The sequence below is a fragment of the Lactuca serriola genome, chromosome 3 (assembly GCF_051521515.1).
Source record: "Lactuca serriola cultivar US96UC23 chromosome 3, Lser_US96UC23_V15, whole genome shotgun sequence".
NCBI classification, from domain to species: domain Eukaryota; kingdom Viridiplantae; phylum Streptophyta; class Magnoliopsida; order Asterales; family Asteraceae; genus Lactuca; species Lactuca serriola.
Window position 1 is genome coordinate 143,905,416 of NC_136410.1, and position 72,089 is coordinate 143,977,504.

Consider the following 72,089-nt stretch of genomic DNA (forward strand, 5'->3'; position numbering starts at 1 on the left):
ATTTTAGTGCCATGTAAGTGAAAAGAAAATTGGTTAAGTTTAAAATTTTATAAATTAAAAGCAACATAATATTAAAAAGAAAAAATTGTACCTACGCGTCAATTAAAATCATGTCCAATCTGCTAAACATGTTTGAGTTGTTTTTTAAGTTTGCTTCCAAAGCAATAGTACTTGAACACGAATGTTTTAGGTTTCCTTGGATGCATCGATGTAAGCAACCTTATCAAAGACGATCTCATCGCGATTGTTTTGTGCCATGAGTGTAAAATGAAAGAGAACAATTAGAATTAGAAAGAACTTTTATATGAAAGAAAAGTGATGTATACAATGTATTTATCTATAAAGAGGTATGATTTATAAAGATGTATGAATGTTATTATAGCTATCAACAAAATTGTTTCCATATTTAATTTCAAAGACTGCATCAATAAATTATATATTATTTCCTATTAAATCAACCTAAAAGTGTAATAGGATCATACCAAAATATTTTAAAATCATACCAAAACTAACTAGATTTTTATGACATAATAATTAAAAAAAATCATAATCATCTCTAATATATAAAAATAACATTTCCCTAATTAGTGTAAATTCCAAAGATAGTTAATTTCTATTTTGTTAAAGATGTGTAATATCATTTCCTGCTTATTTGAAAAGTTTCAGAAAAGTAGTTAACCGATTTCATGTAATTTGTGACAAAGAAAATCGAAATATATGAATACATATATTTGATATAAGAACAAAAAAATAATTGAAAAAAAATATAAAAAATGGAAGAAGGTAATGACTTTGTACTGTACAACAGCGAATGTTTGAAGAAGAGAATGATGATGGAAGTTATAAACAATAAGAATGATGTTGTAGGAGAATGTTTGAAGAAAAACAACAATTGAAAATAAGTGTGAGCCACGGATTCAATGGTGAATCGTATATGTATGTGATAATTTGAATATGATTTTTTGGTATTAATGGTTTCCTAATAAAAATGGATTTTATATTAATGGTTTACTAATATAAATCTTAATGGTTGATATTAATGTCTTAATTGAAATGGTTTGTTACTAATATGTTTTTAAAGCTGGCCATATTAAAACATTTATAACCGGAAAGTCAATATTTAAAATATAGGAAGATTTTATTGGAATTATATACATTTGATTTCAACGGATGTAAGTTAATTTTGTTTGACAATTGAAAAGATTTTATTGAAATTAAGTACATTCCACTTGGGGAAGATGATGTCATCAATTTGATCTAAGGGTAGAAAACATAAGATTGAAATACAATCAATGGCCAAGATTGTTTAAGATGATGTCATAAAGTTTCTCTTTTAATAATATTTAGAGATAGTATATGGTGAATTTTAAACTTGTAAAATTCTAGGGTTTGGAATTTAATTATTTCAAAATTAAATTTTTAATCCAAAATTTTAAATTCCAAAACTTGAGGGAAAGTTTTGAAACATTTTTAAACTATCTAGATCAAAATTCAAATAACTAATAAAACAATTAATTTTGGTGATTATCTAATTTTGACCTAATCCAATTTCATGCAAGATAATAGACCAAATAATTCAAATAATTAATATTTATCATATAAGGAAATAATCATTCAATTAATTTGAAATTATCTTTTATTTTGGCAAGGATAAAAAAAATATCAATAAAATTCGTATACTATTATATAAAAACATTTTGGAAATTATCCCACAGAAAAATAGGCATGAAATCCCGAAATTCCCTCTGTCTGACAGCCCGACTCGCCGAGTCCCCTTATGGACTTGTCGAGTTCATCTGACTCGAAGAGCCCACTTTGGGACTCGACGAGTCGGTCAAGCAGAAGACCAAAAAACCGATTTTTCAAGCATGAATGACATACAAAACATCAAATACAACATAAACCAATCAAGTCTCTGATGCCACTGATGAATTTTATACAAAAGAACAATCTTATGTGCTCATGCAAAACCCTAAAGCTTAGATCTAGGTTTCTCTATTGTACATGCAATTCATCCAAGACTTGAAACCCTAATCTAGCATACTATTAAAATGAGATCTACAATAAAACTAGTTTAGATAATACCTTTCAATAGTTGCAAGACTCTTTGGTCTTCAAGAAGCTTAGTGTCACAAGTGTAGCACCTCTAATGGCTCACAAACCCCAAAAGCAAGTGGATAATCTAGAATAGAGAAGAAGAGAGGGTGAATTTTGGCTATAGTAACCTTAGGGTTTTTGGTGTAGCCGAAACTGAAGCCCCGGGGTGTAACGTCCCAAAAATATGAGCAAAAAAAAATTCATTTTTAGAACATATACTTAACAAACATTATAATTAAAACGTTCACCAAATAATATCATTTCATAAAAGTTATCGCGTGTCTTGAAAAGCATTTTTATAAAACATGATAATGTCAGGGTACAAATTCCCAGGAGGGTCTCATAATGCGGAATACGAGGCATGTGTGTGATGGGTCGCTACCGTGCCAACTCCTTCCCCTTTGAAGAATAGGTACCTAAAACCAAAACTGAAAACTGTAAGCACGAAGCTTAGTGAGTTCCCCCATAATACCCCATACCATACAATCATATAATTTAACAGCCAGGAGATACGTGCCTCGCCCACACTCCGCTATCTAGGAGATACGGGCCTCGCCCACACTCCGCTATCTAAGAGATACGGGCCTCGCCCACACTCCACTATCTAGGAGATACGGGCCTCGCCCACACTCCACGATCTAAGAGATATGGGCCTCGCCCACACTCCGCTATCTAAACCATAACATACAAGTATCACACAAACAACGAGTATAAACAATTCTACCAAACCAACATATAGCATCATCAGACTCAACTAAGAGATATGGGCTCTGCCAACACTCCGATACTATCATATCGTCTATATGGTCTGTCCTTGGTGTCTTAGACCCGTTCCTACTGGAAGGAAACTCACCTCGAAAGGTAGCTAATGGTCTGCGTGGGAACCGACTGTCTTCTGTTGCTGCTGCCCCGGAAATCCTCTGGCTATAATTCCCACAAAACACTTAGTCAAATACTGCTAACCGACCTCAGGGTAAAATGATCATTTACCCCTAACCGAACCAAGAGTCAAGGTCAAAGTCAACTGTCAATTGACCCGACTCGCCGAGTTGGCTTGCCAACTCGCCGAGTCCCTATCCCTTTGTCTGACCATAAACCTGTCTCTACTCGTCGAGTTAGGCATTGACTCGACGAGTTTTCCTTCTAAACCAAAGTCCAATAGTCCTTCATCCTACTCGTTGAGTTGTATGAACAACTCGTCGAGTTCATCTTCATCCGAAGAACATTCTATGTTGAGACTCGCCGAGTTGTATGAACAACTCCCTGAGTCTGTTCTTGAGGCAAGAGGATTGCCTTGAACTCTCCGAGTCATGGCATTGACTCGCCGAGTTACCTCATGAGTGAGTCCGGCTTCCAGCCCACTGAGTCACACCCTATGACTCACTACCCCAACCCGCAAACACGAAAAGGGGGAAACCAAGAGTCAAGGTCAAAGTCAACTGTCAATTGACCCGACTCGCCGAGTTGGCTTGCCAACTCGCCGAGTCCCTATCCCTTTGTCTGACCATAAACCCGTCTCTACTCGTCGAGTTAGGCATTGACTCGACGAGTTTTCCTTCTAAACCAAAGTCCAATAGTCCTTCATCCTACTCGTTGAGTTGTATGAACAACTCGTCGAGTTCATCTTCATCCGAAGAACATTCTATGTTGAGACTCGCCGAGTTGTATGAACAACTCCCTGAGTCTGTTCTTGAGGCAAGAGGATTGCCTTGAACTCTCCGAGTCATGGCATTGACTCGCCGAGTTACCTCATGAGTGAGTCCGGCTTCCAGCCCACTGAGTCACACCCTATGACTCACTACCCCAACCCGCAAACACGAAAAGGGGGAAACCAAGAGTCAAGGTCAAAGTCAACTGTCAATTGACCCGACTCGCCGAGTTGGCTTGCCAACTCGCCGAGTTGGCTTGCCAACTCGCCGAGTCCCTATCCCTTTGTCTGACCATAAACCCGTCTCTACTCGTCGAGTTAGGCATTGACTCGACGAGTTTTCCTTCTAAACCAAAGTCCAATAGTCCTTCATCCTACTCGTTGAGTTGTATGAACAACTCGTCGAGTTCATCTTCATCCGAAGAACATTCTATGTTGAGACTCGCCGAGTTGTATGAACAACTCCCTGAGTCTGTTCTTGAGGCAAGAGGATTGCCTTGAACTCTCCGAGTCATGGCATTGACTCGCCGAGTTACCTCATGAGTGAGTCCGGCTTCCAGCCCACTGAGTCACACCCTATGACTCACTACCCCAACCCGCAAACACGAAAAGGGGGAAAACTCGGGGACTCGCGACTCGACTCGCCGAGTCCGAAGAACGACTCGCCGAGTCTGCCACATGCAAATACTATATACTCGATTCTGCTTGAATCCAGCTCATGTCATTCATAGATCTGGGTTTCTAGGGCTCGATTAACACGTAAAGTTTCCAACTTTACGTGTGAATAAACGCCAATGAAGGTTTTAGGGCTCAAAATGCACTAAAAGAGTAGATCTATGGCTTTTATGCAATATGGCTCCATAAAGGCAGTAGATCCAAGCTCCTGGAACTCAATCATGCCTAGATCTAGAGGCTAAACAACTTGTTACAAACCCTACTACACAAACAAGCTTGGGGAAAGGCTCAAGAAAAACTTTCATGGAGCTATAAGGGACTATAAGCATGAAAACAGGGGGAAACTGAGTTATACCTCAAGGAAATCACTGAGATAACACAAGGATGCCTGGGCTCCTTCTTCTCTTCTTGATCTACTCTCCTTCCCTCACAAAATCTTCAAGAAAACACACCAAAATGCTTCAATCTCACAAGAAACAAGGCTTGGACGAAGTAGAGAGCTCTGAGGGTGAAGGTGGCGATCTTGGGGGCGGATAAGAGGGTTTAAATAGGGTGCAAACCCTTGAAATTTAAGGTTTCATCAGAAAGCGGGGACTCGCCGAGTCCAGAATGTGGACTCGCCGAGTCGCCAACTTAAACGTGCTCCCAAACCCGTCTCTACTCGGCGAGTCGGGCCTACAACTCGCCGAGTCCAAGGCCAAAAATGTAAAATACTTAGATAAATTTTACGTACCAGGAACCAGGTGCTACACGGGGTCTCTTATATAACTGAGCTGCTAGGGTTTCAGTCAAAACCCTAATTGGATGATTTAAGCCCTAAGCAGCTTGAGAACCTTCTGGAATAAGGCCTGCTTAGACAAAATTAGTGTGGGATTCCACGCCTAATTAGAGTGGGCTTCCACTCCTAATTTCGTCCCCCTTATGTCCAAGAGAGTTCACAGCCCAAAACCAACTATCACACAATTGACAGTTACAATCCCCTTTATTTAATTAATCTCTTTTAGCCACAAAATTAATTCTTAATTAATTCTTGACTAATATTAATTAAAGTATATGATTTCTCCTTTAATATGTTATTCATCTAATATATTAATAAACCATAATCTTTCTCTCTCTCTCTCTCTCTCTCTCTCTCTCTATATATATATATATATATATATATATATATATATATATATATATATATATATATATATATATATATATATATATATATATATCATCCTGTCATGTTGCTTTGGTGAACGCAACCCAAAAGGACCATACACAACCGGTTCAAGTATATACCAAATACAGTTACGGGCTTAGACACTAATCCAATAGTTATGACCTTTCGAAGTTTCGCAACGTAACCGACACGACGCTGTGTGACGTAAAAAGTGAAATTACGATAAAATATATTTTAGCCTTAACAATCTAAATAAAAGTTGTAGCATACGTAAAACCGAGAGGGTACATAAAAAAACATCCAAATCTGACTTTGTATGAGGAATTTATGATTTTTCTAAGATTCATCATAACAGTATACAACCAGAAATTCGAATTAAAGATCGAGCGATTTTTAGCCGACACAACCTAAACGAGACTCGAATATCTCGTCATTTGTAGTTCAACGGTAAAAAGATAGACGAAAACGGACATCGGATGAAGAAGTTATGAATTTTTAACGGACTTTTCCTATCCCGGCCTGTTAAAAATATAATATTAAAAATAAAGACAAAATTAGCCGACGGAATCTAAACAAAAGTTGTAGAGCATGATCTCACCTATGCATGTATATAACGAACATCAAAAACGGAGCTTGTATGCGAAAGTTACGAATTTTTGAAATTTGACAATTAAAATCTTGAAGGAGTATGCCCAACGTACCAAAGTACATCCCGCGTACTTGGACTAGCCCCAATGCGTGTTAGTAGGCTTGATGCGTCCGAAGCTGGGAATCCGATCAGGCACCACCTTCCTCTCTATGCGCAGCGTATGAGGGTACGCCCTACGTACCGAGGTACACCCAGCGTAGTGCGAGGCTTCAGCCACCTATAAAAGGGATGCGAGACCTCCGGGTTTAATTTATAATTTTCATACTTTCCTTACCTTTTAAAGCCCTTATAAATTCCCAATGCCTCGGGAACCCCCCTAACACCCGAAGAAATCCCGGAGCTCCGAAAGTCCTCAAGAAAATAATCTTTTCCAGGCGAAACTCTGCCCGCGTAAAGCCCGGTTTTCATCAGAAACTCACGGTTTCTTCAAGAAAAATCATTTTTAGAAACGAAACGCTGCCCAAATCACCACTTATCAAGTGAGTTCATACCCCGATACTTTTTATAACTTTTTACATGTTTTAAAAGAGGGGGGGGGGGATACAAGTAAAACACAAGGAACCTTGTGTTAAAATACAAACCATTATTTATGTATTCTTACAGTTTATATAATTATTATATGAAAACATGTGCATACAGAATATCTTATGATACAACAATCATCAGTTCAAATGAAGCATATACATGTAAACTATAATAGATATAGTTTGGAATACATTCTCATTATTTTACCCCTTTCAAGGCAAAGAAACGAATATATAAAAATATGTTTATTTTTATATCATAAACCTGATGAATTGGGTAACAGTTTTATGCATGAATATTTTCAAATAACAAAACATGTATATCGTTGGAAATTTGTGAGACATCGTCTTCGTTATACCTATATAGGTATACATGGAAGTCTTGTTTTATAACTCGAGTCTCTTTCCGGAGAGCATGATACTTGTGTATAGATCTATACGAGATTGATGACCCCGCACCCTGGTTGTTAGCTACAGCATGACCGACAGGTTATGGGTGACAATTATCAAACATAACGACGCTTGAAGAATTTCACGGCAGGCAATCATTTATTAGCACGGTTTTGAAAACTCACATGACAAACGGAAATACGTTATTTTTACGTAAAATTAATATTATATTTATTTTACGTAATTACTCAGCGCATCAAATGGTTTTATCTTCGAATAAAGCTACATGTTACAAAATTAATTATGACATTTATACTTATAGTATTCAGTCTTGGAATATATATATATATATATATATATATATATATATATATATATATATATATATATATATATATAAAAGACTACAATTCAGTTTTATGGAAAATATAGGATTTTCCGGGATAGATACGATTAACTATAAACAAACAACTTACAACTCAGTTTTATAGAAAATAGCAGATTTTCTGGAAACAAAAGTGATTTCATCTCATTGAATGGCATGTATTTTCATATAAATGCTTATGAACTCACCAACTTAAATGTTGACACTTTTTCTCAAATAACTTGTATTCTCAGGCAACTGGTAAAACAGGTACAACCATGAGCTTTTGAGAAGACGGAGTATTATAGACTCATGTCTTTTAAACTTTTGTTTATACACTTTGGTGTTAATATACAAAGATTTGAACACATATGTAATAACTTGTACTTTAGAAATGCATGGTTGTTGTACTTTGATTACTATTATGCAATTGTTGTGATACTATACATGACGTTCTCCGCCCCGAATGTTACCGCCGTTCAGGTTTGGTGGTGTGATATTCTTCGCATGGACTATATAAGAGTGATTCTTGCATGAGTTTTGAGTTAGTGCTTTTAAGTCTTGCATAATTTCTCTCAAAAGAAGCATATGGCCGAAACTTTCTTAACCCTCTTCCTATCTCTCTCTTTTTGAAGTTATTTTGGTGGTTTAAAAGCTTCATTGAGTTGTCTCCTTTAGTGCTTATTTGATTTAAGCACTTAAAGGCTTAAGACACTCAAAAATACAAGAAGGAACTAGTATTCCAAGTGCCTTACTCTTGATGGTTGATACACATAGAGAAAATCATACTCGTTGATTTTTTGCTATCTTCATCAACATCCCGAAACCAAGTGGGTCCAAAAGCTTCAAAGGTTGTCATTCTAAAAAACTCTTTATTTTTTTTTTTTAATTTTATTCTAACCTCTTTAGATGGATCCATGATGGTTTGGTTTTGTTATGAACTAAAAATAAACTTGTCATTTTTAAAATCTTCCGTTGCTAGTTTTTGTGAAAAACAAACTTATATTTTGTATCAAAACCTATCATAACTTCGTGACCTTCATTATGATTTTCCTAACTTTTGGAAAAGTATATGGTCTTGTAAAGTACTCCAAAGACTTTTGGGAGATTTTGGTAGACAGTTAAAGATGATGTGTTCAATTTTGTCAAAGACTTTGAAGTGAAAACATTAGTCCAAGATGCAATGCATCTTTTATTTCGCACATTCCAAAAGGTGAAGGATCCTTTATTTCTAAAAGATTATAGGTCAGTCAACTTGATTGGGTGTATGTATAAGATCGTGTCTAGACTTCTCTCTTTAAGTTTAAAAAAGGTGATGAATAAACTTGTGGGAATTGAGCAATCAACATATATTGAAGCTAGAAGTATTCTTGACGGGCCTTTAATTATTAATGAATTGGTTACTTGGTCGAAGAAAAATAAGAAAAAAGTTTTTATTTTTAAAATTGATTTTGACAAGGCCTTTGACTCTCTTAATTGGGGTTTCCTAGATTCAGTCTTGGAGCAAATGAGGTTTAGCATGAAGCGGAGAAGATGGGTCAAAGGTTGTCTTAAGACTGGTATAGCTTCGGTCCTCGTGAATGGTTCTGCTACTAAGGAATTTGTTATTAGGCGTGGAGTTAGGCAAGGAGACCCTTTAGCTCCTTTTATTTTCATCCTCTCCATGGAAACTCTTAGTATTAAAATGAGGGAGGCTTGTGATCATCATCTCTTCAAAGTTATTACTCTTCCTAAGAGTGGTAATATCTTATCTCACCTTATCTACCTTGATGATGTGATGTTTATTGGTGAATGCTTTGAGATGTCTTATTAACCTTAATAAACTTTTAGGGTGCTTCTTCATGGCGTCAGGGTTGAAAATTAATTAAAATAAAAGTAAGGTGTTTGGAGTAGGGGTTGATGATCTTGAAGTTGAGAATTTAGGTAGTATTTTGACTTGTGAGGCGGGTAAGTTTCCCTTCACCTACCTTAGGCTTCCTATTTGGTGCAAATCTGAAGCTTGCCAAGCATTGGAGTTCTATCGTGGATAAATTTAAATCGAAGCTATCTTCTTGGAAGGCTAATAACTTGTCGTTTGGTGGACGAATCACGCTTGTTAAGTCGGTGTTGAGTACTCTTTCTCTTTATTTTTTCCCTCTTTTCAAGGCTCCTAAGAAAGTCATTGATTGTTTGGAAAAAATTAGGAGAAAGTTTTTACGGAGTGGTAAAGTCAACAACAGAAAAATCAATTGGATTTCATGGAAGACCATTGTTTTTCCTAAAGAAAAAGGGGGATTGGGTGTGAGGTGTCTTAGAGTGATGAATGTGGCTCTTCTAGCTAAGTGGGTGTAGAAACTCAAAACATAAAGAAAGAGTCTTTGGTCGATGTGCATTACAGCATGACATAAGATAGATGGTATCGATGGTAAGCTTATTGTTAAGGCTACTCTCCATGGTGTTTGGTACTCTATTGCTAAGGTCAAAATCAATTTACATGAGTGGAATGTAAAGCTTGGATTCTATCATGTTAAGAAGGTTAGGGTTGGGAAATTATACCTTTTTCTAGAAGGATAGATGGTTGGAGGATTTAATTCTCAAAGATATGTATATGGAGTTGTATCATACTGAATCCAACAAGAACTATAGAGTTATTGATAGACTGTCCAACATTGAGTCTAGTGGGAGTATAGAGATGACTTGGGGCTGGAATTGGCACCTAGAAGGGGAAAGAGTTGGATTCGTTAAATGAGTTGAAGGGTAAATTTGGAAATATTTCTTTATTCCCTATTTCTCACTCTTGGTGATGGTTGTGCACTACTTCTGGAGACTTCCCAACTTCTTCTTTGAGGATGCGAATGATTGAGGCTGATTCTAGGTGCGTTTTCGGGTACTTTTGATTGAATTAGCTGGGTCTCGCTAAAAGTAAATTGTTTTGTATGGAGGCTTTTGCAAAATAGGATTCCTTTGGCGATTAATCTCTCTCATAGGGGTAAACATGGGTTCATTTTTATGTCTGAATTGCTCCACGGAGGTTGAAGAAGTTGTGCATGTGTTCTTTAAGTGTGAGTTCATTGTTATGGTTTGGAAGTGGTTTTGTTCCTTGTTTGGTCTTATCAGCGCTGCCTCGAAGTGCTTCTCCTCCTTGATCTCGGTGGCTAGTTCTCTGAAGGAGGACAAAAGAAAACACAAGTTGTTCATGGCCTTGTCTTACTCGGTGTTATGGTGTTTATGGAAATCTAGAAACAATCTTATTGTAATGGTTTCTAACGCATTGCTAGCTCTTTTATGTTATTTTATCTCGTCCGTAACAAAAAAAAAAAAAAAAAAAAAAAAAAAAAAAAAAAAAAGAAGAAAAAACTATATGCATAGTTATTCTATTTAGGGACTTTGGGATAGTAATAATATACAAACATAAACAAATATTATATTATTGTTTATTTATCATATGAATAATGAATAAGAGATCAATAATAACGGTGTGAAAAAAACAAAAATGATATAAAAAATAAATTTTCCTTACAAAAATCCTAAATGTAAATAAAAATCTTATGACTATTTTGATATAGGGATAATGAATCGAAAGAGTAAAGAACTTTCAATTTTGTTAAGATTTGGTCATTAATTTTTTTATTCTTTGTTAGCTCCTAAATTATTTAAAATTGTTCATATTTTACCTTTATCATCGGTCGTAACCGATCATAAGGGTAAAATTCAAAAAATTTCAAATAGTTTAGGCAAATAAAAAATGAAAAAAAGTTTAATAACTAAATGTGGACAAAATTGGAAGTTCGTTTTCCTCTAAAAAAAGTTATATGACTAAATGTGAACAAACTTCCTCTTGTATTGTGTATTAGCAAATTATGCATTTTTGTTAAATTTTCGCAATATTTTTGTGATGAAGAAATCTATGAAATAAAAAAACAAACCCAAAACCAAAACGAAACAAATATTAGATGAATAGATTTTGTGTTATAAAATTATGCAATATTATATGTATAAAAATTATACCAATATTTTATGTATAAATTTTATGTTATAAAACAATGCAATATATAAATTCACATACATTAATTCATATATGTTGTTTATAAAAGAATATATACATACATTGATACATTAAAATTTAGATATTATTGGAGTTTATAGTTATTTAACAAGACATAGAGAATTGATTAATCGCTAACATGTTTCATGAAGTGTTGAACCCAAATCACCCGATTTCCCATTACCTTTATACAAATATTTTATGTTTTTTTTTTAGAAAAAAACAGCTACATTTTTAACAATTTATGTGAAATGCTGCTATTTATTTATTTATTCTCTCAAAAAAAATCATTTGTAATTTTAAAAGGTTTTAGAGAAAACAATTAATATTTAATAACTATTTTAGAAAACCATCGTTTTTAATTTATTTATTTTTTTTTAAGAATGCAACGTAATTTCTGACCATGAAACACAATTTCTTAACAACTATGGGTGATAATGATTCGTTTTTTTGTTAAACCAAAACGAGATCGAAAATTTTATTTTTTATTTTAGAAATACAAAGTCATTGGTTTTTTGGTTTCAGTTTTTCGTATTTTTTATTTACATTTTTGTGGTTTTGTTTTTTTTTTTTATATTATAGGTTTCTTTATCGACAAATATTACTAAAATTTAATAAAAATACATAATTTACTAAAACGTAATATAAGAAAAAGTATGCTCACATTTAATCATTGGACTTTAGTGAGAGGGTAATGAATTTTCATTTTAATTCATGTTTAATCATTGAACTTTTTTTTTTTAATTTTATTTACTTCTAAACTATTTGAAAATGTTATATTTTACCCTTATGATCGATTATACCAGTCATAAGAGGAAAACATGAACAATTTCAAATAGTTTAAGGGTAATAAAAAATAAAAAAATTATTGATTAAATTTAAACAAAAATTGAAAGTTCTTTTTCTGTCATTATGCCTTTGAAATATTATTTAAGTGTTTAAATAGTTAAATTAAGTATAAAACAAATCAATTTTTTCCTATTTAAAATATAACTTTCAAACCCCTTACGTTGTTGGGTTTAGTTCTCACATCGTATCGACATAATATAATCCACCTCATCACAATCATTACACCATATCAACTCTACTCGAGAGAGGCGTGGTGTTCACTCATACGAAGAAATGAAGAATAACCAATTTTAGAAATGAGAGAGAAGTCACTCATGAAGGAGAGTTACGGGTGGGGTTTGATGTTGACTTTGAGTGATGGGTTACCACATAAGCATCATATGTGTGGCATGATATTCATATCGTTTAGCCTTAGGGATTTTCCAATTGTTAACATTTGAAATACTTTTACTTTTGTCATGTTATATTTTTAGTAACCTTTAATAGTTAATATTTTAAAAAGCTTTTTTAGGAAACTAACTAATGTGTCTTATAGTTCTCAAATGTTATATAAATTACCCTAATATAATTTTCCAATTTTTAAATCCACACTTTAAGTTATAAAACATAAAGTCAGTGGATATCAACATATTAATAAATAAGAAACTATTAAATAATATATTATGATGTTTTTATTATCTTTAGTATTTTTCTAACAATTACCTTTTTCATGATATAATTTTTTATGAGATATATTCAAACTATTTGTATATTTACATAAAAAGATTAAGTACTCAAAAATAAAATTTGAAAATATATTTAAATGATATTAAAATATATTTTTATGAATATAGGGATTAAAATCGATAAAAACTAAAAAAATAAAAATAAATGACTAGAAAATACTAAATGCTTGGGATCATCTATTAAAATAGATATTTTAATTAATAAAAAAACTTTAAAGAAAAAACCATTTTTAAATAGAGTAAATTACTGAAATCGTCCCTGTGGTTTGGTCAAAATTGCACGTTTGATCCCTAACTTTTTTTTTGCACTCGGATCGTCCATGTGGTTTGATTTTGTTGCGTTTTTCGTCCTTATGGTTTGGTAAAAATTGCATGTTTGGTCCCTAACTTTATGTATGTAATGGACAAAAAATGCAACAAAATCAAACCACAAGGACGAAAAACACAACAAAATCAAACCACAGGGACGATCCGAGTGCAAAAAAAAGTTAGGGACCAAACGTATAATTTTGACCAAACCACAGGGACGATTTCTGTAATTTACTCAATATCGTTTAGGTTATAGGTGTGTAAGCCATGACTTTATGGGGTTTAAAGTATAAAAACTCATTAGTGAAGTGCTATATTGGAAACTAAGACATAGTTTAGGGGTATATATGTAATTAATCCATGCCACATAACCCCATAGAAAATAGAAAATAATAATATAATATTACCGCCACAAAGATATTTCTGTTAATAGAAAAAGAAATGGAGTAACAAGACATTGCCACATGGCTTTCAAGAATCTCTATAATTGGTTCTCCATGTTCCAAGTCTCCCTTTTGGATTGACTCACACTCCCACTTATCTCTCCACCACAACCGAACATGATCAATCCCCATTTAATTCAACACATCCATTCATAATTTCCCCAAAACTAGATATAACTCTGAAAAAATTACTTCTTGAAACCTGCTAAAAATGGCAAATTGCAATGTATTTTGCAGTTCAATCAACCCAACAGCAACACTCCACTCAAAAACCCACCTCCCAATTGAATTCCTCCACTCAATCCACTCCAAACACCACCAATTTAGAAGTGGGTCGTCGTCGTCGTCGTCGCTGTTCAAGAAACTCGGTGTTTCTTCAAACGTTAAAGCTGTACTGGCAGAATCGCCACCACAAGCGGCGGAGCGAGGTGGTGAGAAGAAAAAGAACGTAAGAGTATTGGTGGCGGGAGGTGGAATTGGCGGGTTGGTGTTTGCGTTAGCTGCAAAGAGAAAAGGGTTCGAAGTTGTGGTTTTTGAGAGAGATCTGAGTGCGATTAGAGGTGAAGGACAGTATCGAGGTCCGATTCAGATTCAGAGTAACGCTTTAGCTGCTTTAGAAGCAATTGATTTTGGTGTTGCTGATGAAGTTATGAAAGCTGGTTGCATCACTGGTCAACGAATTAACGGATTAGTTGACGGCGTTTCTGGTAATTGGTAAGCCTTTAACGATCTTCATTTCATTCGTATTTACATATCATATTACAACTGATTTCTGGATTCATTGATCGAATTATTGTAATTCGGAACTTGAAGTTTATAAAATTGATTACAATTTGTGAATTAGATAACTTATCGATCGCATTAATTGATATATAAAGCCGATTATCAGGTATTGCAAGTTTGATACTTTCACTCCTGCAGTAGAAAGGGGTCTTCCAGTTACTAGAGTTATAAGTCGAATGACATTACAAAAGATTCTAGCAGATGCTGTTGGGGAAGAAATTATATTAAATGGTAGCAATGTAGTCGACTTTGAGGACGATGGTGAAAAAGTAGAATCTTTAACCTTTTTTTTCTTTCAATTCTAACTATTTTCGGTATTTAGTTAATGGGTATTTTCGTAAATTCACGTGATATGCTCTAATTCAGGTTTCTGTGACACTTGAAAGTGGAGAACGTTTCGAAGGTGATCTTTTAGTTGGTGCTGATGGAATATGGTCAAAGGTACACAATAGTTAAATACCCGTTTTTTACTGATACTGATACTGATACTGATACTGATACTGATACTGATACTGATACCGATACCGATACCGATACCGATACCGATACCGATACCGATACCGATACCGATACCGATACCGATACCGATACCGATACCGATACCGATACTGTTATTGATATAAATAGGTACGGAAGAATTTGTTTGGGCCAAAGGATGTGACATACTCGGGCTACACTTGTTACACTGGGATAGCTGATTTTATTCCCCCGGATATCGACACCGTTGGGTACAATTGTCTCCTTTTATTGTCTTTATGTTTTCATATTTATTTATTTATTGATTAATTTGTGTATTTTTGTTAGGTATCGGGTGTTCTTGGGGCACAAACAATACTTTGTTTCTTCTGATGTTGGGGGTGGAAAAATGCAATGGTATGCATTTCACAACGAACCAGCCGGCGGTTCCGATAAACCTAATGGTAATTTTTTTTTCTCCGAAAATGGTTATATATAATATCTATTCAAAATAAATTTGGATTACATAAAATCGGTTAATTCAAGATTCAAACTTTTTCGCATGTATTAAACTCAAAAGTTGGATACTTGCATTAACGGTTAAAGGTTCGACGCTCAGCAGCCGCAATGTAAGAGTTTCAGTTCCAATGTGGACTGGACTCTTTGTCAGCAACCTAATGGGCCACTGTGTGTCAGATTTACATCTCTCATGGTCCTCTTGGTTCTGTGTGGGTCGGCTTAGGGGTTGCTGGTTGCCGGAAAAATAACCCTTTTGCAGAAATGATTAATTAACAACTTTATTGATAACCGTTTTAGGTAAAAAGGAGCGATTACTTGAAATCTTTGGAGGTTGGTGTGATAATGTGGTAGATTTGTTGCTTGCGACGGATGAAGAAGCGATTTTAAGGAGAGATATATTTGACCGTACCCCAAAGTTTACATGGGGAAGGGGTCGTGTCACCCTGCTTGGAGACTCGGTCCATGCAATGCAACCTAACTTGGGTCAAGGAGGTTGCATGGCAATTGAGGTAACATTATTTAACTTTAATGAATTAAAATTTAATTTAGGTATATTTCTTAGTTTAGTTTTTATTTCTTTTTTATTTAATGGACTTGATAGGATAGGTCTTAATCCAATAAGCTATATAAGCTTGTGTTTCTTTTTGACCTAATGCAACAGAAAGAACGACTTAACCGAGAAAGTTAGGGAAAACACATTTTCAATTTTCCCAAAGCTTGCCATCATTTTTTTTTTCAATATTATTTTTAAAACATTTATCCATATAACACTTGTTTTATTTTTTATTTAAAAAAAAATAGGATAGTTATCAACTAGCCCTTGAGCTTGATAAAGCTTGGAGTCGAAGCATCGAGTCAGGAGCTCGTGTAGATATCGCCACTTCTCTAAGGAGGTAACAAATCTTTTAATCATTTTTTTTTCTAATTTAAACTTGCTATCTATAAATATACTCAATCAAGAAAACTTGGTTCATATATTAACAATCTAAAAGAAATTCTCCCTTTTTTCGCCTTCTTTCATCTCTTTAGATATGAAGATGCAAGAAGACTACGTGTTGCAGTTATACATGGATTAGCAAGAATGGCTGCAATAATGGCATCAACTTACAAAGCTTACTTAGGCGTTGGACTTGGTCCACTATCAGTAAGATTTCAAAACACCAATCAAATTACACAAATACCCAAATCTAGAAACCAATTTTTTTTTTGTGTATAATATTTGTTTTTTTTTAGTTTTTAACAAATTTCAGAATCCCACATCCGGGACGTGTTGGTGGACGATTTTTCATTACTATTGGAATGCCATTGATGCTTAGTTGGGTTCTTGGTGGAAATGGGTGAGTGACATTTATAGAAATTAACTAGATTTCTTTATAAAAAAGGTCAAAAAACAAAATTTTTATATATATTTTCTTTTGTAGGGCAAATCTTGAAGGGAGACCCCAGCAGTGTAGACTCACTGATAAAGTAAGTTAACCCCTCCTTTGACTTTAAAAAAGTCAAACATGTGTTGGCTAAACTTATAACTGTTTGCTACTCTTTTACTTTTTTAATCTTAATTCCTTTTCAAATCCGTACTACTTATTATCAATTTTGATATTGTTATTAAGTTTTTGTCTAAAAGTTGGTTACTTCTGAATCAATTTCAAAAGCAAAAATACCTTGTTTGACTTTCAAAAGCCAAAGTATTACTACTAACACGAAAAGATGTTATGAAGGCAAATGATGAGCTTCAAAACTGGTTTAGAGATGATGATGCTATAGAACGCATTCTTGGTGGCGAGTGAGTAATCGTTCACATGAAATATGCTTTTTAAATCCAATATATTTTCTTTTAATTTTAATTTTTAAAATTTTTTGTGTTTGGTAGATGGTTTTTGCTTCCTGTTGGAAGTCAAAATGTGGGTTCTGACCCAATTTCATTAAGCCGTGATGAGAAAAAACCGTGTATAGTTGGGTAAGTTGATGAAAAATTACAAAATTTTTAAAATGAAATAGAATATGAATTTGTTCTAAATGGTTATGTTTCTTGATATTGTAGGAGTGTACCTCACACGAGTATACCTGGAAATTCAATAGTCATCTCTTCACCAGAGGTTTGTTTTGAATTTTTTGTGTTATTTATGGTTAATATGATTTTACTTCTTCATTGCTAATTAGTGGTTTTGTTCTTTGATTTTAGATTTCAAAATTGCATGCTCGAATAAGTTGCAAAGATGGTGCCTTTTTTGTGACTGACTTAAGGAGTGAACATGGTACCTATATCACCGAGTAAGTATAAATATACGTATATATATGTGTATGTATACATGGGAATCTTCTATTCATAATGGGGTGTCTCAAAAAATCTAATCTTTTTTCATGTGTATGTATATGCATACATGTGAATATTCTTTTCATAAGTGGCATTTAAAAAAATGTGATCTTTTCGTATACGTATATGTATATGCATATGCGTATCTATACATGTAAACGTTCTTTTCTTAATGGGTATCACAAAAATGTGATCTTTCTATATATGTATAGATCGAAATCTTCTTTTCATGCAGAGACATATAAAAAAATTTAATTTTTATATATATGTATACATGTAAGTATCTTTTTTAAGAGGGCTATCTAAAAAATGTGATCCTTTTGCATATGTATATGTGTATGTATACTTGCAAATCTTCTTTTCATGATGGACTATGTAAAAATATTGATCTTTTTTCACGTCAATGGATATTTGTACATGTAATTCTTTTCTTTTCATGAAGGGGTATCTCAAAAATCTGATCTTCATGTATATGTATATGCATTTGCAAACATGTAAATATTCTTTTCATAACTCAAAAATCTAAGTTCGTTACATATATATCAAACATCTATAAAAATCTTGCATCTTTTCATGATGGAATTTCTTTTAGCCTACATATCACACATTTATGCAAATCTAGCATACCTTTTCATGAAGTAATATCTCAAAAATCCAACTGTTTTGTTTTACTTACAGCAATGAAGATAGGCGATATCGTGTGCCTCCAAACTTCCCTGCTCGCTTTCATCCATCTGATGTTCTTGAGTTTGGTCCAAATAAAAAGGTAAACAACACACACTAATAACAAGTACTTCATAGTTTATAAAAAAGAGATGCATTTTGACTAGATGTTTGAATCTGATAAGATACTATTTTGACATGTATTTTGTAGGTGGCATTTCGGGTAAAGGTGATGAGAGAGCCACCAAAGATGTCCAAGGAGGGAGAGAATCGAATTCTCCAGACAGTATGAGAATTTGTAGACACGAAAAATACGTTTTTTTTTTCCAGTTATTATACAATGTGAAAATTGTACAGAATTTAGCAGTAAACAGAAGAACACAGAAAAGGGCTGGAGATTTTTGCCACCTTTTTTGAATTTGTAGCAAGTTATGGAGTATGGTTATGTATAGATACATATGAAGGTGCTACAAGAAATGAAAGCCATTTTTGCTATGGATCATGTGATCCATATATATATTTTTTTATGTTTACATAAAACGTGGTATATATGTATAATGATCAAAAAACTGAAAATTTGTATGTATAAAAAATGTTTGCAAAATCACATAAAGGAGCATTTTGAAGCCTTTGTTTATTATATAACACCATATAGAGGCATTTAATTTGGGCGGTTATTTATATATGTAAACCTTGAATAAGATCATGAGTGATAAGGGTGAAGTTTTTTGAAATGTAATTGCTCCTCCGAGTCGTGGGTAACCTTCCCACTCGCCCTTCCCGCTACATACCTTCGAGCCTTAGGTTTTAGAAAATATCCAGAGAAAGAAACAAAGTTGTAATTTTTGAAAGGATGCCAGCCAAACACAAGTGGGGCCACCTATAAAAGCATATCAAAAAATATTTTTTATCTAAAATATATAAGGTGGAACCTACAATCAAGTGAAGTCTATGCACCCCACTTATAGCATTCTACATCTGCCACTGCCATCAAGCTGGAGCGTGAAGATCTCGAACACCAAGCTTGTCACGTAAAAGCCAGAACTGATCCATCCCAAGAGGTTTAGTGAAAATATCAGCAACTTGATCTTTACTATTGATGTAAAGAGGCTTGATCTATCTAGATTCTACTCGTTTACATGCAAAATAGTTGTCCATCTCCCGTGTTTTGTTCGTTCGTGAAAGACATGATTGTTAGCAATATGACGAGCCGCTTCGTTATCATGGTGAAGAGAAGTACGCCCAGATTGAGATGCTTCCACATGAGAAACTAACCACATGATCCACAAGATTTCACTAACTATAGCAATCATTGCTCCATATTTAGATGACCTTGACACTACAAAGTGTTTCTTTGTTTTTTAAGAAATTGGAGCTCCACCCAAAGTAATGAAGTAACCAATTTTAGAATGTCGAGTAAACAAAAACCCAAGCCAATTTGTGTAACATCTATTCCTTTAGGTTTGATTTTGGACCCTTGAGTTTTGATTTGTTGCAAGAAGGGTCCCCGATGTCAAAATCTATGACTTTTAGATGTTGCTCGAGTATGTGGGGCGTACACCTTGGTAAGCTGAGTGTACTATGTCTCATGCCAGTACGTTGCTCGTACTCCGGTATGCTGGGCGTACATGGTTCAGACCAAACCCTAATAATTAGGGTTTGTGCACTATCTAAATATCATTATCCCCCCCCAAGACATTTCCCTTTATCAGCCTCCATCTCAAGATTGACCCTCTTTGAAAACCCTAGTTCATTCTGAGCATTTTGAGCTTTTTGGAGTGATTGTGTGCTTCCTTTGTTGTGAAGGACCTTCAAGGAGTAAGCTTTGCTATCAAGACTTTGAATCCAACATCTCCTCTTCATTGTGCACCATATAGAGGTATAAAGCTCCAAACTTGGCTTATGTTCTTTTAGATCTTAGTTAAAGCCTTGTTCTCTTCCTTTTTGTCCCCAAAGTTTAGAGCTTGATGAGTATGAGGTACTCCTAAGCCTTCAAGGTGTCCCTTCCGACGTTTTAAAGGGCCCATATATCCTAGTTAGCCGAGTGTGGGCGGGGCCCATATCTCGTAGTCAACGAAGTGTGGGCGGGGTCCGTATCTCCTTGAGTGTGGGCGGGGCCCGTATCTCCTAGTAGCATGATTATTTCTATGGTATGTGGTAGTTTGGGGAGACTCACTAAGCTTCGTGCTTATAGTTTTCAGTTTTGGTTTCAGGTACTTCTGGTAGCAAAGGGAAGAGCTCGGGATGATTGCAGTGCACACACCATTTGTTCAACCTAAGATGTTTATACTCCGATATATTTGACAGATGTTATGCTATTTTTGAGATACACGACTTATGATTTTTATATGTTGAATGATAATTATGGTTTTATTAATGAATTAAAATGAATTGTTTAGACTGTATTTTTAGGATGTTTCAGATAGGTATGTTAGAAATATCATCTTCAATAGTAACATAACCAACCTGATTGAATAAATCAATGACAATAATAAGAAAAATAAAAAAGTAACAAAATATAGAACAACATTAAAAATAAAGAAAAACTATCTTCCACACCTACTACATCAACCTGTAGACAAAATATACTTTTTATATTTTCCTATTAACATTAAAAGGATAGCAAATAAACACGAAATTTAAATTTGAAAATATTATTATTGATTAAAAAGTTGAGAATTGTAATAAAATAATATATAATTAATCAAAAAAATCAATAAAATAAAGATGTTGGCTAACATCTCCTAAACTCGGCCGCCAATACTATCTTATGGGCGTGTTCGACACGGAGCTTTTGGGAGCGTTTAAGAGCTTCTAGCATTTGACAAAACGTTCCGTTTTGAACAAAAAGCCTCGTTTGCCACTGCAAACTTATAGCGTTTAGTTTAAACAAAACACTCCAAATTCAAATGCTACTTCATGTAGCGTTTAACAAAACGCTACAAGCTATAAGCTACTCGCTACTCGCTACAAGTTACCCGCTACCAGCTAGTTTTGCCGAACACGTCCTATGTCTTATGAAAAGTAAAAAAGTTTATATCAATGAACCGATCTTTCCCTTTCAACACCAAAATTTTCATGAATAACAATTTTTTACCTCAAAATTTCATATTTGGGTGAATGAAAATACTGTTGAATCAAATGTATATAATTATTGTCAAATCATATAGGTCAATAATGAATACATTTATAGAAGAATACTCAAAACTAACTATTGTTATCTAACAATTCATATGATGCTATCTAGTTCCAAGATACAACAAAAAATTGAACGTCATTCTCATTTGCTCGCCATTCAATCAACAATTTCTATATAACCTCGATGATTATTCCAAAAAGCATAGAGCCACCATCAACATCTTAACAAAAGAAGATCAACTGGAAGTTGTAAATGTTGTTTTGAATTTTTGGAAGCTATAAGCATATCATTAGTTTAGGTTGTCAGGTAGCAAAACATAAAAAGAGAGTCTATGGCTTTATACATCCAGATAATGTTAAATGAAAAAAAAAGAAACTTATAGCTTCATCAAGTTCACAAAGGAAATTGATATTTTGGGAATTCTACATGCTCTTTTCCACATGGACTTCTAAAACCTTCTTCTCTTGAACAACATTCTCACATTTGTAGTATTGTCATTAGTACCTTTGCACTCATTATAGGATGTTGCATTTATTGAGTCATATATGTATGTTGGAAACTTTCAATCTAGAACCTTGACATCCAAAACATTTCATTGAAGCACCAGAATTTGAACCCTTGGTGGAAAATTAGAACTTGGCTAAGAAGGGTAAATTGTGTTTCTATTACCTAAAACTTTCCCCTAAAAACCTGCTATTTAGACCATATTTGTTAAGAAAAAAAAAAGATTTTAAAAGTCAGTAATAAGAAATGAGTAATATACAACAAGTGATGAGACTGTAAGTCGTATGATTAGGGTATAAAAGTCATAATTTGGTCTAGGTGAAATTTGGGAAACATATTCAGGAAGAGGTAGAAAATGTAAGCCAACTCTCTAATAAGCAATACAACCTGTTAGAAAAAGGGCAAATTGGTCTCAACTTTTTATACCCAATAAACAAAAATAAACATTTTTTGGTTATAATCTAATCCAACTATACAACTATAACCAAACATGTTTAATAATATAACGGAAGTGTAATCAAACCACAATCAACATCATCTACCAAATAGAAGGTGTAAATCTACCCATTTAATCTCCAAAGTTGAAGTTTATCACTATTGTACAATGAATAGAAAGAATATCAGGTTCAAGGAGACAAAACATGAACAATTTAATCTCAATAAAAATGCACATAGGGTTTTAACATAAAGAATGTCAAACATGAAAAGGGAAACCTAACACAAATAATATTAAACATGTACCTAACAAAAGTTATGGGAACAATGTGTTTGGAGTAAAAAAGGCTAAGCAATTATTTCAACCAATAGAAAATTAAGCAAACATGTAGGGACAACCTTGTCTTTTACCAACACAGAGAATTTAGTGATAAAGTTTGATAGCTTAATATTTCCTTGTTAACAAAACAATAAAACTCAAGAAAGAAGTACAAAAGGCATTTAACACATTACTACTAATTTCAATTTTATTTTCTTTAAAACCTTTCTAATTAGCCTCCGAAGTTAATAGTTCAAGCATATATATAACATAGAAAACTGAAACCCAACTCAAAATAGCCCTTAGAATTACTTTACCTTCTTTGACCTCGTCATCTTGGCGTGCCCCCAGTTGATTTCTTTCTGCATTAAACCTTAAAATAAAAAATGCATCGGGACAAACAGAGTCAAGCATTATCATCCATCATCTGAAATTTAAAAAGACTAGATAAGATGTAAGTAAAACTTCTTATCTTTTCCTCATAATCAGAGCTTCGAAAAGAAAGGTGAAAGGAGGTGGGAAATTGAAATCAAGGCTTATATTCATACAGATAAGAAACATTTAAGAGAGAGAAACATAAACAAAGGGAAAAGGGTTTGTACATAAACATGAAAAGGTTTTTTACCTGACTTTCATGAAGCTCAATTGTTACCTCTCCGGTGTAGTAAGTTCATCTAAAAGCAAATATACCAAATTATTGGATCTGAAATTTTATATATAAAAGAAGAAAAAAATTTCATAATAAAGAAGAATATTCACATAAAAATGACGAAAATTAAAGAAGAATATTCACATAAAAATGACGAAATTACAAAATATGAACATACCTCACCAATACTTACAATCTTGTTCAGCGTGTCTAAATCAGAAAAGCAACCATCACCTTTAATTTATCAAACATCGATGGATTAAATCAAATTGTGCTTATATAAGTAAACTTTCATAGTATAATTGTAACACCCCGTTTATTAAGTAAATAAATTAATTAATTAATGATTGTATAATAACTCTAAAATCAATAATTATACAGCAAGGTGTTGGATTCGAGGAGTTAATTGGCAGAATTTAGAAGTTGGGGGCTAAAAGTGTAAGTTCTGGATTGGTTTTGTAAATATTTATGAAGGTAAGGACTACTTGATAAATTATTGAGACTTAACTTCAAAGGATTTTGAAGACTAAGGGCTATTTGGGTGATTTTGGATTTAATTTGAAAGGAAAAGAGGTGCAAGGGCTGAATATGTCATAATTGAGATATTGGGGGTTAAAAGGGTAACTTCTGGACTGGCTTTGCAAAGAAATTCAAAAACGGAGGGCTGTTTGGTAAGTTTTGTACTTGATCTGTAATGAATTTTAATGTTGAGGGTTAAAAAGGTAAAATATGGATTTATTTTGAAAGAAATGGGGGAAGGAGGGACCATTTTGGTCATTATGGAAACAAGTTGTGGGGATCGGGGTATTTAAACCCGTCACCCTCGGTACAAACCCTAACCCTAAACACCCTCACAACCGCCACCCTTATGCCTCCGTCTTCTAGCCGCTACACCACCCATTTACTTTTGTTCTCTGGTCGGCAAAGACCACCACTACCCCTCCTGTTGTCGAAGTCGCAGCCACCGCCGAGCTCCTGCCGCCGGTGACAACGAAGACCACCGGGATTAAGCTCTTGAAGGTCATCGACGTGGCTGTGGACGTTCGCTGCCACCGTCCCTTCGTGTCTTCTTCTTCTTCTTCTTCTTCTTCTTCTTCTTCTGCCTACCGTCGCTACAAACTACCGCCATCTCGCACTGCCTTCTCTTTTCTCCATTTCATTCCGATGGTCACCACTATTACCGCCTCCAGCCACTGCTGGCGTCACTCCTTGATGTTGCCTGCCTTTCCGTGTCGACCGCAACCGTCGCCCAGTGGCTATTCCACCCACTGCCATTGTCATGCACCACCAGGTGGGTGGTTGAATTCATTCTCCGAGCAAGAAGGCGTGCGTGTGTGTTATTTTTGTGTGTGTGTGTGTGTCATGTCGTGGGTGGCTTTGTTTAGCCGGAAATCGCAAGGAAGCCACCGCCAGCACCATGAGGTGGTGGCTGCCACCATATACCACCGTGAGTGGGTGTATTTTAGTGTGCGTGTATGCATTTGGTATTTTCATTGTAACCGGAGCTAGAATAATAAAAAGAAACGCAAAACCACCACCATGAGGTGGTGGCCGCCGCCGTTGACTACCATTACCCGAGGTGGTAGTGGGTGGTGCCTGACTAGCGAAACCCTAATGGTGGATCCTTATAATTTTGTGACTTTCCAGGATTTGATAGCCAGGAATCTCAACAATCGTAATGCATTTGGTAAAATTTTATTTTAATATTCCACTTTATCTACACATAAATATTTATTGTATTACACATCTATAATATAACAAACGTTTATTTTTTTGTTCAAGATTTTCTTGGTCAGGTTGTGTCGACTAATCTCATGAAAGTGATTATTGAAAATTCAATGGAGAAACGGTTGATGAGTCTGGTTGATCAGGATCTAAGTCAAGTATATGTGTTTAAAACATTTTATTTTCTAAAGTGTTTTTCTACATGATACCATAAAACATGTCGTTTTCATGAAAATGACATGTTCATCTACACTTCAATATACATGTTTATTTTAGCATTACTTAAAACATTTTGAATCCACTAATTATAGAATTCACCTTTTGCATACATGAAGTAATTCGTTGATCATTATCAGATGGTCCATTTATGATCTTCTCACTAACAAATTGGTCAAAGGTGGTTAGAGCTCTTTCACACATTTTTTTATCACATATCTTCATACTAATAAGTTATAAATTTTCATCTTCAAATTTCCATTTTTTAGTTACACATGTTCATTGAAATTATTTTTTTTGTTTAACATATCAATCTACTTTATTTTATCTTTACATAGTAACAATAAAATTTATAAATGTACACAACAATATACATATTTTGAATGTTGTCATAGTATTATACTTTTCAAAATACAATTCCCTCCAAAATAATTTCCGTTAGTAATTTCATCCATAATTTCACCCAATTTAAATTTGTATTTTCTTTACATAATTTTTTTTAATGATCCCGATTTTTTCCTCAAAAAATATATCAAGCATTTATGTCTTAGATAATGTTGTCTCATTATAATTATTACTTTCCAAAATATATATGTTTAATGGAGAATTTAATTTAGTGAAGGAAGTAAATGTTAATTCAAACAAGATGTATATTCCATAATTATTACACAAGTTTATTTAAAAAAAATTAAGATGTAAAGATTAAGCATTTTTAAAATGAAATTTCAGATTACGTACAAACGATGATGTTGTACAATGAAATATAAAATTGAATAGACTGCAAAAAAAAAAAAAAAAAAAAAAAAAAAAAAAAAAACCCTATTTAGACAGTCAATCTTGAAAATACTATATTTATGAAAAATTATAAAGTAAGATAAAAATTATAAGATATTAGGATATTTGTAAGTACAGTTAGTAAAAGCGTTACGGTTATTAGAAAATAAATAATATCGTTAAGATTAGTAAAAATGCAATAATATCACAATAGTAATGAAATGTCATTATTTGATATTTCATATAATTGAAAGATATACCAAATTATAATGATGATGCACTAAAATTATTCAAAGTTGCGCTAAGACTAATGCAAAGTTCTTGCGAACACCAAATAAATAAGAACAAACATAAAACTAGCACTTATATTCTTAATCAATTTAAAATAAACCAATCATGATTTAGAAAAAAAATTTCATTGATGATATACTAAAATTAAATCCATATAACATTTAATATTCCATAAATTATACTCAATGAGTTTATTTGAATAAATGAAATATTGTAGTTGTCAATATTTAATGCAATGAAAAAAACGATATATTGGTTGTCAATGTAGGCTTAAATTAAGTAACATTATTATGGAAGGAACGTCTAATTAGAATATTTATGCTTATATAACAATATCATAACTATATGTGACGAGGAAGGTTATTCAACTAATAAAATAAAAAAATGTTGTATACAAAGAGGTCATTCAACGATTATAGATATTTATCGATTTTAATGTATCTTCTACAAAATTTCAATAATTCCAATAACCATAATTTTATTAATTATTATGCAATATCTGTAGACATTTGTATATTTTTTATGCGTTCCCCGCATTTAACGCGGGTTATAATCTAGTTATAATATTATAAGAATAATTATTATATATATAACATAAATGCTAGTGTTACCGTTAGTAGGCTTCATTCACGAAGCCGATCTATAAGGGGGTATAAGGTTATAGCCAATAAAACTGTTGTTTAATAGGTGTCCACTCTCACCCACCGCTTCCTTGATTGGTAGAGGGCTGTTCGCCGAACGGGTAGGATAGGGCAACTCTTTCCTCATTAAAATTATAATGATTTATAAAGTAACTAAATGTTTTTTTTTCAAAATTCCTGATCTTAGTTACTTTAGGCAAAATGTGATTTTGATGCTATTCCATGAAATGACACTTTATACCCTTGCTAAGACGTTAGTGGAGCGTGTGTGGTTAACCGGCACACTAATTTGGCTCTAAGAAAAGGTGGAAAAGGGTGACTCAATGTTTTTCATAGATTGATGGAGCGTGTGTAGGTTTTCGGTGCTTGTTGCGGTTGTGGGTTGATTGGAGACGGGCTTAGTGGGCTCCCGAGGCATTATTGGGCTTGGCGGAATCAAAGAAGAAGAATTGGGCTTTGAAAGTTATTGGCTTGGATTATTTGGGCTTGTGAAGATGGATCATAAATTTCTAATTTTGGGCTTGGAGCATCCATTTGGTGGCTAAATGATGATTGGTGGATTCAAATTACATGGAAAAAGGAGGGGGGGGGGGGACCAAAGGATTCTTTGGTAGTGGAAGGGTGGAGTGGTGGAAGGAAGGACCAATAGCATTACAGCAACATTTGCGCGGGTAGAATTTTCGTCGCGCGGGTACCCGCGCAACTGCCCAGTTTGGGCATTTTGGTCATTTGGCACACCATAACCTTTGGGGATCAGATCTAGAGGCTCATTCACGATTTTTCCACCATTGGAGACCTACAAGAGGCGATTTGGAGAGCAAAATACTCAATTTCTTTCATCTTTTCAAGTCTTAGGTAGATTCTTGATGCAAAATAATTATTGTTCTTGTTACTTTGTTGCCATGAGTGGCTAATACTCTTATTTGGTTGACTTTGGCTGAAAACCAATGAATATTTGTGGGTTTTGAAGGATTTATGTTGATTATCAATTTATTCCATGTTTATGATTCTAGTTATAATTCTTATGCTTATTTGATGCTTTGATCATGAGCTTAGTATTTGATTGAGCAATGGTTGATTTGTTTCATTGATTTTGCATTGGATCATTGAATTTATCTAGAAAAAAGGCTTTATGATGGTAGAAATCATCTCTAGCTTATGAATCATAACTCCTTTATGGATGTGTAAGCATTTGACATCCTTTAGGAATTGGGGATTCCTTCATTCTTAAGGCTAATTGATTTCTTGGGATTAATTGCTTCAATTGACCCTTGATCTTAATTAAGAAGGTGTGTTGTGGGCTTCCCCAACCTTCATACTACCTATGAGGAATCTTGGCATATCATGGTTCATGATTGCTATAACCAATTTGGGATGAAGTATAAACTTTGTATTAGATCCTAATGATAAACACATAAATGTTCATTATGTTGAATTGCTTTAGTTAACCAATTATTCCCAACCTTTGAGCATCTCATCAACTTGCTTAATTGCAAAGTTTTTTTTTTAGTTATTCAAGTATTTTAGTTTTCAAGTAATCAAACACCCCCCCCTCTTTTTAGTTTAATTGTAGTTAGTAAGATTAATTTCACTAGTTCTATTGAATTGCATTGGTGATTGAATACAACCATTTCCCCGAGGATCGATACCCCTTTTTACCATTATATTACGTTTATTTAGCAATCAAAGGATGTAGTTTGCTTGGTGGACTTCACATCCCACCAAGTTTTATAATTAGCCATATGTTTAGTATAGATTTTTATTAATTTTTAGCTAATTATTTGCATAATATGGACAAAAGGTACTTAATAAGGTCTAAATTATATTTTCAGTCCAAAAGACATACTTGGAAGCAAAAAGGAAGAAGGAGAAGCAATTAGAAGCTGGAGAATGTAGAAAGAAGAGAAAACCTAGAGATACTCGGCGAGTCCACGAAGCTACTCGGCGAGTTCCGAAGAATGTTCGCGAAATAATGTCCAGAATCCTTACCGCACAAGGATTTAACAAAGGTACTCGGCGAGTTGGAGAGCTACTCGCCGAGTTGCCGCTGTTTTGAGATAAGTATAAATAAAGGATCTTATTCCGAATTGGGGGACTTTCTGGCTTTTTGGGAGGATAACCTGCGATTGAAGAAACCTTTGGAGACCTGAAGAACCCTAATCTTTGATCTCTTGAAGACTCAAGGCGAATTAGGTTAAATTTTCCACTTAATCTTATGATTGAATCATGTCTAGCTTAGCTAAATTCGTTTTTGAGCTTGTTTCTATTGTTAACATGAGCTGAATTTTCGTAGTTTTTGTTTAGGAAAAACCAAGTAACTCCTATAGTTTGATTATTACTTTTATTGATTGATTATTGGTGATTTTATTAAATTAAGTTTGTTAAACAACCTTATGCATTAACCATAACTATTTTCTGTTAATTGGAAGACAATTAGGCTGCATGAACATCTCTTAATTGTTAACCTCATATGCTTTATGTGAACACTTCATCATATGCCTAGGATTAGTGAATATGAAACTAGGATTAATTAGAGAATGGGTAAATTAATATGTGAGCTTGTTTGAGAAACCAACAAACAAGAGGTTAGTTGAATTACCAATTTGATTAACCAATTACAAATCTTATTTAATCCAAATAATTGAACTAGGGATTTAATTAGTTTAAACAATTGGCCACTGCTTGAATTGATTACTTTTCTAAGGATTAGTAATAGTGAATACGAACCTAACCACTATAGTTGGTAACCAATATCAATTAATTTATCACTTTATCATAACATTAACCATAGGAGTGAATTAGTTGGACCTAAACAGAAACCCTTTATTAAATTTGGTGAATTTTACTTGTTTTTATTTGTTTAGTTAATTACTTGTTAGGTGGTGTGTTTAAGTTTCTAGTCTTTTAAAACTAGAGAAAAACCCTTTACTTTTATTACTTATTTAGTTAAAATTAGTCATTAGTTTAATTTCAGTTCCCTGAGTTCGACACCCTACTTATCCAACTATACCACTAAAAGACAGGTTCACTGCCTTTGTGTGCTAAATTTATATTTTTAAAGTAGGAATAAAATCAGTGCATTTTACACACATCAAGTGTTGGCGCCGTTGCCGGGGAACGGTTCAAAAAATTACTTATAATTCCTAGTTTTATCGATCCTTTGTGTGAGTTTATCTCGCACAAAGTTATTTTTTTAGTAATTCAGTAAGTAGGATAAGTTTTAGTATTTATTAGTTTTTAACTGTTTTTATTTAATTTTATCTATTTTTGAGTTTTACACAGCCTACTCGCTGAGTGCACTCGACCCTACTCGACGAGTACACTGCTGTTTGACAGTTTAATTTTTATTTTCGTTCTGTTTCATCTTTTGTTTATTTTACGCGTTTTTCTTGTTCTGTTGCAGGCTTTTGATGACCAAAGGATCCAACACTTGTAACAACGGAAATTTTAAAACAAATTTTTCATTCCTAAAAATGTATTTTCATCCAAAACAAGGCATAAATATCCAACATATCATGTCATAATACAATCATATAAATCCCAAGATCATAAATCATCCATCAGTGTCTACAGATCATGCCGGCGCCTTCCCACGGTCCTCGCTAGTACCTGAAACACATACACAACAACTGTAAGCATAAATGCTTAGTGAGTTCCCCAAAATACAACTTACGCACATACGCCTTTCCAGGCCCTGACCTTCCGGTCCATGTGTCTCAGGGGACTTCCGTCCCTGCTGGGTAAACCTTCCGGTCCTACCCACGCCAACCTTACGGTCCACATTACAACGCCTTCCGGCCCATAACATATTCGCCTTCCGGCCCATAACATAATGCCTTCCGCCCATGTCAAGCATATTATACTTAGCGCATATAACAATTAACTTTTCACATATAGCACATACGTCTCATACCATATCCGACCTACCGGTCACACAGTCAAAACCCTTCCGGGTACAGTATAGTGAGAAGACTCACCTCGTGAATATCGATAGCTAGCAAATCCTAGAATCACATGTGCTCGATCCTCCGAGCTACAATCTCCCTATATCATCATACGTCTCTTATTAACATTTTTACCACTAAGGTTGACTACCCTTTATAAGTCAACACTAGTCAACTCTTGGTCAACGGTCAACTTTCACCAGACTCGGCGAGTGCACTAGGGCGACTCGGCGAGTCTAGACGTTTTCACCAATCTCTCTAGGATTCCCTTTTGACACGTCGAGTTCTCCCCCTGACTCGACGAGTTCCACCTGGAAGAATCGCGGGGCCACCCCGACTCAACTCGCCGAGTCTCAAGAACAACTCGGCGAGTCCCAGCTCAACTCAGTCCACCTGCCAACCCTCTCTGACTCACCCTGACTCACTAAGTCAACCTATGACTCGACTGGACCACTCACTGGGCGATCTGAAGGCAATATTCAAGCTACTCTCCGAGTCTGATCATCGGACTCGGCGAGTCCATGCCATGCAATCATTCAAACTTGCTTCTAAGGTCAGATCTGTTCCAACAATTCATAGATCTGGCCTTCCTATACTGATTCAACACGTAAAGTCCTTATCTTGGTGTTCATAACACACCCCATGGCTCATAAATGGCATTTTGACCTAAGACATAAGGATTCCAATCCAAAACCTCCATTGATTCACAAAAAGCTTGGGCAAAGGGACACTCTGGACCTCCAAGGGTCCAGATCTATGGTCTAACTCGCTTAAGGGACCAAGGGAGCACTAGATCTAGCCACAAAAGGGCTCAATAAGCCCTAAATCAATGCAAACATCAACATAGAAGAGGATAGCTCGAAGATATTACCACAATAGCGATGTTCTGGACTCCAAACTCTCAGAAAGTGGCTCCTCTTGCTTTCCCTTAGCTGATCCTCCCTTTCCCTTGCAAGATGACACCTCCAAGATCAATAATGGCCTCCTACTTTGCTCCAAACGCTCACACTTGATTAGGGTTTCACTCAAGGGACTGGTGAGCAAAAATGACGGCCATAAGGTCCTTTAAATAGGTCCCAAACCCGAGAAATTAGGGTTTCATTAAACAGCGCGGACTCGCCGAGTCCAGGTGCGAACCCGCGTCCAGAATCGCGATCCTACTCGGCGAGTCTGAGCTCCAACTCGCCGAGTCCCCTCACAAACATCAAAAATTGAAAACATAAAAGATACCTGGAAATCCGGGCTGTTACAACACTCCACTGGTTCCCCCTTATGAAGACCCGGAATCCGCGTTGAGGAAAAACAAAGGCAAAGACGTTGAAAAGCTCGAATACACCTAAGACGTCGCCTTTGTCTGGCTTGAAGACGGTTTTTGGGAAGAAGAAAAGCAGCAAATCAAGAGCATCCAACGCCTCTTGAGCAAGCGAAGACCCAATCAAAGAGGACACCGAGTACGAGACCGAAGGAGAAGAAGAACCTACATTTGGGCACGATTCCGATTCCGACAACAAATTAGCTATTCTCATGGCTAACATCGATGAAATCCCCATGGGGGAATGGAAGAAGAGGATACACGATGATATAGGCCCGGGTGTAACGCATGTGTTTCCGGGCTTGCCATTTTTAGCAATGTAATAGTCTAGGTTAACCTTTGTAACCCGTTTTGAAATAATAAGATTGTATTATTTGAGTATTATGTGTTTTGTGCTTAATTGCTTAATTATGTGGTCTGATTAATTAAGAATAAAAATAAGCGTCAAAATTTAAGTGTAAAATAAAGTTGATATCATTGGATAATGTTGTAGTGGTTGAAACGAGGTTTTCGAATATATATAGAACGTCCAAATCTTACTTCGTATGAGGAAGTTATGATTTATCGAAGTTTCGGCTTAGCGATGTGCAGCCCGAATTACTCGATCTGAGATCGAGCGGTTTTTAGTCGAATCGATCTAAACGAGAATCGAAGGTCTCGTTGTTGGTATCGAAGCGATAAAAAGTTAGGCGAGAACGGACGTCAAACGAAGAAGTTATGAATTTATAACGAAGTTTTTCTGTCCCGGCCTATTAAAAATAAATAATAAAAATAAAGTTAAAATTAGCCGACGGAGTCTAAACGAAAGTTGTAGAGAGTAGCCGCACCTTCGTGTGGATATAAAGAACGTCAAAAACGGAGTTCATATGAAGAAGATATGAATTTCTGAAGTTTATTAAATATTTTGTATTTAAATTTAATCTTTAATTCGGATGATTATCCGAAGGAGTCACCGATCTGATCTCGTGTACGCCCCGCGTACAGCGAAGCATGACGACCTTCGCACTCGAGTTCTTCGGATGACGAACGCCATGACGTTTCGAAGCAGTACGCCCCGCGTACTCCGAGGCTCCAGCCTCCAATAATTAGGATGCGAGGGCAGCCGAGTTCTTTTGCTCTTTTCTCTCTTCTCTCTCCCGTTTTGCATCGATTTGCGTGCCAGAAATACCCCGAAGCCCCGGTATTATTCTCGAGCCCCGAAGCAAGTCCCGAGATCCCGAAGATCCTAAGAAGTGCGGTTCCCGAGCCGAAGCTCTGTCCGCGAGAAGTTCGATTTTTGTGAAGATCTTCCAGATATGCTGAGGATTACTACTTTTGCAAGTCGTAGTGTTGTCCGATCATCTTCTGATTAAGTGAGTGTATACTACCTTTCATAAACACGATAATAATACAAGTATGATTTGAGTGTATTAAGTATATTGTTGTTTATATGTGTGAATGTGTATTCAGTTTCTTCTATCTTATATATCTGATTTGTTTTCTATGAAATACGTGTTATGTGTGTGTGCCTCATCTGTTATGTGGAATATGTATTGATCAAAACATGCTATACAGGTTTTTATCCATGTATAAAAATGTATATTTTATCTACTAATATGTTGGGTAGAACATGGGTAGATAGTTGGTGGGTAATAAATAGATGAGAGGCCTCGTTGTTGTTTGATTTAGTCATCTAGCGGAGTTTAGATGACGACCTTGGACTTTTCTAGACAGTCTTGTGGAACATTAGCAGGTTCGCCACCTGTAGGTGTTAATGAACTTGGGTGTTCATTCGCTGTACTCCATCCCCCTCATGGTTGCCTTATTTGACTTATATTGCTGAGGAACCCCCGAAGCATGTGTTGTCGCCCCGATGAAATATTCTTAGACTAGGTCCCTTGTGTTAGTTATTTTAGGGACATAAAGTGAGAATAACGAGAATGGGTAATTGGGTTATTGTTGGTTGGTGAAAATTAAATATGATTATTTATTGTGGGTTGAAAACCCTATATGCTCACCAGGCTCCCAAGCCTGACCCACTCAGTTTTATTTGTATTACAGGAAGTGGCGCAAGGGCATGAGATGGATGAGCCATCAAGTTGTTTTGTTTACAAGTCTGTATATGTATATATATGTTGAATGACTTGTAATGTTATCGTTTATGCTTATTGGTCTTTGTCGGAACATGACACCCCGAGTTTTGATTATATAATGAAAAATACATTTCTTTTATGAAATGCTTTGGTAAACATTGTTTTATCATGTTTTGTTTTTGGGAACAAATTCCGCAACTCTTTCAAATCTAAAGGATTTACTCTGAAATTATTTTAAAAGCATAAATGAAAATCGGTCTTTTCTGGCTGAGATTTTGGGGATGTCACAGTTGGTATCAGAGCATTAGTTTAAGCGAACTAGGAATTTGTAGGATTTCTAGACTTAAACTTAGAATGCTAAGTGAAATTTTGAGATATGTGTCTGTTATGTTTTAGACATGAGCACAAGTTTATTTTAGGAAAGTTGCCTAAAAATGCTTTATGTGCTAAATGTTATATGTTGCCATATATGATATTATTTGTTCGGATCTATGGTCTGTTGTTGACCGGATCTAGAAACCTTATGTGTGTAGGATTCTAAGCGTACGTCTACGATATTAGAACTAGCATGTAAACATTTCGGAGTGATAAGGATGATTTGAATATCTATCGTGAATAAGGATCTAATTTCACCTTATTCGGTGTATAGATCAAAAATGGTGAGAACAAGAAGTGGAGTTGGAAATGCTGATGAAAACAGGAATCAACCACCAGTGATTGAACAAATACCTGTCGTAGCAGCAGCACCTGAGCCAATAACCATGGCTGGTGTGCAAATGATGATTCAAACGATGTTGGATTGTCAGATGGATGAAACTAGACGGTTGCTTCAACAAAATCGTGAAGAACTGTCAATTCGTGTGGAAGAGCTTGAATTAAATGAAGGGCATTCGGAAGGTGGAAACTTCAGTGGTTCTGTTGGTCAAGCCAACCCACCGATAGTTAGGCAAAACAACCATGATGGAAGGAATGATGGAATGGGATGCAAGTACAAGGACTTTCTAACTTGCAAACCATCGACCTTCAATGGAAAGGAGGATCCGATTGGAGTTATGGATTGGATCTCCGAAATGGAGTTAGCTTTCATGACTTGTGGCTGCAGAGGCAAGTTGCAGACTATCTTGCAGTGCGACAATTCCGAGGTGGAGCCGTTCGTTGGTGGAACACTCTAGGGAAGACGTTAAGCCCTAATGAGCCACTACAATTGACATGGGCAGAGTTCTTGGTGCAGTTCAAGCGCAAGTTCTGCTCGGCTCAAAATTTGTTGGAGTTAGAGAATAAGTTTTTGGCATTAACGAAAGGCAGCATGTCAGTTGATGAATACACCAATAACTTCACCGATAAGATGTAGTTTGCCTTGCGTATCGTTCCAGATGAGCTGACAAAGGTGGACCGGTATGCGAAGGGACTCCCATGGGAGTACGAGGTGCCAGTACGTCAGGCACATACTCTAGAGGCAGCTATCTGGGCTGCCAAGTCTGTTGAGAACATGATAAAGGGGAGAACCACCGTCAAGGTTGAGGTTGGTGAGAAGAGAAAGTTTGAGGGAACATCTGGTTCCGGTAAGAAAGGCAAATTTTCGAAATCTGATTCGAAAAAGTTAGGTGGAGGAAAAGGAGGCGAAGCGAAGTGGTGTGATAAGTGTAAGAAAAAGCACTTTGGGAAATGTAGCGAGGATGTAACCTGCTACAAGTGTGGAAAATTGGGCATTTTGCCAATGAGTGTCCGAACAACAAAAGGATGTATTTTGGTTGCAATGAAGAGGGGCACATTTTGAAAGACTATCCGAAGAAGAAGGAGGCAGCTAAGCCCAACATTCCACCAAAGCCGAAGGCGAGAGCCTTCCAGATGACACTCGAAGCTGCGAAAGATGAAGCTGATGTCGCTTCAGGTACCTTTCTCGTAAACAAATTACCTGCTCAAATTTTGTTTGATTATGGAGCCAACTACTCCTTTATTTCGCATGAGTTTGGTAGAAAACTAGCATTGCCTGTTGATAGACTAGATAATGCTTTATTAGTCGAAGTTGCTAGTGGCAAGTTTGTACCTGTTAGCCATCGTATGAAAAACATCTTAATCGACCTTAATGGGAATAAGTTTCACGAGGAATTATTGCCTATCGAACTTAATGGTTTCGACATCGTGTTGGGAATGGATTGGCTTAGCGCCAATGATGCCGAAATTTTGTGCAAGAAGAAGATAGTTAAAGTAAACCCGCTTGGGAAGGATTCATTTGTGGTGTACGGGGACAAACGGCGAGTAAATTCTAGAATCATTTCCCTAATGAAAGCCAGAAAGTGTTTGACCAAGGGATGTACATCATATTTAGCATTCGTGATCGATGCTAAGAAGGAAAAGAAGGAGATGCAGAGTATTCCAGTGGTGTGTGATTATCCGGAAGTATTTCCCAAAGATCTTCCTGGATTACCACCTGATAGACAAGTGGAGTTCAGAATTGACTTGCTACCAGGAACCACGCCAATAGCAAAAGCACCTTACCGATTAGCATCGACGGAGATGAAGGAGCTGATGATGCAACTTCAGGAGTTATTGGACAAAGGTTTCATTAGACCTAGTTCATCGCCCTGGGGAGCTCCGGTGTTATTTGTGAAAAAGAAAGATGGAAGTATGAGAATGTGCATTGATTACAGAGAGCTGAATAAGGCAACAATAAAGAATAGATATCCATTGCCGAGGATTGATGACCTATTTGATCAATTGCAAGGTTCGAGCTATTTCTCAAAGATCGATCTAAGGTCAGGATATCATCAGCTAAAAGTAAGAGAGCAAGATATCGAGAAGACTGCATTCAGAACTAGATATGGACACTATGAGTTCTTGGTTATGTCGTTTGGACTAACCAATGCTCCGGCAGCATTCATGGATTTGATGAATAAGGTTTGTAATCCGTTCCTTGATAAATCTGTGATAGTGTTCATAGACGACATTCTGATTTACTCGAAAAGCCAGGAGGAGCATGGAAGACACTTGCGAGAAGTGTTAGAAGTCTTGAAGAAGGAGAAGCTGTATGCAAAGTTCTCTAAGTGTGATTTTTGGATTCGTGAAGTCCAATTCTTGGGTCACGTGGTCAACCAAGAAGGGATAATGGTTGATCCAGCGAAGATCGAAGCTGTAATAAAGTTGGAACAATCGAAAAGTCCCACGGAGATCCGAAGCTTTTTAGGATTAGCCGGATATTACCGAAGGTTTATCCAAGGCTTTTCTTCGATCGCTACTCCATTAACAACTTTGACCCACAAAGGAGCTACTTATGCTTGGAGTGATAAGCATAAAGAGCATTCGAGCAGCTAAAGAAGAAGCTATGCGAGGCACCGATACTTTCTTTACCCGATGGAGTTGAAGACTTCGCTGTTTATAGCGATGCGTCTGGGGTTGGATTGGGTTGTGTTTTAACCCAAAGAGAAAAGGTGATAGCATATGCGTCTCGACAGCTGAAGGAGCATGAAAAGAATTACCCGACTCATGATTTGGAGTTGGCAGCGGTAGTTTTCGCTCTGAAAATATGGAGGCATTACCTCTATGGCACGAAGTGCAAACTTTTTACTGATCATAAGAGTCTACAGTATCTCTTTAATCAAAAGGAATTGAATATGAGGCAACGACGCTGGCTAGAATTACTTAAAGACTACGACTGCGAGATACTTTACCACCCCGGTAAAGCTAATGTTGTTGCTGATGCTCTCAGTCGGATAGTCAATCTTGAAAGGAAAAGGCCAAGAGCGTTGAGAATTGAAGTTGTCTCGACCATTGTGGAAAGTATAAAGAAAGCTCAAAGCGAAGCTTCTGAAAAGAATGACCGAAAGGATGAACGTTTGGGTAAAACGTTAGTGTTCGGTATAAACACTCACGGACTGAAGATGTTCCAAGATCGGATTTGGGTACCTAAGTCCGGAGGAATTAGAGATCTTCTGATGGAAGAAGCTCACAAGACCATGTACTCGATTCATCCCGGTAGCACTAAAATGTATAGGGACCTAAAACCCTACTACTGGTGGCCGACGATGAAGCTTGATGTTGCAAAGTATGTGGCCGAGTGTGTGACTTGTGCGAGAGTCAAGACACAACATCAGAAACCATATGGGAGTTTAGAACCATTGCCTGTGCCTATGGGTAAGTGGGAAGACATTGCTATGGATTTTGTCACTAAACTGCCCAGAACAAAGAATGGTCACGACATGATTTGGGTGGTCGTTGATCGATTCACTAAGAGTGCGCATTTCATAGTAGCCAAGGAGAAATGGTCTATGGAGAAGCTTGCGAATTCTTACGTGAAGGAAATTGTGAGGCTTCACGGTATTCCGTTAACGATTGTGTCGGATCATGATAGCCGTTTCACCTCGAGGTTTTGGAAAAGTCTACAAGAGGAAATGGGTACCAAGTTATGTTTAAGCACAGCTTACCATCCGCAGACTGATGGTCAGAGTGAAAGAACAATACAAACACTTGAAGATATGTTGAGAGCATGTACCCTGGAATTCCTAGGTAACTGGGATGAACATTTACCTTTGGTAGAATTTTCCTACAATAATAGTTTCCACTCGAGCATAAAGATGGCACCTTATCAAGCTTTGTACGGACAGAAGTGTCGTACGCCGTCTTGTTGGCTTGAGGCTGGAGAAAAGTAGTTTATGGGTCCCGAGATGGTCCATCAAACTGCTGAAAAGTTGAAAATAATTAGAGAAAGAATGTTAGCAGCTCAAGATCGTCAAAAGAGCTATGCTGACAAGAAGCGAAGGCCAATGACCTTCGAAGTTGGAGATTCGGTTTTTTCTTAAAGTCTCGCCGTGGAAGGGACTTATAAGATTTGGTAAAAGGGGAAAGTTGAGTCCAAGGTTTATTGGACCATTTAAAGTTCTTCAGAGAATTGGGAACCAAGCTTACAAGCTCGAATTACCCGAAGAACTGAATGGAATTCACAACACTTTTCATGTGTGTTATTTGAGGAAGTTCACGGGAGAAGTTCCTGATATAATTCCAATTTCTGAATTGAGAATTGATGAGAACAAAAGGTTGATTGAAGAACCAGAGGCAATTGTTGACCGAAAGACTAAGAAGTTGCGACGCAAAATGGTTGGGTTAGTGCTTGTCCGATGGAAACACACGAATGGGCCAAATCTCACATGGGAGACGGAGAGTGACATGTTGAGTCGCTATCCGCATTTGTTTGTTGATGTGTGATTCCGGGGACAGAATCATTCTAAGGTGGAGAGAATTGTAACGCCTGTGTTTCCGGGCTTGCCATTTTTAGCAATGTAATAGTCTAGGTTAACCTTTGTAACCCGTTTTGAAATAATAAGATTGTATTATTTGAGTATTATGTGTTTTGTGCTTAATTGCTTAATTATGTGGTCTGATTAATTAAGAATAAAAATAAGCGTCAAAATTTAAGTGTAAAATAAAGTTGATATCATTGGATAATGTTGTAGTGGTTGAAACGAGGTTTTTGAATATATATAGAACGTCCAAATCTGACTTCGTATGAGGAAGTTATGATTTATCGAAGTTTCGGCTTAGCGATGTGCAGCCCGAATTACTCGATTTGAGATCGAGCGGTTTTTAGTCGAATCGATCTAAACGAGAATCGAAGGTCTCGTTGTTGGTATCGAAGCGATAAAAAGTTAGGCGAGAACGGACGTCAAACGAAGAAGTTATGAATTTATAACGAAGTTTTTCTGTCCCGGCCTATTAAAAATAAATAATAAAAATAAAGTTAAAATTAGCCGACGGAGTCTAAACGAAAGTTGTAGAGAGTAGCCGCACCTTCGCGTGGATATAAAGAACGTCGAAAACGGAGTTCATATGAAGAAGATATGAATTTCTGAAGTTTATTAAATATTTTGTATTTAAATTTAATCTTTAATTCGGATGATTATCCGAAGGAGTCACCGATCTGATCTCGTGTACGCCCCGCGTACAGCGAAGCATGACGACCTTCGCACTCGAGTTCTTCGGATGACGAACGCCATGACGTTTCGAAGCAGTACGCCCCGCGTACTCCGAGGCTCCAGCCTCCAATAAATAGGATGCGAGGGCAGCCGAGTTCTTTTGTTCTTTTCTCTCTTCTCTCTCCCGTTTTGCATCGATTTGCGTGCCAGAAATACCCCGAAGCCCCGGTATTATTCTCGAGCCCCGAAGCAAGTCCCGAGATCCCGAAGATCCTGAGAAGTGCTGTTCCCGAGCCAAAGCTCTGTCCGCGAGAAGTTCGATTTTTGTGAAGATCTTCCAGATCTGTTGAGGATTACTACTTTTGCAAGCCGTAGTGTTGTCCGATCATCTTCTGATCAAGTGAGTGTATACCACCTTTCATAAACACGATAATAATACAAGTATGGTTTGAGTGTATTAAGTATATTGTTGTTTATATGTGTGAATGTGTATTCACTTTCTTCTATTTTATAGATCTGATTTGTTTTCTATGAAATACGTGTTATGTGTGTGTGCCTCATCTGTTATGTGGAATATGTATTGATCAAAGCATGCTATACAGGTTTTTATCCATGTATAAAAATGTATATTTTATCTACTAATATGTTGGGTAGAACATGGGTAGATAGTTGGTGTGTAATAAACAGATGAGAGGCCTCGTTGTTGTTTGATTTAGTCATCTAGCGGTGTTTAGATGACGACCACGGACTTTTCTAGACAGTCTTGTGGAACATTAGCAGGTTCGCCACCTGTAGGTGTTAATGAACTTGGGTGTTCATTCGCTGTACTCCATCCCCCTCATGGTTGCCTTATTTGACTTATATTGCTGAGGAACCCCCAAAGCATGTGTTGTCGCCCCGATGAAATATTCTTAGACTAGGTCCCTTGTGTTAGTTATTTTAGGGACATAAAGTGAGAATAACGGGAATGGGTAATTGGATTATTGTTGGTTGGTGGAAATTAAATATGATTATTTATTGTGGGTTGAAAACCCTATATGCTCACCAGGCTCCCAAGCCTGACCCACTCAGTTTTATTTGTATTACAAGAAGTGGCGCAAGGGCATGAGATGGGTGAGCCATCAAGTTGTTTTGTTTACAAGTCTGTATATGTATATATATGTTGAATGACTTGTAATGTTATCGTCTATGCTTATTGGTCTGTATCGGAACATGACACCCCGAGTTTTGATTATATAATGAAAAATACATTTCTTTTATGAAATGCTTTGGTAAACATTGTTTTATCATGTTTTGTTTTGGGGAACAAATTCCGCAACTCTTTCAAATCAAAAGGATTTACTCTGAATCTATTTTAAAAGCATAAATGAAAATAGGTCTTTTCTGGCCGAGATTTTGGGGATGTCACACCGGGACTTGTGCAACCCGTAATTCCTGTGACTGCCACTTTGAGCTTAAGGGTCACATTCTTGCTCTACTTAAGGAGATCCCCTTCTACGGAAAAGACCACGAAGATGCTTACAAACACTTGGATTAAGTCAATGAGGTAGCTGATTATTTTAATGTTCCAAACGTGCCTCGCGAAACTCAGCTACTTCTCATGCTTTTGGTTACATTGAAGGGTGCTGCAAAGGATTGGCTCAAGTCACTTCCCCCCGGATCCATCACTAATGGGCCAAGATGAAAGAAGAGTTTATGGATCAATTCTGCCTACCCTCCAAGATATCTAAGTTAAAGAAAGCCATAGCCAACTTTGAACAACAAGCTGGAGAGTCACTTTATGAAGCTTGGGAGAGGTACAAGAGTTTACTATGGAATTGCCCACGTCATGACCTTAATAGTCAACAAGAAGTCTCCATTTTCTATGATGGAGTGAATGTTACAACAAGGCAATTACTTGACTTGCAAGGTCCACTCACAAAGAAAGCACCCCCGGTGATAAAGCAACTAATTGAAGAATTCTCTAAGCATTCTAGAGAATACCACAATCCAAGGAATGATGTGACAAGGGGATCAGCTTATGCAGCTTCAGAAGATTTGTCAGCAGTCATGGCTATGTTGAAAACCATGGATAGGAGGATGGATGAAATGGATCAAACGATACATGCTATTCGGGTGGGTTGTGAGAATTACAATGGACCTCACTTTACTAAAGATTGTGACTTGGAGGAGAATGGGAATAAGAAGGTGCAAGTATGTTACTCAAGTGGTGACCGATATGATGAAGATTGGCGGAAACCCAAGAAAGAGTGGCTTCCTTATGATGAGTACAAGAGGGCTAAGGAGGAGAAGTTTAAACAAAAAGGAAGAGGTTTTTACCAAAAGGAGGAGTCGGCACAAGAAAGGAAACCAAGTTTGGAGGAGATGCTTACTAAGTTTGTAGCTGCTTCAGAAAAGAGACATAATGATCATGATGCTGCAATCCAAGAAACAAAAACAATGCTTAGAAATCAACAAGCATCTATCCACAACATTGAGACACAGCTGGGGCAACTTGCTCAACAAATTAATTAAAGATCACCGGGAGAACTTCTTAGTAAAACCGAAAACAACCCACGAGGCGCACATATAAATATCGTGACAACAATAAGTGGAAAGATAATTACTCCTCTGGCCCCTATTCAGTCTGAAGAGCCCAAGCAGTTACAAAAGGAGGATGCAGAAAAACAAATCCAAAATCAAAATCTGCATGACATAGACCCTACTCGCCGAGTCCATAAGATGGACTCGACGAGTCTAGTGCCTAATCAGAAAAGTTAGATTCCAGCAAAACCATTTTAGCCTCCAATGCCATATCCAGCCCTTTAGCCTCCAATGCCATATCCAGCCCGAGCTAAGCAAGAAAAGAAGGAAGAAGACTACCAGCAGTTTCTAGAACACATAAAGGCTCTTCAAATCAACATACCATTCATAGAAGCGGTTGCCCAAATGCCAAAATACGCCAAGTTTCTCAAAGAGCTTCTAACTAATAGAAGGAAGATGGAAGAAGTGAGTGAATTAGTTCTTAATGAGAATTGCTCAGCTGCTATGTTAAACAAGCTACCGAAGAAGAAGGGTGACCCGGGAAGCTTAACATTGCCTTGTCAATTTGGGAATTTGGCCACCATTCATGCTTTGTCCGATTCAGGAGCAAGTGTAAACCTCATGCCTTATTCATTTTTCTAGAAACTGGATCTCCCGGAACCGAGGCCAATCCGAATGGCAATCCACTTAGCAAACAAAACTGTTACATTCCCACGAGGAATCTGTGAAGATCTCTTGGTAAAGGTGGATAAGTTCGTGTTCCCCGCGGATTTTATAATCTTGGACATGGAAGCGGATCCTCAAGTCCCTATCATCCTGGGAAGACCTTTCCTTAACACCGCAATCGCTATAGTTGACATGCGAGATTCAAAACTTACTCTACGGGTGGGGGATGATTCAGTCACTTTTGGGGTTGATCAAGCCATGAAGCATGCAATGCATAGTGATAACACAACATTTTCAATTGATATGTTGGATGAATTGATGGAGGAATGGCATAATGAAGATCCAAACAAGTCCACCATCACCTTTACTGAAGAACTTGATGCTGAAAAATACCTATCGGAAATAGAGAGACCGCTGGAAGAAGCTGATTATGATGAGTTAATGAAGACCATTGAGCATCCAACTCGCCGAGTAGACTCGACCTACTCGTCGAGTTCATTTGAAGAAACCTAAGGAATCGCAAATTCTGCACAGGAATCGACAAGTCCCTTACCTGTACTCGACGTGTTCAGCATGCAGAACGCAAAAACTGAGCTGAAGGCACTACCAGATCACTTGGAGTATGCATTCCTTGAAGATGGTCAACAAAAACCTGTTATAATAGTTTCTGACCTCTCCAAATCTGAAAAATAAGAATTAGTTCAAATCTTGAAGAAGAGGAAGAGTGCCATTGCATGGAGTATCACCGATATCAAGGGAATAAGCCCTTCTTATTGCTCTCACAAGATCAACCTGGAAGAAGCAGCAAAGCCGGTAGTGCAACACCAAAGAAGATTGAACCCGCACATACAAGAAGTGGTCAAGAAGGAAGTAGTCAATCTTTTAGATGTGGGGATCATTTATTCTATTTCCGATAGTCCATGGGTTAGTCCTGTCCAAGTGGTGCCCAAGAAAGGAGGGATGAGGGTCATATCAAACGACAAGAACGAGCTTATTCCAACACGAACGGTAACCGGTTGGCGAGTGTGCATCGATTATCGAAAGCTAAACGATGCCACTCGTAAAGACCATTTTCCTTTGCCTTTTATTGATCAAATGCTTGAAAGATTGTCCGGCCATAGTTATTATTGTCTTTTAGATGGATTTTCGGGTTACTTCCAAATACCCATAGACCCAATGGACCAAGAAAAGACCACTTTCACTTGCCCGAGTGGAACTTTTGCCAATCGTCGCATGCCCTTTGGGTTATGCAATGCACCTGCGACATTTCAAAGGTGTATGACAGCCATATTCCACGACATGGTGGAAACGTTCATGGAAGTACTTATGGACGATTTTTCTGTTTTTGGATCTTCTTTCCATAATTGTCTTGCTAACCTTGATTTAATGCTTGCAAGGTGTGAAAAGACCGATTTAGTCCTTAATTGGGAAAAATGTCACTTTATGGTTAAAGAGGGTATAGTTAATTGGGAAAAATGTCACTTTATGGTTAAAGAGGGTATAGTTTTGGGCCACAAGGTATCCAAATAGGGAATTGAGGTGGATCGGGCAAAAATAGATACAATTGTTAAATTACCTCCACCGACTAATGTAAAGGGCATTAGGAGTTTTTTTAGGACACGCGGGTTTTTACCACCGTTTCATAAAAGATTTTTCTAAAATAGCTAGACCTTTAACACAATTGCTTTTAAAAGATGCACCATTTAATTTCAATAAAGAATGTCTCGACACTTTTGAATTTTTGAAAGAAAAATTAACTAATGCCCCGAATTGGAATTTATCCTTTGAAATAATGTGTGATGCTAGTGACTTTGCATTAGGAGCTGTCCTTGGTCAAAGGGTTGATAAGCACTTTCGACCCATTTATTATGCTAGTAAGACATTGAATCCGGCCCAAGAAAATTACACCACAACCGAAAAAGAATTACTAGCTATGGTGTATTCTTTTGACAAATTCCGCCCTTATCTAGTTTTATCTAAAACCACTGTTTTTACTAACCACTCTGCTATTAAGTATTTATTTGCTAAGCAGGATGCAAAGCCAAGATTGATACGTTGGGTTCTACTTCTACAAGAATTTGACATCGAGATACGCGATAAGAAAGGAATGGAGAATGTAGCGGCCGACCACTTATCAAGGCTAGAAAACCCACAGTTGGAAGCATTGGAAGAAGATAAAATTAGAGACGATTTTCCGGACGAGTACATTTTGGTGACCACGGGGGAAGAGCCATGGTTTGCGGACATAGCTAATTACTTAGCTACCAAGTACATCCCAAAAGACTTTACCCGCCAACAAAAGAAAAATTCTTAAGAGAAATAAAATACTACTTTTGGGATGAGCCATATCTTTTCCGAAGTTGTGCGGATGGGATCTTAAGGAGATGCGTATTCGGGAATGAAAGCCGAGAAATTTTGGAGCATTGCCATAGTGGGCCCACCGGTGGACATCATGGAGCACATTACACGGCAAAGAAGATATTTGATATTGGGTTTTATTGGCCTACAATTTTTAAAGATGCTACCCAATATGTCAAAGAGTGTGATGCATTCCAAAGAGCGGGACACATATCATCCCGAAATGAGATGCCACAACATAGTATTCAAGTGTGTGAAGTGTTTGACGTATGGGGGATCGATTTCATGGAACCATTTCCAATCTCAAAGGGCAACAAATATATTTTGGTGGCGGTTGATGTAACGCCTGTGTTTCCGGGCTCGTCATTAATATTGATATAGTAGTCCAGGTTAACCTTTGTAACCTGTTTTGAAATAATAGAAGTGTATTATTTGAGTATTATGTGTTATGTGCTTAATTGTGTATCTTAATTTAATTAAGAATAAAAATAAGCGTCAAAATGAAATGTTAGATAAAGCTGATATCTATGGATAATGTTGTAGTAGTTGAAACGAGGTTTCCGAATATATAAAGAATACCGAAATCCGAGTTATAACGAAGAAGTTATGACCTGTCGAAGTTTTGCGACAGAACCGACAACGCTGAATGACGTAAAAAGTGAAATTTACGTTAGTTCGATATTTAGCCTTAGTGATCTAAATGAATGTTGTAGAGTTCCTTAAACCGAGAGCGTGCATGAAAAGAACACCCAAATCTGACTTCGTATGAGGAAGTTATGATTTTTCGAAGTTTCGACTTAGCGGTTTGCAGCCCGAATACTCGAAATAGAGATCGAGTGATATTTAGCCAAAAATTTCTAAATGAGAATTGAAGATCTCATTGATAGTAGTCCAACGATAAAATACAGATGAAAACGGAGTTCAGATGAAGGAGTTATGAATTTCGAATAGAGTTTTCCTGTCCCGGCCTACTAAAAATAATATATAAGTAATATACTTATAATATCTGAAAATAAAGTAAAAATTAGCCAATGGAGTCTAAACGAGAGTTGTAGAGCATAATCTCACATTCGCGTCGATATAAAGAACGTCGAAAACGGAGTTCGTATGTGAAAGTTATGATCTGAAGTTCGGGGCGCGAAACCCCAAAACTGTCAGATACCACAACGTGGCAAGCAGTGCCACGATGTGGCCAGTCTTCTGACACCTCCGGGAGTCCCCCAGATGCAACTTGCGATGACGCATGCATTAACGACCAATCCCACGACGTGGAAAAAGGTGCCACGACGTGGCAAGGGCCAGTTTTGCCCTATAAATAGATTTGAAGGGCCAACGGAGTTTGGTTGCTCATTCTCTCATCTCTCACCTGTATTGCATCGATTTACATGCAAAGAAGTACCCCCGAAGCCCCGGTATCAATCCCGAGCCCCGAAGCAAGTCCCGAAGCACCGAAGATCCCGAGAAATGCAATTCCCGAGCCGAAGCTCTGCTCGCGAGAAGCCCGGTTTTTGTGAAGATCTTCCAAATCTACTGAAGAATACTAGTTCTACAAGTCGTAGTGTTGTCCGATCATCTTCTGATCAAGTGAGTGTGTAGTTACTTTCTTCTAACGCATAACTATGTAGTATTTTGTACGAAATACGTGTTATGTGTATATTTTGTTGTTATATGTGTGAATGTATATTCACGTTCTTCTATCCCATAGATCTGATTTATTCTCTATGAAGTACGTGTTATGTGTGTGTGCCTCATTTGTTATCTGGAATATGTATTGATCGAACATGCTATACTGGTTTTAAACTATGTATAAAAATATATATTTTTATCTACTAATATGTTAGGTAGAACATGGGTAGATAGTTGATGTGTGATAAACAGATGAGAGGCCTCGATGTTGTTGTTGTTGATCTAGTTATTCAGCAGAGTATGGATAACGACCACAGACTCTTTCTAGACAGTCCTGTGGAACGCTAGCAGGTTCATAACCTGTAGGTGTTGTGAACGATGTGTTCACCGATGTACTCTATCCCCCTCATGGTTGCCTTTAGTATATCTATTGTTGAGGAAACCCCTTAGCAGTAATGTCCGTCCTGATGAAAATCCTAGATTAGGTCCCTTGAGATAGATGTTGTTTTAGGGACATAAAGTGAGGATAACGGGAATGGGTAATCGGGTTATTGTTGGTTGGTGAAATTAAATATAATTATTTAGTGTGGGTTGAAAACCCTATATGCTCACCAAGCTCCCAAGCCTAACCCACTCAGTTTTATTTGTATTACAGGAAGTGGCGTAAGGGCATAAGATGGATGAATCATCGAGTTGTTTTGTTTACAAGTCTGTATATGAATATATTTGTTGAATGACTTGTAATGTTATCGTTTATGCTTTATCGTCTGTATCGGAACATGAAATCCCGAGTTTTGATTATATAATGAAAAGGCATCTCTTGATGAAATGCTTTGATAAATATTATTTTATCATATTTTGTTTTGGGAACAAATTCCACAACTCTTTTAAATCAAAAGGATTTACTCTGAAATTATTTTAAAAAGCATAAATGAAATCGGTCTTTTCTGGCCGTGATTTTGGGGATGTCACAGTTGATTATGTATCCAAGTGGGCAGAGGCACAAGGTTTACCAACTAATGATGCTCGGGTGGTGGTGCGCTTTTTGAAGAAGTTATTATCAAGATTTGGAGTTCCTAAAGCCCTTATAAGTGACCAAGGCACTCATTTTGCCAATGATCAATTAGAAAAGGTGTTAAGGAAATATGGGGTAACCCATAAATTCTCTACATCTTACCATCCACAAACTAGTGGGCAAACTGAAGTGACAAATAGAGCATTAAAGAGAATTTTGGAGAGATCGGTGGGTAGCAATCGAAAGGAATGGTCAGATAGACTAGATGATGCACTTTGGGCCTTCTGAACAACTTTCAAAACACCTATTGGTACTACACCATATAGGCTAGTTTATGGGAAGCAATGTCACTTACCGGTGGAAATAGAGCATAAAACTTTTTGGGCTTTAAAAATTTGCAACTTTGATATAGCTGAACTTACAAACAACCGGTTGATGCAAATGAATGATCTTGAAGAACTTAGAAATGAGGCTTATACAAGCTCTTTGATTTATAAAGAAAAAACAAAGAGTTGGCATGACAAAAGAATCAAGTGTAATAAAGACTTTCATGAAGGGCAAAAAGTGTTGCTTTTTAATTTAAGGCTCAAACTCTTTTCGGGCAAACTAAAGTCAAGATGGGATGGTCCATTTCTTGTGAAGAAGGTGTTTCCACATGGAGCTATCGAGTTATTATCAAGAGATGGCACTCCTTTCAAAGTTAATGGACATAGAGTGAAAAAATATGAAGAAGGAATCGCGAGGAATAAAGACATAGAAGAAGGGCTGCTACTGGAGGGCATGATAGAAACATAGAACGGAAGGAGTCCAGCTAACGACTCCTTAAAAAGAAGCGCTTCCGAGAGGCAACCCGAGTTTAGAGTTTGCATTTCTTTTCCCTTTGTTTTTCTTTTTCACTTTTAGGATCTGTTTTCTTTTTCTTCTTCTGAAATTCTGCTTAAAATGATTGCTTGAGGACAAGAAATGCTCACAGTGTGGGGTGGTGGTTTAAAAAATTGAGTTTTTTTTCAAACTGAATGATATACTCGCCGAGTTCATACGATTACTCGGCGAGTACCTTATGAAAATGATGAAAAAACGCGAACACGCATCCCTACTCGGCAAATAGGAATTTCTACTCGACAAGTACAAGCATTTAAACGGGTTTTTACAATCTATAGATAAGGGTTTCTTTTACCCTACTCATTTTCACCAGCCGCCTCCCTTATACTCGTCGAGTATTCTCTTCCTCTCAAGCCATTCCTTTGATGTTTGTTGAATCTCCATCCACAAGGCAAAAAGGTATGATTTTTCCTTTGTATTCTTGTTAAAGGTCATAACTTTATCAATTCTTGGTTCTTATTTTTCTTAAATCCAGATTAAGGGGTTTACTCCAATTCTAGGGTTTCGATTTTACCATGAATTAGGAAGATTTGGACAAAATTTCTTGTGGATTTGTGTTTAAGGGACTTAGAACAGCAAACCCCTTTGCAAATTTATGTGTTTTGATTGACCTAATATGGTCCGATTGAAATATGTTCTCACAGTTCATCCTACTCGCCGAGTAGTTCATGAACTCGGCGAGTAGATGCCAAGATAGACTTGTTTTGGTTAACTTTAATTGTTAGGTTTTGTTTGTTGTTGTTTTCTTGATGTTATTCTGTAGAAATTATGTCTAGAAGAGGTCAGAGTTCAAGGGGAGGAGGTCAAGGAGACATTCCATGGCTTACTTTTCAATGAATAACTTCAAGATCTTCACAATCCCGTTCAAAGAATAGATTGGAGGCTCTCAAGCAGAAAGAGATTCATTTACCCAATGCAATTAATTGGGATTGGTTGAGTAAAACTAGGTTGGAAGAGGAATTGACACCTTATTTGGTGAAATCTTTTGACGTGGGTGGATCAACAATAATTTGTGATGGATGGTTGCAGTTGTTCAAAATACAAGAACCTGTGTTTGTAGAACTATGTTGGAAATTCTTCTCTACTCTCTCATTCCGGGGTGGTAGTGAATATTATAACACCAACATTATCACTTTTTGCCTCGTAGGGGAGCTGCGCCACTGCAGCATAGCGGAACTCGCCTGGAGGGTTGGTCTCTATGACCAAGATGTCATCATGACGGAGGATTTTGAAGCATTTCTAGAGCAATGCCACAAGGATCTTCCCGAGGAAGTTGTTGCCTCCATTTGGTGGAATACAATTGCAAACCGGGTCTATATTCCCTCTTCTGCTCAAGAGGGTCAAGGTTCAAGTAAGGATTGCTTTAGATAAGAGTGCAAAATGTTTCAATTAAGGTTGAGTCCGTTAGGATTGGGAGTGATCAAGTGTGTTATTACTGAAGGATATAGGAGAAGAGTCACTGTAATATCCCGATCTAGCACTTTAGTCAAGAGTCAACAAGTAGGAATTTTTTTTCTTCGAATCAGAGTATACTCGCCGAGTGCATCTAGAGTACTCACTGAGTACAAGTGTAATTACGCAATTTTACTACAAAATGACGATATACTCGCCGAGTTCACGCCTTACTCGCCGAGTCCATCAACATTTTTCTACTCCAGAGTTGTTTTGGGCACATTCATTGCAGTCCTTATCCATATTTTTCGTGAAGATTCATTCCGAGACGTTTCTAAGAGCTTTGTCCTAAATATTTGAGTTATTTACATGTTTACCACACGCGACATGACACCCAAGACATGGATGAGCTGTTCACATGTCTAAATTCATTCAAAGTAGGAGCTTAATTGAAGAAAATCAGCCTCGCGACTGCTACCCCAAGGGATTTTGTTCCAATTCTCTCTACATTTCATATTTTTATTTTTCATGCATAATATGCAATGAGGACATTGCATGAATTAAGTGTGGGGTAGGGGGTTGGTTACATTTTAGTAAATGTAGAATCCTAATTTATGTTTATTATTTTTTAAAATTTTTAAAAATCTTGCATACCAAAAATGTTGCTTAGGGCTTAACTTAGAAAATTTTGGAAAAGTAATTAGGATTCCATGTTAGAATTATGTTGATGATTGCATGAAGACCCACATATTTAGTTGAGCCTATATACGTTCTAGTGCATTTGTGGCATCCTTATTCCAATGAAATCATGGGACAAAAACACGACCTTTCTTAGTCCGAAGGATGCAATATGTTTAGCATCGTGTACCATAAATGTATCCAGGAAAATTATTACTTTTAACTAATAAAGGTTGAAGTTGAGCCCCCCTGCTTAAGCATGTAGGGTTTTGAAAGAGAAAAAAAAAGATATAAGTGAGTTACATGTGAAAAAAAAGAGAGAAATTACAAGAAAAAGTTTGAAGAATTTTTGGAGCATCAAAGTCATAGTGAAGATCAAAATTCTGAAGATTCAAAAAAAATTGAAGATGCCCGAAAATCAAAGATCAAATTGTCAAAGAAGTGAGGATCCAAAAGAGCTCCATAGTGGTATCATAAATAGTAATTTTCTAGATTATGTGTGCTTGAGTTGCTCAACCAAAAATACCTTGAGGTTAGGAGGTTTTCTGCGGATTGATTTGGAGGGATGCATAAAATGAGCATTGTTCGGGATAAGTGGGCGAATGTTTATGAGGATTGTAAGTATTTGGAATATTGGGGGGGGGGGGGGGTTTAGGAAAATTTTAGACATAAATGCATGCGTTGCGGTTTTGGCGTAATGGTTGGGTTCAATTGGAGTTGTCTTATGTGATTCTAATGTGTTAAAATTCAGTTTTGTTTGGGGGCAAGCAAAAGTCAAGTGTGGGGTATTTTGATATGTGCATAATTAGCCATATGTTTAGTATAGATTTTTATTAATTTTTAGCTAATTATTTGCATAATATGGACAAAAGGTACTTAATAAGGTCTAAATTATATTTTCGGTCCAGAAGACATACTTGGAAGCAAAAAGGAAGAAGGAGAAGCAATTAGAAGCTGGAGAATGAAGAAAGAAGAGAAAACGTAGAGATACTTGGCGAGTCCACGAAGCTACTCGGCGAGTTCCGAAGAATGTCCACGAAGTAATGTCCAGAATCCTTACCGCACACGGATTTAACAAAGGTACTCTGCGAGTTGGAGAGCTACTCGCCGAGTTGCCCCTGTTTTGAGATAAGTATAAATAAAGGATCTTATTCCGAATTGGGGGACTTTCTGGCTTTTTGGGAGGATAACCTGCGATTGAAGAAACCTTTGGAGACCTAAAGAACCCTAATCTTTGATCTTTTGAAGACTTAAGGCGAATTAGGTTAAATTTTCCATTTAATCTTAGGATTGAATCATGTCTAGCTTAGCTAAATTCGTTTTTGAGCTGGTTTCTATTGTAATCATGAGTTGAATTTTCGTAGTTTCTGTTTAGGAAAAACCAAGTAACTCCTATGGTTTGATTATTACTTTTATTGATTGATTATTGGTGATCTTATTAAATTAAGTTTGTTAAAGAACCTTATGCATTAACCATAACTATTTTCTGTTAACTGGAAGACAATTAGGCTGCATGAACATCTCTTAATTGTTAACCTCATATGCTTTATGTGAAAACTTCATCATATGCCTAGGATTAGTGAATATGAAACTAAGATTAATTAGAGAATTGGTAAATTAATGTGTGAGCTTGTTTAAGAAACCAACAAACAAGAGGTTAGTTGAATTACCAATTTGATTAACCAATTACAAATCTTATTTAATCCAAATAATTGAACTAGGGAGTTAATTAGTTTAAACAATTGGTCACTGCTTGAATTGATTAATTTTCTAAGGGTTAGTAATAGTGAATGCGAACATAACCACTATAGTTGGTAACCAATATCAATTAATTTATCACTTTATCATAACATTAACCATAGGAGTGAATTGGTTGGACCTAAACAGAAACCCTTTATTAAATTTGGTGAATTTTTACTTGTTTAGTTAATTACTTGTTAGGTGGTGTGTTTAAGTTTCTAGTCTTGTAAAACTAGAGAAAAGCCTTTTACTGTTATTACTTATTTAGTTAAAATTAGTCATTAGTTTAATTTCTGTTCCCTGAGTTCGACACCCTACTTATCCAACTATACCACTAAAAGACAGGTTCACTGCCTTTGTGTGCTAAATTTATATTTTTAAAGTATGAATAAAACCAGTGCATTTTACACACATCATTAATTGGGTATTGTTTTGATATTGATAGTCCGGGAAGCTATCATCCAGCAGCCAGGGCTTCGTCTGCGGGACTTCAGCAGTGTGAGGTGAGTTACCTTCCAGTAGAAGTGGGTCTAAGGCCACAATGTCGGCCCACTAGTAGGAGTTGTTTGTTAGATGATTGTCTTTGTGATAATTATCTGGTATTCCAGTATCTGTTATGTTTGTGTGCTAGGATGCTCTGTGATACAATTTATTAGTAGTAGGGGTGAAATAATCCCCATCTACCGGTTGAAAGATACCGAAGGGGAGGTCAGCTCCCGGATACCGGTTGAAAGATACCGAAGGGGTAGGTCGAGCACCCAGATATGTCTGACAATATATTTATGTATGTTATTCAATGTTATTATGTGGCAGTGGTAGGGGTGAAATAGTCCCCGTTATCCGGTTGAAACAGACCGAAGGGGAGGCCAGCACCCAGATATGCTAGGTAGTTATCCAGTTGAAATAGACCGAAGGGGGGGCCGACACCCAGATTTGCTTGGCTATATATGATATTGTACGGTATGTGGTATGATGGGGGAACTCACTAAGCTTTGTGCTTACGGTTTTCGGTTTTGGTTTCAGGTACTTCATTTTCAAAGAAAAGGAATCGGCTCGATCGTAGCACATCACACTATGATTTTCCGTATATGAGATCTTTGGGATTACACTCTGATATTATTTTATGATAACATGTTTTGATTACTGACACTTTGGTCTTGACATGTGATGTTATTATGAATGTTTTTATATTGTTGGTTTTATGATAACCTAATTAAAAACGAAATTTTTGGTCGTAAATTTTGGGATGTTACAATGATATCGATAGCTTTATACATCGGTTCCTTTCAAATCGTGCAATAAGCATAATCTTCCTGGCGATTGATTAACTGTAAAAAATAAAGAAAACAAACAAAATTGGTCCTGCTCGACTCCAAAATCAAAAACATAAAAGAAAGTAGGGGTGAGATAACGAAATTTAAAAAATAAGACTCAGATAGGTCAAGGTTATACCTAAATGGAATTGTGCATCAGTTTTCATTCCCATTTAAAGAGTAGGACTTTGTGGACAGAGGAGAAAATCGAACTGGAACCGTACCTTAGTTCAAACCGTTAGTAGGAGCAAAGAGAGAAAGCAGAATGTATTTGCAGAAGCCAAAACCAACAGCTCCAAAACATGAACCTGTGGTAAAGTCGACGGTAACGATGGTTTGGTGTGGAGGTCAGTTTGGAAAACCCTAAAAAGAGGTGGTGCCGACGATTCTGAGAGGAAGAGGGGCGGTTCCTACGACGAGATTTAGGGGATGAGAAGTGGTAAAAGGAGACGGTGTTGCTGAAACCTAAATCGGGGAATACGCAAAATGGAGAAAGCGAATGTTTAAAGGATCGACGATTCTCAGTCAAATAGGGGAGATCGTGGTCAACAAAGCCGGAGAAGACGTAGGTCGATAAGGAACCGCTGGCAGTGATTGTGCAAGCCAAGAAAGAAGTCGTAATTCTTGAGTGAACCGGTTTTTATATTTTTCATGTTTTTTTTTTCTATTTTCCTACTCATACATACATATAGAAATTATGAATTTGATGTTTACAAGTTCAAACATTAAAAATACACATAAAAATAAGAAGTAGATGAATCCAAATACATTAAAATTACACATAACCATAAGTTTTAGTGTTTTACATCAATCTATATACGTCAATATATATATATATATATATATATATATATATATATATATATATATATATATATATAATACCGAAACGAAATATAGTTTTTTATGAATACAAACACATCAAAAGAATTGATTATATTTACCATATGTTTTTATTTAGAGAGAACTAAATAGATTTGAAAAAAATCATCAAAATTTATTATGTAAATGATTATTTTTCATGTGTTTTTATTCGGTTCAACCGGTTTATTTTGACCGGTTCAACCGTTTTTTTCTAAAAACCGGCCGGTTCAATCCGGTTCAGAAATCAATATAAAACCGGTGATAATTGAACCGCTCCCTCTCCCGATTCCCGGTCCAACCGGTTCGACCGGCCGGTTCAAACCGGTTTTTAAAACATTGGTTTGAACGGTTTTGATTTTGACGATGGTTTTCCACTCACAGTCTTCCTTCCATAGTAATAATAATGTGTACGTAATTGCCAACGGATTACCTACGAAAATTATTTTTGTCGCTAATATGTTGGTAGTTTGTAGGTAATTAAGGGCAAATCTTATAGTAGCTATTTCATTGGTATTTCGTAGGAAGTTAAACGGATTTTATTCTGTAGGTTACTCCTCCTTTCACTTTGAAAAAAGTCAAACATATGTTCGCTAAACTTATAATTGTTCGCAGCTCTTTACTCTTTAATCCTAATTCCTTTTCAAATCAATAATACTTACTATACCTTTTGATATTGTTCTTATGTTTTTCTCAAAGAGTTAGTTAATTCTGATTCAAGTTCAAAAGCAAAAATAGGTTGTTTGACTTTAAAAGTCTAAGTATTATTACTAACATGAAAACTTGTTACCAAGGCAAACGATAAGCTTCAAAACTGGTTTAGAGATGATGATACTATAGGGCGCATTCTTGGTGGCGAGTGAGTAATGGTCACATGAAATATGCTCTAAATTCCAAGATTTTGTTTTTAAATTTTGTGTTTGGTAGATGGTTTTTACTTGCTGTTGGAAGTCACAATGTGGGTTCTAACCCAATCTCATTAAGCCGTGATAAGAAGTTGGTTAAGTTGATAAAAAGTTCAAAATTTTTAAAATGAATTAGAATGAATTTGTTCTAAATGGTTGTCTTTCTTGATATTGTAGGAGTATACCTGGAAATTCTATAGTCATCTCTTCACCAGAGGCTTGTTTTAAATTTTTTGTGTTATTTATGGTTACTATGATTCTACTTCTTCATTGCTAAAATCAAAATTGCATGCTCGAATAAGCTGCAAAGATTTTGCCTTTTTTGTGACCGACTTAAGGAGTGAACATGGTAGTAAAAAGAAGAATACAGAAAAGGGCTGGAGATTTTTGCTGCCTTTTTTGAATTTATAGCAAGTTATGGAGTATGGTTATGTATAGATACATATGAAGGTGCTACAAGAAATGAAAGCCATTTTTGCTATGGATCATGTGATTGATCATATTTATGTTTTTTTATGTTTACATGGTATGTATTTATGATTTTGTATAGTCATTTAATTACAACAAAAGTCAAACACCATAATTATAGTAGTCATATCACATTGCACATACTTCTTTATGCAAACGATCAGTAGCGAGACAGTTGCTTGCTTGAATGACAATGGTAGAAATTAGGGTTTCTGAGCAAAGAGCAGAAAGCGATTTGGGATTTTTGGAGATGATAAAGATTGAAAATAACCCAAATTAGAGTTTCTCTTTCGTAATCTTACCCAAGAATATGATCCAAGCAACAAATTGACAAGCTCCCATCTTTTCTTTTGCTAAAAATGATCCTAACCCTAGGAGAGGGAGGGAGACCGTGGGTTATTGAGAGAGCCGAGCGTTTTGGAGGTTAGGGTTAAGTGTCGACTATAGAATTCTTATCTCTCAAATGGTAGTAATTATCTACTAATTATCTTTTAATTCAAATCAAAGATAATTACATTTTAAAATTTTGATTTTTTTAGTTTCCAATTATCTAATTTTATGGTGACAAGTTAATAAAATAGTCCTTATAATTTTTTATTTTTTCACGTAATGCCTAAATCATATGTGTAACCTAAAATAAACATGTTAATTATGGAAAGTCACAAATTTATTATGACCGAATATATTTACAAAAGTTACCCACTAGACCAACCACAATGTCGACATATCGAACTTGGAAGCTGCCGTAGAAGATAATCATCACCTCGCTTATTATTTCTCCTCGATTGCCAAATCTAACATCTCTCCGATCAAGAGCATGAGGTGGCATCTAAGGATCATTGTCTAAAGCCACAAACCGCTTCCCCGCACATCTCTTTCTTCTAATCCATCCACCCAAGGAAACATATGATTTCCCATCATCTTCTTCATCGATTTGTTCATAGGTTTCTTCACCACCGTTAGATCCCTCTGCCTCTATTCCATGAAAAAAGACAACCAATTTAGGCCCCATTTGTTTCCCTCTTATCGTCTCATTAACCGAAATTGACAAAAAAAGGAATAACCCCTCCATGAAGCATTGTCTCACTACACTTATCACGTCATGTGCACAAATTCAACATACATGTCTGACGATGGGGGTGGATGGTGTCGGTGGAGAATACAGATAATGGTGGGGAGAGAGAGAGAGAGAGAGAGAGAGAGAGAGGAAGTGGGTTTAGGTAGGGTATATTTATTTAATAATATAAATAATAAATAAACTAAAAAATTATCCAAGGTGAAACAGTTTCTTTAATGTTTTTCAAGGACAAAGACGATTATAAATTATAATGACCATCGAGTTAAATAAAAAGTTAGAAATCAAATGCGCAAACTATCTAAAGAGACTACTCTTGTAATTTACTACTCTTGGAAATCACCAACACATCATTCAATCTAGATCGGCAACATCTCTCAGCGTCAGAACACTTTCCTAAATTTCGTTCATATTTATTGTTTCTGCTATTTGATTTTCACTCTCTGTCGACAAATTCCTGTTACTTTTTGCCACCGATTGGCCATTTTATTATTTACGTTATTTGATTACGAGTAGTTCCTGTTAGATATCAATTTTATTGTTTCAGCTTTATCCTATTTACAATCTACATGGAAAAATTCTTGTTACTTTATAATGGCAAATGATCATCGATCCAGTCCATTTATTGTTACTATTATTTGATCATGATGTTTGATTAATCAACCCACATGTATATACTACATTTACGTTTATGATCGAAAACATGTCAATTGTCATTCATTTCAGCATGACAAATAACAACAACAACGGCCAAGTGGCTCCTCGTGTACCGGTGAAAAGGTTGTCAAAAGGAGCAGTTTTCCCATCTGATTTAATTCGTTATTGGTATGTTAATTAATTACTCACTCCTTTTTTCCTTAGAAAAACCTAATTGATTAAATATAATTTATTTTTTCGTTTGTTGTATATTGTTAAGTTGGATCTAGTTCAAGGAAAACCATCGTACCAGCTTGGCGGGATTTAGCAAACGGGAATTTAACAGATGTTCCCACGGACTTGATGTTGACTATACCGCATGGATCTGGAGTTTGGTTTAAAACAGGTACTACGACACTTTTTAAATTTTAATGACATTTTTTTTCAAGATTAATTAATTACTGAATGCTTGTTTTATGTACATTTATTTGTAGCTGCTACACCCACGCAGAAATCGATTATGGTTGAATATTGTGGGCCAAGTCACACCAGAATTGGTTAATGTCACCACTCAGTTTGATCTCAATTAAACAACGGGTTAACATGATTTCCAACTAGTTGCGTTTGTTTTCGGATGATTTTTAATTTTTTTTTGAATTATTAATTTATTAAAAGGGTATTCCTGTTTTTTATGGGGTCGAAGGTTCACCATTTGGTGAAAGATTTGGATAGCTTGTTGAACGATGTTGCGGGCCTTTATAACGTTTGGATTTGAACTTAGAACCTCCCATTTTACTAAATTGTTTTGGCTGCTTGACTATGGTTCCATTATTTTTTTTTTATTTAAAATTAACAACTTTCAAAAATTAAACAACAAGTTCAATTGTCATCGTACAATGAGTGAGATGGCAAACGGGCAACAAGCTGTGCCGCTAAGCCTTTTTGAATGGTAAAACTAATTCTTTTAAAGACTACATCCGAAGATCTAGCGGATATAACATTATTATGCATGATTCGTTGTACTCTTTTAAGAAGCTCTACCGCATCTGGTGCGAGAAAACCAAACGTATCAAATGCAAATGGTATGAACACGTGTTGATTTTCCATGCACGATCTCTCATGTTTGGTGACTTTGCTTGTGGCTGCTTTTAAAGCAGCATGTCCCGCTGTGAACCCCCCAGCCCTCAGGCCCACGAGAGGGGATACCCCTGTAAGATCGACACATGCGTGTTTCCCTCCGACCCATCCAAAAATCAAAATGTCAGCCGGTCTGAGGGTTGACCTTCCTTCTGTCGGATCAGTCAAGAAATTAACAGGTGCCTCTTTCTTAGCAGAAACCCCGGCACGCTTAAATATGTCAAACAAAACATCCCTAACCATATCGTGCCTGTATTTGAACCCCGGGAGTTCTTTACAGTGAACTGCATGCTCTCCAAAAGAGTCCAAACATGCCTTGCGACACACATGACATATCTCGTCAGCTGGGAATCATGAGTTGATATTTGAGAATAGTACGATACTCCACGGGAGACATGTGTTGGCCAAGCCCATCTATAGGGATAGTCAGAAAAAATCTTGAGCATGTGGTGCACGTAAGCACTGAAAAACCGCTTTTTGCCGAGCCGTCATGTCAAAATGCATTTCCATATCTTGGACAATTTTACAAAAAAGGGCACTCACCAGTGTATTCTGGGATTTAGTGGGGGCGGTGTCTTTAGTAGTAAAATTGTTAAGGTCAAAATCTGGAAGCTTGTTGCGAAGGGATGCCAAGGCACAATCATAATCATAATCCATACCCTGTATATCGCTATCCCGTAAGATATGGTCTTGCAATACCCAAGATTGGGCCCGTGAGGCAACAAAAGCATAGGAGGTAGCCTCTACTGCCGAGTATAAACCCAAACCCCCAAACCTAATGGGTAAGGAAGCAATTCGCCATTGTATGTCACCAAAGAAAGGGCCCCCACAAACCACAATGTCCTTAATCGCCCTGCGCAATCCATTGTCAAAGAATATTGCCGCCTCTTCCATGCGTCCTCAACCCAAAGAAAAGCTTAGCAATACCCATACAAGACCGAAGAAGAAGGAGCTCACTCTGGGGGTCAGACAATTGTGGAAGAAGGCGCATCAAATTCACAGCGTTTTCGGCTTTCTTTATGGCTAGACTGCGAATGAAACTAGCATCTCTACTAACATCTCCCCCAAGAAGTTTCACCCCCAAAGGCGGCCTCCCAATGTCTGCCGGAAATAGCCCATCCCGTAACTTCCTACCATCACACGAGGGCCAAAAGAGCTCGGTTTTCTTGATATTCAGCCGAAGGCGTAATTTTAGGCCAGTCACCATAATGATGTCCAATGCTTTGGCCACCTCCTCTGAATCTCCGATAAGTGTGCCATCATCCAAGTACCAAGCATGGAGAAGAAGCTTGCAATTGTCTCTAATCTTATGCAAGAGTGGGTGCAACACAATGACAAAGAGAAGTGGTCCCAAGGGGTCTCCTTGTTGAACCCCAATAGAAGACCTGATATGTGTGTTGCCTAGATATAACCTTGCTGCTTGACCATATAGGAAATCGACCCACAAAGAAATAGATGGACACCTCAATCTGACCTCATGAAGTAATGTGGATCTGTCTACAAGGTTAAAGGCATTAGAGAAGTCTACGGTAAGCATGGAGAGAGATTTATCATCGTGGCGCTCACTCAACAACCTAGTGGCACTATGTAAAATGGCCTCAGCACCACCCGACACCCCGACTCCAAACTGAAAATCATTGAGATATTTGGCCATTTCTTTACCAACCCCTTTCATGGCCAACTTGGAAACCAAACGTCTCCATATAGTACCTACTGCAATAGGTCGTATTCCCTTTTCAGGTTTTAAGAGCGGCGTGAGAGGAGCAGAGGCAACAAATTCTGCCAAGCTCGAAGGGCATCTTCCTCCTAGCCATAGATTAACCACAGAAGTAATAGCACGCAGGAGGTCTTTGGCTATAGCCGAACCTTCTCCACAAAGGGCATCTAAAATATGTTGAGCTCTCAACCCGTCCCTCCCACACGAGGTGCCTTTAGGGAAGGATTTAATTCCCCCAAGGACATTGTCAACATCCACTACCAGGGGAGGTTCTGAAAATATGGTATTGGGCATGGAAGGCGGTGGCTTGTATGGATGCTTATCCTCCAATGCCTTCGTGGTATCACCCCTAAATGGAGCAACCCCCGAAGAACATAAAACTTTCACTGCTGCTGTAAAATGTCCATCGGCAACCTTACGAAGACATTGTCTGACATTGGTGCTGCCCGGTGTTCTTTTCTCCCGAATGTACTCCTCTTTTTTATCTTGTTGCTCCAGTCTTGCATTGTCAACTAAGTTTTTAACTAGCTTGGCGATACCACCTTCAGTCCCCCAAGTAGCTAAAGCGCTCAAGATATTACGATGTTGCAAAGACTTCCTGTTCCCAGGCCTACTTTCTTGCCTATTCTTGGGTCTGAACACCTGAAGAGTACACCTAGGAAGAATTAACAGAGCAACCCACGCTTCAACGGATCCAGGATGAGCAACCACTTTGGAAAGGGATGCTTTCAAAGCCTGAGAGAAAGCCATACGACAGTTATGAGGGATGCTTTTGACAGTGGTGATAGGCAGCTTAATAACACGATCAAGTAGTTGAGCATCCATCACCAACCCATCATTGAGGTCAGTTTCCGGTTCATTGGGTAGCGGCTTTGGAATACCAACAATATGCATGCTTATGTCATCAGCCCCGTCAATAAACTTAATCAAGCCGTCCGGGTGGTGACATGAACGACTCAGGGCATGAAGCTTCATGCAATCCCCACAAATCCATTGACCAAACTCCTTCAAAGTTGCTGCCACAGACATAAACAATCCAATATCAGAAGTAATAGCCTCCTGTAACACAGCTCTGCGTTCATCTGTATGGAGGTGTAAGCTCTTGAGATGAGATATCATACGAGAAATCCCTTTACTTCCAACAATACCATTTGGGCAACAGTGAAACCCCCGAAAAGGACACGGCCAAGCCCCGTTCTCAAAGGAATGAAAGGCAACATAAACCAACATATAAAGTTTATTTAAGCCTCAAGGTGAGACCCGAAATTAGAAGCACTAACCCAAAAGAAAAAGTGACACTCCAACAAAAGGTTGGAGTGTGCACAATGGAACCTACACCGAATAGAATCTCTACATCAGCTTGAACCGAAAAATTGGCAACAACACTTGAAAACTCATTCAGGCATTTTATCAAACACTTGGCGGACAGAAAAAGAAACACCTTATTTGCCCCACCAAGCCTTAAATTTTTTTTCCAAACGCAATCCGGAATAAATATATAGATGCAGTAGCTTGTGGATTAAATTTGATCGAGTAATACCCACGTAAAATCAAAGCGCTATAATAAAACTAAAAACACACCAGTGAAACAGTTTTGATAACCATGGATCTTTTCTGAGTGACGCCATGATAAAATCGAACTCTAAAATAACATTAAATAACTCCGATTCCGTTTGTAAATTCCGATTCCAGAACTACCCCATGGATTTCAACATAGAGACGTCCGAAACAATGGACCTAAGGCAAATCTTAGGTTCGCTGCGAATCAGTGAATCCAAAGGTTCCAGACTCCGATCGATTATACGCCCAAAGCAAATCCCAGGAAAACAAATCCGAACACAGGTTCGCTGCATCAAAGTTTCAATTTTGACTTTCGCATTGACCACCATGAACAAACGCATAAATCATCCCGATTTCGTTTGCATAACAGTGACTGCGAGAGGTTGAATCAACTGTTGTCCATTATTATGAACTTTTAAATAGTATAAAACTATAAATAAAAACCACCAATACTTAGGTCTAAATCTTGGTGTTGTATTTTTTCTTATAAAATTATTATTATTATTATTATTATGGAAGTCATACATGTAAAATTGAATCGAATTTAATAACTCATTGGTTAATATGGTTATTTTATTATTTATGAAAAGCACATTTTGAATTTCTATACATAATGATTTTAATGCAGTTTTATAATTAAACCACTTCTTTTTTCAAGAAAAACAAAAGAAAGAGTTGATGTAAAATATAATAGACTATATTCATTTAATAATTTTTTGTTAAATTTATTTAAAATTTCTATGCTCAATTTTAATAAAGTACATCAATATTATAAACAATATAACCTTTTAAAATATATATACAATTATTATTATTATACTTTTTAAAGTTTTAATTATAAAATAGTATCTATTAATGTTTTTATTTATCTTTTCATATTACAATTTCTTATCTAATTCATCTTACAATTTCTAGTTATTCTTGTTTTAATATATCCTTAAAATTTTCAGACGTGTTCTTGTTATTATTAGGATTACCATAATAACCGAAAACAGAACAAAAGTCAAACTAATTGATACAACCAAATTATTTTTAAACTATTTTCCATGTTTCTATTCTTTGTTAATATATAAATAATGGTTCGGTTTTGCATTTATAGGGAAACCGATCTATTATTAACCTAACCAACAAAATAATTGTAACACTTGGTTCCTGGTATACATTTAATTTAAAATTTATTCATTTTTACAGAGCAACTCGACGAATTGGAGGCCCCAAACTCATCGAGTAGAGATTGTCAGAACCGCGTGATTTAAGTGACTTACTCGACGAGTAGATCCGTTGGGATGAAACCCTAATTTCCAGGGTTTTGCACCCTATTTAAATGACTTCATCATTTCCCTCAGCCTCCCTGAAACCCTAAATCATATTGTGAGCTCTTTGGTGAGAAACTTGAAGTTTTGAGTGAATTTGTGTGTGTTTTTGTGCTTGGTAAAGGAGTTGGAAGAACTAGAAGTCGTCAAGCTTGAGGAAGAGCATTAGATTTGGATTCCGTCCATCTTTGGCAGCTTTCTGAGGTAAAAAGTCCTTAACTTGGTGATTCATAGCATATATCTCTTTTAGTTTTGCTTTATGGGTCTTTTTGACCCCATTGTGGGAAACATGATACCCTTCATAGATCATATGCTAAGGATTCTCATTTCTAGTGATATTTGGCCCTTAGAATCATAAAAAGGGTCTTAAACACGTTCTTGTCTAAGAAAAGACCATGTCCATGGAAGTAGGTTGCTATATCTCAAGTTTGAGTCCATTTGAGGCATGAAAAGCCATTAAGTTGTCAACTTTACAAAAATAGGTAATGGAAACAATATGGATCTATATTCTGGAACCTTAGATATGAGGAAAGGGCTTAATAGACTAGAAATGCAAGGGACTCGGCGAGTTCATAGAGGAACTCGACGAGTTTGGTCGAACATTCCCGATTATGTTCATGGAACTCGGTGAGTCCATAAGGGAACTCAACGAATAGTACGAGGAAGTCGCGTTTCTGTTGAAAAGGAGGAACTCGGCGAGTTGGAGGAAAACCCGACGAGTTAGATTGCGATTTCACGATTCTATGATTCATGAGAAGTCGACGATTTGAAGGGTAAACACGACAAGTTGAGTCAACTCGGAGCATTGAATTTGACTTGAACAGAGTTGACTTTAAGGGTTATGAGTATGGAATGGTATCTAAGGGGTTGTTTTGGTTCAGGAAGTAAGTAGAGCTGATTTCGGGCGGAGACATTTTAGCTATCATCCGACAGTGAGGTGAGTTTCCTCCTGGTTTGAACGGGTGGAAGGCACTAAGGTCGGATCGTATACGTTATGTGTATTGATTAGTAGCTGTGTGTGGGCGGGGCCCGTATCTCATAGATAGTTAAGTGTGGGCAAAGCCCGTATCTCATAACATTATTTGAGTATGAATATAGGACTGATTGATAGATTTAATTATACTTATTGTCTATGTGATACTTGTATGTATGCTTAGTAGCTAAGTGTGGGCAGGCCTCGTATCTCATAGTTAGCCTAGTGTCGGTGGGCCCCGTATCTCGTAGTCAGTGGAGTATGGGTAGGGCCCATATCTCCTAGTTAGCCGAGTGTGAGCAGGGCCCGTATCTCGTAGTCAGCGGAGTGTGGGCGGGGCCTGTATCTCCTAGTTAGTCGAGTGTGGGCGGGGCCTGTAACTCCTTGAGTGTGGGCGGGGTCCGTATCTCCTAATAGCATGATTATTTATATGGTGTGTGGTAGTTTAGGGAGACTCATTAAGCTTCGTGCTTATAATTTTCAGACTTGGTTTTAGGTACTTCCGGTAGCAAGGGTAAGAGCTCGGGATGACTACAATGCACACACCATTTGTTTAGCCTAGGATGTTTTTACTCTGATATGTTTATATGAGTTTTGATAAGATACTTTGATTTGATACTTTGACTTATGTTTTTGGATGGAATGTTTTTGATAAATATGGTTGTTTTAATAAATAAAAATAAAATTTTTGGTCATGATTTTTGGGATGTCACAATAATGTATAAAGACAAAATTACATAAATTGTTCATATGGTTACCAAATGTCACATATTTAATTCCAATTTTTGTTACAAACATGGTCATTATGTTTTTCAAAATTTACATGACCGGTTTTTTTGCTTACATTGTGATCTTTCATCAATTAAACCCAATCACCTTCCCCACATGGGGGGAGGGGGGTGGTTTGGTCTTTTCAACTTTGGTTTTTATCACCATGTAGGGATATTTGATATTTTCATATACCCAAGCTTTTCGGTCAAACTTGTGGTGACCATGGGAATATTTCTAGCACTTACCCCACTAGGCTACCCATATCATCCACATATCGAATTAGGAAGTCCCTTTGGAGCACTTGAAGCAACATGGAGCGCTTGGAGCAACATGGATCACTTAGAGCAACTTGGAGCACTTGGAGCAACATGGAGCAACATGGAACATCATGTTGCGCCATGTAAAAGGAAGTTGCACCATCCTTGGGGATGTTGCGCCAAATGATAGTATGATACACCATCATGTCTGAAGTTGCACCAAGGTGATGTTGATCCAAGGAGATGTTGAGCCATGAAGATGATGTTGCTTCATCAAGAAGGGAATTTGCGGCATGGGGGATATGTTGTACCATCATGGACCATCTTGGTACATGATGCGCCATCTTGATTCCTTTGTAGTGCCATATTGATCAATGTATGCTTAAATAATGATCATGCTCAAAAAATATACCATGTTGTGCCACCTTGATAGATGTTGGACCATGAGTGTTCATGATATGCCACCTGTGCATCGTGTTTCTCCAGTATGGTCAAGGTGGTTCATCATGTGTGTTGTTGATGCCCATTAGGGTTTTAGGTTTGACCCTCAAGTATATAAATATGAATGCATGCTAGGCCATATTGTATCTTGAATTCTAGAGTGTTAGGCAAATATTTGTGAAAACTATACTTGTAACCTCTATTTGAGAGCTTGAAATATATATATATATATATATATATATATATATATATATATATATATATATATATATATATATATTCCCCTCCTGCTCGTGGACGTAGGTCACCTTGACCAAACCACGTAAATATTGTGTCTTCTGTGTTTTTGGTTTTGCTAGTTCTACTTCCTAACAAATATGCATATTGCAATGTGAAGGAATTATTTTTTTTCAAATTTTATAAAAAATATGTAAATCAAGAGTTTTTCTTATCAATTGTAGGGGTGGACGTCATTTGAGTAACATATGTAGTAACTAATTCCTTTTGCAAATTATAAATGTTGCTATAAAATTTAATGTGAATATTTTATAGTTTATTTATCTGTTTAATTTTTTTTATCTACTCTAATTTTTTTATCTACTCTACATGTGTATATATTAGATTTGGGATACTTTTTTTTAGAACCGGAAAATTTTATTAACTAAGCACGACCTAGCAAGGTGCTAGGCAGGCCCAAAAAGGAAGGCTACATTTGAGTTTGTATTACAGACAATTTAAAGGGGAAACACACCAGTCATCCCATTTGAAATGACAGTCTACTCTCCTGTGCCTAATCCAATTGAATACAATAGATTTAACACTATCAATAATCTGGGAGTGTGAGTATCATATGCTCCTGAACACCCATTCACATCTTGCTTTCCATAGTATCCACATCACCCCAAAACAGATACAAATTAGGTTATTTCTCCTTCTCCGACATCTCCCCCAAGTTTTCACTAACCCAACAAGATCACCGATGGTTTGAAAATCTGGTTTCGGAATATTGCACCATTTAAATATCAGCTCCCATACCTTTTTCGCCAATGGGCAACGCATCAGAATGTGTTCTGAATCTTCATTCTCAAGATGACATTGAGGACATGATGCATTTATATTTGCAATTCCTCTCCTTTTTAACGCCAGGTTGGTTGGGATACGTCCCAAATTAGCTTTCCAAATAAATGTCACACCCCTGAACCAGACAGCGGAAACGTCCGAGGGCTATTGTGACTCAATTGAATACCATCACAATGATTATACATGAATCATAACATCATTCATCACCATACATTGTAATATTACAACTGATATTGTTTACATTCAGTACATTGTTTTAAACATTACATTTACATAACTTAAACCGTTCGATACTAATTTAAACAAAACACCATGACATCACTGGATACATATTCTTCAATTTACCTGTTACCTGAGAATACAAGTATTTTGGAAAAACGTCAAGATATGAAATGTTGATGAGTTCATAAGTCATGTTTGAAAAATAATGATTTTTGTGTAGTTTGAAAACCCAGAAAATCCGGTATTTTCTGAAATGAATATTGTATATAAGAAAAAGTGTGGAGATCCGTAGTATGCTTGTCGATTTTTGTAAACGTGTATAATTGTTAAACCTTGTATACATCACTTAGGTAAAAGTGTTGAACTTCCCGGGAAAACCCGATGTTTTCCTCATACATAAAATTTCGTGTCTTGTTTATTGTTATATCGATACGACGATTGTTTCCGATAATTCCAGGTGACATTGGATTAATTATGGGTTGTGAGTCCTTATAATCACGCATTAATGAAGATGACTAGTTTATAACTACCAGATACAAACGATCCCTTAGGCTTCGTCCGTACTACTCACTTAATCCAACCACCCTGACTTCTCATAGCCCCACAACCAAGGATAAAGGAAGGTACGAAGCCCCCATTATTTCCATAAGTCGTTCAAGGCTATCGGGAATGCGAAAGGCACTTGGCCCGACTCGCATTTGACTTCTCGACTTTGCTAGTAGTACCAATGGGCCCTTGGGGCCTAACAGCACAATAAAGCTATTGAAAGTCCTTTTACATGGAATTAGGTCATAGAAGGCCCAATAACATGTAAGCGCGTTCCCTTCGGGCCTAAAGATCATGTTATTGGGCTAGCTAGGCCCAACAAGCACGATTTGAAACTTTCAAGCCCAAAGATTGTATATTGACTTCTCGTAAATTTCGCGTGTTTATTGAAGTACTATTGTTTATTGATTTTTGATTCGTTATTGATTTGAGACCGAATCAATTCGTTTGGTAACGATATTGGTGTTGAAAGTGAATTTGTTATTACGTTTCGCCGGTAGCCGTGGTGCTTGTATTTTATCTTAAGGGATTTATTGTTTAAAAATAAGAGTTTACCTTTTTATGACCCTTCTTGGATAAAATATACACTTTTAACCCTTTTGTATAAAAGAATTTCCATTTTAGTCCTTACACCATTTTTCTTGACACTTAGTATCAAAACTTATTGAAAAGACATTTTCAGCCCAAATTTACTTGTTAAACAGCTTAAGTCCTTCAAAAATGAAATTTTCTCGGTTGGAACCCTCATTTTCGCAACTTTACAGTTTTGGCCTAAAATGGAAATTTTTTGCATTTTTGATACCTTTTGACTTTGAAAAACATTTTGACCCTTGAAATAGTTTTATTACACTTGTAATCCCCTGTTTTACAGAAACTTGCATTTTCAGCCCCTCAATTTCAAAAATCTCGCAATTTGGGGCTTATTGGGCCGAAAAGCCCAATTTAGCCAATTATGTTCAAAATTTACATTTTAAGCCCCTAAAAAGTGTTGATATTCAGAAAATTTATATTAGAAACTGTTTGGACTCTTTTCAACCTCCAGAAATTGTCATTTGTCGTTTTGGGCCCTTAGTTTTGTATTTTTGACAATTTTAGCCCAAAAATTGGTTTTAAGTCCAAAAATGTTCATTCTAACCAAATAAACTATTTTTCTAGACTTGATTAGTGTAAAATGGTATAAGTTATGTTTAGTTCGTTCCTCATATTGTAGATCTCGGTTTTTAGGTTCTTTTTGGCTAACATATTCATCACAAAACACATAAGATCATACATACAAGCATAAAAATCACACAAGGCATACATTTACTCATAGATCTACACATTTGCTTGTATTCTCCCCCACAAAACTCATAAAAACCGAAAAAGAGGGGGCATGAAGCTCACCTTGGGTGTGGTTTCGGTTTTGGAAGAAGAAATGAGAAAAATTCGGCCCTAGCAACCTTCCTTGGAAGATCTCGAACTTGGATGCTTCTAAGGTGCTAAATCATAAGTTTGAATGGATTAAGAGATGATTCTTGAATGGAATGAAATAAATAGCTTATGGATCTAACATTAACTTACCTTAGATGATGTGTTTGTGGGAAAAACCTCCTTGAAAGCTTCCTAATTTTCGAACACTTGGAGAGGAGTGGAGAGAGTTTCTTTTGAGAGAGTTTGAGTGAAGTGTGTGTGTGTGTGTGTTTGGGTTCGGCCGAGAATCAAGAAGAAATGAGAGAAGAGAGATGTGTGAAAGGATGGTGCATGTAAGTATGAGTCCTCTTGCATGGAAGTCCCTTGAATAATTGTGAGGTGGCACACACAAAGTCAACTCTTCCTTCCTTTGGGCTTGGGCCGAGAATGGAGACGGAAAGACGAGATTTTTGGGCTTTTTGCCCTTAAGCCCATATTATAGTTAAGCTAGATGATGCTTGACTTAAATAAATCAAAGTATAATTTTTATGACCTATTAGGGCTAAATTAGGTAAATTATGCCCCAAAATGGTTCATATAATTAATTTATTTCACTTTAGGCCCAATATGGCCCAAAATATTGAAATACGTGGAAGTGGGTCCAACTAGAGCCCATTTAAGAGTTCTAAGCCCAAGATGGTCAAATTGGAAGCTTATTGGTCCATTGGGCTCAATAAGGAATTCCTAGTCCAAAATGGACTTAAACAAGAACTCCTAGGGTTTCCAATTGCTTATTGACTACTTGAAATGCTTGCATGGGGTATTTGTTTGAAATTTTATTGTCATAGAGTATGCATCATACATGCTCTTATGTCTTTGATTCATAATTTGGCTTAAGTGTTGTAGTTACAAGGCACACAAATTTCTAGTTGTGACATCATCCCCCCGTTAGAGGGAATTTCATCCCGAAATTCTTTGGAAAGCTAGATTTGAGAATGCTAGAATAGGTAAGGGTACTTTTGCTTCATTTGGTCTTCGCGTTCCCACGTGCATTCTGGCCCACGCTTCGCGTTCCATCGTACTTTCACGATCGGGATGCGACTTTGCTTAGTACGCTTCGCTTCCCTGTCCATGATTTCGATTGGTTCTTCGACGAACAGGAGATTCTTGTTGATTTCAATCTCGTCAAGGGGAATGAAGAGAGTTTCATCTGATAGGCACTTCTTTAGATTGGAAACATGGAACACGGGGCGTACACTGCTTAGCTCAGCGGGTAGCTGTAGTTTGTATGCCACTGGACCTATTCGGGCAACGATCTCGAAAGGTCCAATGTATCGTGGGTTCAGTTTTCCCTGTTTTCCGAAACGAATGACCCCCTTCCAAGGTGAAACTTTTAACAACACTCTATCCCCGACCTGAAACTCTAACGACTTTCGCCGTTTATCAGCGTAGCTCTTTTGTCGGTCGCGCGATGCTTGTAGTCGAGCTCTGATTTGAACTATCTTTTCCATGGTTTCACGAATGATCTCCGGTCCTGTTACTGCCTCGACCGATGCCAGTTTCTTTGCTAGCTGGGTGTCGCCCACCTCAGCCCAACGCAACAGTGATCTACACTTACGTCCATATAGTGCTTCGAAAGGAGCGACTTTGATGCTCGAATGATAACTGTTGTTATAGGAGAATTCAACTAAGGGTAAGTGGGTATCCCAAGACTTCCCAAAGTCTATCACACATGCGCGAAGCATGTCTTCGAGCGTCTGGATGGTTCGTTCACTTTGACCGTCCGTTTGTGGGTGATAAGCGGTGCTCATGTCGAGATGGGTTCCAAATGCTTTCTGAAGTGATTGCCAAAAACGTGAAGTGAATCTACTGTCTCTATCTGAGATAATAGACACTGGTACTCCTTGAAGTCTCATGATTTCTCGAATGTATAATCGTGTCAGTCTCTCCATCTTGTAGGATTCTTTTATTGGCAGGAAATGGGCGGATTTCGTCAGTCGGTCAACTATTACCCATAT

The 72,089-nt window shown here is 36.8% G+C and overlaps 1 protein-coding gene and 1 non-coding gene across 2 annotated transcripts; one reads left to right on the forward strand and one right to left on the reverse strand.

Moving 5' to 3' along the window:
* The first annotated feature begins 13,925 nt into the window (after positions 1-13,925).
* On the forward strand, positions 13,926-19,117 carry ABA1 (zeaxanthin epoxidase (ZEP) (ABA1)). The gene is made up of 16 exons (XM_079031295.1): positions 13,926-14,579; positions 14,755-14,917; positions 15,015-15,089; positions 15,276-15,376; positions 15,453-15,568; positions 15,921-16,132; positions 16,425-16,516; positions 16,653-16,767; positions 16,857-16,960; positions 17,045-17,090; positions 17,342-17,406; positions 17,494-17,580; positions 17,665-17,719; positions 17,806-17,894; positions 18,616-18,703; positions 18,812-19,117. Exons 1-16 carry the CDS (start codon positions 14,077-14,079, stop codon positions 18,890-18,892), a joined length of 1,992 nt encoding a protein of 663 aa, XP_078887421.1. The 5' UTR covers positions 13,926-14,076; the 3' UTR covers positions 18,893-19,117.
* Positions 19,118-42,255: 23,138 nt separating this feature from the next.
* Positions 42,256-42,362, reverse strand: LOC145096398 (small nucleolar RNA R71). Its single transcript, XR_013703806.1, has one exon. It is a non-coding gene; the product is annotated as a small nucleolar RNA R71 (small nucleolar RNA).
* Positions 42,363-72,089: the final 29,727 nt, after the last annotated feature.

What these genes read in the sequence shown, in the direction of transcription:
- ABA1 (XM_079031295.1), top strand. Translation starts at nt 14,077, where the DNA reads ATGGCAAATTGCAATGTATTTTGCAGTTCAATCAACCCAACAGCAACA. An exon ending in CTGATGGAATATGGTCAAAG is followed by an intron (nt 15,090 to 15,275) that starts GTACACAATAGT and finishes TGATATAAATAG; the next exon opens with GTACGGAAGAATTTGTTTGG. An exon ending in AAAAAACCGTGTATAGTTGG is followed by an intron (nt 17,581 to 17,664) that starts GTAAGTTGATGA and finishes TTGATATTGTAG; the next exon opens with GAGTGTACCTCACACGAGTA.